Here is a 72,089-nt window from a genome sequence, read left to right as displayed (position 1 = left end):
TCTTTAATGAAGTTATGGATCAATACTTCATCGTTAACTATTAGGAATCACATATTCTTTGGAGAATATTAATGAAGTTATGGATCAATACCTCATCGTTCATTGTTGTTGGTACTCCTTGATATCTATGGTGCATATGATGTTAATGTTCGTGGGACAGATTGTGAAATTTGAGGTGTGGGATGCGGATGTTGCTATTGGCGGTGGTAATGGTACTGTTGATGTTGCTGATGGTGGTACTGTTTATGCTGCTGGTGCTGCTGCTGGTGTTTGTAACCTTCGCACCATATTTTCCAAAGCCACTACCCGAGCACGAAACTCGTTGACTTCTTCTATTACGCCGGGGTGATTATCGGTTCGGACAAGCGGATAAATATGATCTAGAATTTGGTATAGCATATGATCATGACGAGACATTCTGGAAATGAGAGAGAAAATGGTGTTTCGGACAGGTTCGCCGGTAAGTGTTTTAGGTTTTTCGTCAAGAGGTGAATTTGATTGATGGAAAAGATCGCTTTCTTCGCGTCTCCATTGGTTAAGTCGACTACGAACCCATCAGATGAATTGGGGATAACTGATTGGTTGATTCATTCTGGTGACGTTTGTAACGACCCGGATTTTTCCGATCATTTTATACCTATGAGATTAATATTTACATAAATTAAACCTTACCAACATGATAAGTAATCTAAATTGTTGAGATTTATGTTTTTAAAAAGGGTTTTACACAACGTTTGACCGTCCAATTTGACCGATGATATCACGAACTATATAACAAACGATAATTATACGTTTTTGTATATATATGTATTTATATATATTTAACATGATCTAAGAATGGTTTAACATCTTATTATGTACTAATAACAATAAGTTATAAGTATACTTTGAGACTACTAACTTAAGTTTTCAAAATGATAACTATACGTAACGTTATTTGACATATATACCTTTAACCTATAATACTTATACAAGTATCGTATAAATATGTATTTAATCACTTTTAAAGGGCTTATATACATAAAACAATATAAGTATATTTACAAAAGATAGCTATATTTGAATTCTCGTTCCGTTTCCTCAAAATTTCTACATGTATACCTAGAGTATATGTACTCGTATCATACCCAGCTCCTATACGTATTTACTATTAGTATATACACATCACAATTACTTTATTAGCAGCCATGAGTCAGCCAATTTTGGATCTTAGCATGCATGATTAATCAATTTGGCATATTACAAGACTTTTGCACAATATTACAAATTTATACATCTTTTCACCACCATTTATACTCCATTCCAATTTCATTTTTACTACACATTTTCTCTAACCAAAAACACACTCTTAGGAACCTTAAGTGTTCTTCACAATATCAGCAAATAACCATGAAGATCTAGCTTCAAAAACAAGCCTTAATCATCATAATAAATTCCTTACAAGAAAACTTCAATAATCCTTCCAAAAATACAAGTTTACTTCCAACCTTTCAATCCAACTCCACCACTCTTTTGATTCTAGGATTTTTCTCATCTCTTACAGTAAATTTGTCCAAGTAACTTGAGGTAGTAACCTTATTCATAATCTTATTCAATTCATATTCATATAGCTATCTTATTTTGTGGTATAAAATTTTAACAACAAGAACATAGTTTGAATGATTTCAAACTTGTTCGCAAACTAAATAGATCCTTCTAACTTGACTTTTAAAACACTTCAAAACCTGTAATATATCATAATGATATGCTAACTTAACAAGATATAACTTGGTTTTACAAAGAACACCTTAAAAACTGAATCTACGTCGTCGGAGTGCAACCGGGGGCTGTTTTGGGTTGGATAATTAAAAACCATCTAAAGCTTTGAATTGGAAGTTCATATTCTGGAAAAATGATATTTCTTATGAATATGTTAACGCATAAAAATTTCATGGTTTAACTCAAAGTGTAAGTATTTTTAGAAAAATGATCATTAAATGTTGTTTTTATGATGGAAAATGATCACTTTCATAAGTTTCACCAAAGTTTGACCTATAACCTGTGATTTCGAATACAACCTAAGGTATTTTCAGTTCATATTCTTAAAATTTGACTCGATCCAAGGAAGTGGCAAGTTGAACCAACAAAAACGGAGTTGTAATGAAGAAACTACGACTAAAACAAGATCGGGTATGCGAAGCTAGTTTAGCTACGAAAATATTTGGAGAAAAATTAAATTAATCATATATTTCTAATTAATATGATATTTCATATATATTTACTTATGATTTGATTTTAAATATTTGAGGACCACCCGTAAACAACACGAGAAGATTAATCATAAGACCTCATGATTGTACGCAACACGTCATTTGACAACATGGTACCATGGGTCAAGATTAATTCTGATCAATACGAATACGATGGGATCTTTATTTATTTTATTGAGCAACTAATTGTGGACCACTAACATCGGACTGCTAACTACGGACTAAGAAAAAATTAAAAGTATTAAAAGTATATATATATATATATATAACGATTACTTAAAAAGAAAATATGTTGATATATTATATATATGGTTAGGTTTGTGATATCTATCGGAGACCAAGTCGTGATAAATACCTTCAAGGCAAAAGTGAGTATATAGTCCCACTTTTAAACTCTAAATTTTTCGGGATGAGAATACATGCATTTTATGATTTACGTTATGGATACAAGTGATTAAAAATATATATTCTACGTTGAGTTGTACCACTGGCATACTTCCCTGTAACTTGGTAACTATTATTTACATGAGGTATTGTAAACGCGAATCCTGTTGATAGATCTATCGGGCCTGACAACCCCAACCGGACTGGACGACCAGTATTCAACGGTTGCACAGTACTTCGTTTCGGTAACTACACTTGGTACGGTGTAGTAAGATTTCATAATAAAGGGAATATGCGACGTTGATTAAATGTTAAGTATGGTTATCAAGTGCTCAACAACTTAGAATATTTTTATTAAAACGTTTATATATGAAATCTTGTGGTCTATATTTATAACGCTGCCGGCATTAAACCTATATCTCACCAACTTTATGTTGACGTTTTAAGCATGTTTATTCCCAGGTGATAACTAAAAGCTTCCGCTGCAACATGTTGAATTTAAGCAAGATCTTGAGTATGCATATTTGTGTCAAAAATAAAACTGCATATCGGAGGATTTGTAATGTAAAATATGTTGGAGGTCATATTGTTATTATCACATGTAAAATTTGTAAGTCTAATATTATCGCTAAACGATAATCATTATTAAGTTGTTTAAACCTTGTATTTGTAATAAAAGCTATGGTTTGTATTGTAAAAACGAATGCAGTTTTTGAAAAATGTCGCATATAGAGGTCAATACCTCGCGATGAAATCATATGTTATTGTATTCGTCCTTATGGTTAAGGTCGGGTTATGACATGTGGTATCAGAGCGTTGGTCTTAGAGAACCAGAAAATTTGCATTAGTGTGTCTTATCGAGTTTGTTAGGATGCATTAGTGAGTCTGGACTTTGACCGTGTTTGATTTAGAAAACTATTGCTTATCCCTGTTGGTTAAAAAAAATTAATATGTAAATATTATGTGATACTAACATGCTAGTTGTTATGTGATAGATGTCTAGCTTAGAACTTGTTATCACATTCAGCGACTCCGAACCAGAATCTTCAGATGGTGTTCCGGTCATTAACCTATCTGATGATGAAAACGACACCTTTGGGGAAGACTCACAAGTTCCGGATGAATCAATTGAAGAGGAACCGGAAGGTGATCCTGAGGAGGACGAAATACAGGAAATTATGAAAGACAAGTTCGAACGAGGAAAGAAACAAAAGGCTACTGAATTGGAAAATCCAAATCCCGAGTTTAGAGAGGATGTTGTGGCACCAACTCCACCAGATACTTCCACACCTATTCCCGCTATTCCTATTAGTTCTATCCCGACATCCAGTTCTTCAGCCCCTCAGCCAAAATGCAGGGAGACAACCATGATAACCTTTAAGCGATTCTTTTGAACACAAACGCTTTGGGTTAAATGATGCGCTGTTGTTTTAAACCATGGGATCATATAATGTTTTGTATAATATTACTAGTGTGGTTTGCTTAATGTTTGATGTAAGATAAGCATATGTAAAATAGTGAAGTGTGAAATGCAATAATTTTCCATGGTTGAGTATTATTTGGGTGATAGTAGTTGATTTTCGTACTAAGCTATTAAGTATGAACTTTAACGGGTAGGTACTACCCTAGATATAATTATAAAACGCTAATAAGAAGAAAAGGCTTTTATAATAATAACTGGTTCATATTATTAATAAGCTACGATGTACTGTAAATACATACTACATCTATAATATTCCATGTGAATAATTATTTTTTTTCATTCTTATTGAGGATTATGGCGCGATTGAACCGAATGACGGAACAAGAAATCCAGGAACTCATCAATCAGCGAGTGAACGACAGAATGTTATGGGTTGAGGCTGCAAGAGGTGCTGTAGTTAACCCAAATCCTCGTGTGGGGTGCACTTACAAAACTTTTCAAGGTTGCAAGCCCTCATCATTCAGTGGAACAGAAGGACCGGTCGGTTTAACCCGGTGGATCGAAAAGATTGAGTCTGTGTTTAAAATCAGTGGTTGTATTGAGAAGGACATGACCAAGTATGCATCGTGCACCTTACAAGATAGTGCACTCACGTGGTGGAAAAACTATGTGAAGGCCGTAGGAGGAGATGTAGCTTATGATACTCCCTGGGAAGAATTCAAAACAATGCTAATCAACGAGTATTGTCCAAGGAACGAGGTTAGGAAGTTGGAAGCTGAATTACGAAGCTTGAAAGTTGTTGGTACTGAACTCACCAACTACAATCAGCGATTCATGGAATTAGCTTTGCTATGTCCCGAATTAGTACCAACCGAAGAACGGAAGATTGAACTGTACAAAGACGGTTTGCCTAAAAAGGTCAAGGCAAATGTTACAGCATCCAAACCCAAGACTATTCATGAAGCTATCACCATGGCGAACGAATTGATGGACCAGATTATTCTGGATAAGAACACCGATGTTAAGACATCGGGAAACAAAAGAAAGTGGGAAGGTAATCATCAACAATCCAACAAGAAACCACGCAAGGTGCGGGTAGCGGTTCAAACTCAGGTTACAAGGGACGAAATCCTTTATGTAACAGATGCCACAAACATCACTCTGGTTATTGTAATGTGGTGTGCAACAATTGTAATCGAAAAGGTCATCTTGCTGAAGATTGTAGGGTTCCCGCTACAAATACAAACGGTACCAAGACTCCTGCCACCAATGCAAATAGAACTGCCTTGGCCACTGTTACTTGTTATGGGTGTGGGAAACAGGGTCATTATAAGAGTCAGTGCCCGAATCCAGAGAAGAATAACGGATCTGCACGTGGAAGAGCATTTGTTATTAATGCTAGAGAGGCGTGTGAAGACCCGGAGCTTGTTACGGGTACGTTTACCATTAATAACTTATCCGCATCTATTATATTTGATACTGGTGCCGATAGAAGTTATGTGTGTAGAGACTTTCACGCTAAATTGAATTGTTCATCATTACCTCTAGATGCTAAGTACATGATTGAGTTAGCTAATGGTAAACTAATTAAAGCCGATAAAATTTGCCGTGATTGTAAAATAAATTTAGCCGGAGAAACATTTAATATTGATTTGATACCCGTAGAATTAGGAAGTTTTGATGTAATAGTCGGCATGGACTGGATGTCCAAAATAGGAGCTGAAGTTGTGTGCGCCAAGAAGGCAATTCGCATTCCTTGTAAGGATAAAACGCCAGTAATGATTTATGGAGAGAAGGGTAACTCAAAGCTAAAACTCATTAGTTGTTTGAAAGCTCAAAAGTGCTTGAAGAAAGGGTGTTATGCTATCTTAGCACATGTTAATAAAGTCGAAATGAAGGAAAAACTGAAGAGCATCAATGGCGTGCCTGTGGCAAGAGATTTTCCTGAAGTCTTTCCGGAAGAGTTGCCGGGATTACCTCCATTTAGATCTGTAGAATTTCAAATAGATCTAGTACCAGGAGCTGCACCAGTGGCTCGTGCTCCATATAGACTTGCACCGTCTGAGTTAAAAGAACTTCAGAGTCAGTTAAAAGAATTACTGGACCGTGGATTCATACGACCAAGTACTTCACCGTGGGGTGCTCCAATTTTATTCGTCAAGAAGAAAGATGGGTCTTTTAGGATGTGTATAGATTATCGTGAATTAAATAAGTTAACTATCAAGAATCGGTATCCACTACCGAGAATTGATGACTTATTTGATCAACTGCAAGGATCATGTGTGTACTCGAAAATCGACTTAAGATCGGGCTATCATCAATTACGTGTCAAAGAAGAAGATATTCCGAAAACTACTTTTCGAACACGTTATGGTTATTACGAATTTTTGGTTATGCCGTTTGGGTTGACTAATGCGCCAGCTGTATTCATGGACCTCATGAATCGAGTTTGTAGTCCGTATTTAGATAAGTTTGTTATCGTTTTCATTTACGATATTCTTATCTATTCCAAGAGTGAGCAAGAGCATGAACAACATTTAAGATTGGTATTAGAATTGTTAAGAAAAGAACAATTATATGCCAAATTTTCTAAGTGTGCGTTTTGGTTGAAAGAAGTGCAATTTCTTGGCCATGTTGTTAGTAGCAAAGGAATTCAGGTTGACCCAGCTAAAATTGAGGCCATTGAAAAATGGGAGACTCCTAAGACACCAACGCAGATACGCCAATTTTTGGGTTTAGCTGGTTATTATAGAAGGTTTATTCAAGATTTTTCCCGAATAGCTAAACCATTAACAGCATTAACACAAAAAGGGAAGAAGTACGAATGAACTTCTGAGCAGGAGAGTGCATTTCAATTACTGAAGAAGAAGTTGACTACAACACCTATTTTATCGTCACCTGAAGGGAACGATGATTTTGAGATATATTGTGATGCTTCGCGACAAGGTTTTGGTTGCGTCCTTATGCAACGGAAGAAAGTTATAGCATACGCATCCCGACAATTGAAGATTCACGAGCGGAATTATACGACGCATGATTTAGAATTGGGAGCAGTAGTGTTTGCATTGAAGATATGGAGACACTATGTATATGGGGTTAAATGCACAGTGTTTACTGATCATAAAAGCCTTCAACATATTTTTGATCAGAAACAGCTGAACATGAGGCAACGTAGGTGGGTCAAGCTGATAAACGACTATGATTGTGAGATTCGCTATCATCCCGGGAAAGCGAATGTAGTGGCCGACTCTCTAAGCAGAAAGGAACGGGAACCAATTCGAGTACGAGCGATGAACATAAAAATTCGCATGAATCTCAACTCACAAATCAAAGAGGCTCAACGAGAAGCTCTTACTAAAGAAAACATAGGAAATGAAATAATGAAGAAGTATGAGAAGCAACTCGTTATACGGGAAGACGGAATTCGATATTTTGCAAACCGTATTTGGGTACCGAAGTTGGGTGGATTAAGGAAGTTGAAATTGAATGAGGCACATAAGACAAGATACTCGATACATCCTGGAGTTGGAAAGATGTATCAAGATCTTAAGACTCATTATTGGTGGCCTAATTTAAAGACAGATGTTGCAACATATGTTGGGGAATGTTTAACTTGTTCCAAAGTCAAAGCAGAACACCAGAAGCCAACAGGGTTACTTCAACAACCAGAAATCCCAGAATGGAAATGGGATGGTATTACCATGGATTTCATCACAAAGTTACCTAAGACTGCCTGGGGTTATGACACCATTTGGGTAATAGTTGATCGTCTCACCAAATCTGCACATTTCTTGCCTATAAAGGAAACGGATAGAATGGAGAAACTATTACGATTATACATAAAGGAAATTATTTCAAGGCATGGAATACCTATTTCCATTATATCCGATAGTGATAGTAGATTTACATCAAAGTTTTGGCAATCACTACAAGAGGCCCTGTGAACTCATTTGGATATGAGCACCGCATATCATCCACAAACTGACGGGCAGAGTGAAAGAACAATTCAGACTCTTGAAGACATGCTCAGGGCATGTGTGATCGATTTTGGAAACGGATGGGATAAATATCTACCATTAGCAGAATTCTCGTATAATAACAGTTATCATGCGAGCATTAAAGCTGCACCATTCGAAGCACTGTATGGAAGGAAGTGTAGATCCCCTATCTGTTGGAATGAAGTAGGAGATCGACAATTAACTGGTCCCGAGATCATACACGAAACGACTGAGAAGATAGTACAAATCAAGGAGAGATTGAAAACAGCCCGTAGTCGCCAAAAGAGCTACGCCGATGTCCGAAGGAAACCATTAGAGTTTCAGATCGGTGACATGGTTATGTTAAAGGTGTCACCTTGGAAAGGTGTAATACATTTCGGTAAAAGGGGCAAACTAAACCCAAGGTATGTAGGCCCGTTTAAGATCATCGAACGCATTGGACCGGTAGCTTATCGACTCGAGTTACCGCAATAACTCGCCGGAGTACATAATACATTTCACGTATCAAACCTTAAGAAATGTCTTGCAAAGGAAGATCTCACCATTCCTCTTGAAGAAATCCAAGTCGACGAGAAACTACAATTCATAGAAGAACCAGTCGAAATCATGGACCGTGAAGTTAAACAACTCAAGCAGAGCAACATACCGATCGTTAAGGTTCGTTGGAATGCTCGAAGGGGTCCTGAGTTTACTTGGGAACGAGAGGATCAGATGAAATGAAAGTACCCACATTTGTTTCCCGAGAACGCAAAATAGGTACAATTTTAAAATTTCGGGACGAAATTTATTTAACGGGTAGGTACTGTAACGACCCGGATTTTTCCGATCATTTTATACCTATGAGATTAATATTTACATAAATTAAACCTTACCAACATGATAAGTAATCTAAATTGTTGAGATTTATGTTTTTAAAAAGAGTTTTACACAACGTTTGACCGTCCAATTTGACCGATGATATCACGAACTATATAACAAACGATAATTATACATTTGTGTATATATATGTATTTATATATATTTAACATGATCTAAGAATGGTTTAACATCTTATTATGTACTAATAACAATAAGTTATAAGTATACTTTGAGACTACTAACTTAAGTTTTCAAAATGATAACTATACGTAACGTTATTTGACATATATACCTTTAACCTATAATACTTATACAAGTATCGTATAAATATGTATTTAATCACTTTTAAAGGGCTTATATACATAAAACAATATAAGTATATTTACAAAAGATAGCTATATTTGAATTCTCGTTCCGTTTCCTCAAAATTTCTACATGTATACCTAGAGTATATGTACTCGTATCATACCCAGCTCCTATACGTATTTACTAATAGTATATACACATCACAATCACTTTATTAGCATCCATGAGTTAGTCAATTTTGGATCTTAGCATGCATGATTAATCAATTTGGCATATTACAAGACTTTTGCACAATATTACAAATTTATACATCTTTTCACCACCATTTATACTCCATTCCAATTTCATTTTTACTACACATTTTCTCTAACCAAAAACATACTCTTAGGAACCTTAAGTGTTCTTTACAATCTCAGAAAATAACCATGAAGATCTAGCTTCAAAAACAAGCCTTAATCATCATAATAAATTCCTTACAAGAAAACTTCAATAATCCTTCCAAAAATACAAGTTTACTTCCAACCTTTCAATCCAACTCCACCACTCTTTTGATTCTAGGATTTTTCTCATCTCTTACAGTAACTTTGTCCAAGTAACTTAAGGTAGTAACCTTATTCATAATCTTATTCAATTCATATTCATATAGCTATCTTATTTTGTGGTATAAAATTTTAACAACAAGAACATAGTTTGAATGATTTCAAACTTGTTCGCAAACTAAATAGATCCTTCTAACTTGACTTTTAAAACACTTCAAGACCTGTAATATATCATAATGATATGCTAACTTAACAAGATATAACTTGGTTTTACAAAGAACACCTTAAAAACTGAATCTACGTCGTCGGAGTGCAACCGGGGGCTGTTTTGGGTTGGATAATTAAAAACCATCTAAAGCTTTGAATTGGAAGTTCATATTCTGGAAAAATGATATTTCTTATGAATATGTTAACACATAAAAATTTCATGGTTTAACTCAAAGTGTAAGTATTTTTAGAAAAATGATCATTAAATGTTGTTTTTATGATGGAAAATGATCACTTTCATAAGTTTCACCAAAGTTTGACCTATAACCTGTGATTTTGAATACAACCTAAGGTATTTTCAGTTCATATTCTTAAAATTTGACTCGATCCAAGGAAGTGGCAAGTTGAACCAATAAAAACGGAGTTGTAATGAAGAAACTACGACTAAAACAAGATCGGGTATGCGAAGCTAGTTTAGCTACGAAAATATTTGGAGAAAAATTAAATTAATCATATATTTCTAATTAATATGATATTTCATATATATTTACTTATGATTTGATTTTATATATTTCAGGACCACCCGTAAACAACACGAGAAGATTAATCATAAGACCTCATGATTGTACGCAACACGTCATTTGACAACATGGTACCATGGGTCAAGATTAATTCTGATCAATACGAATACGATGGGATCTTTATTTATTTTATTGAGCAACTAATTGTGGACCACTAACATCGGACTGCTAACTACGGACTAAGAAAAAATTAAAAGTATTAAAAGTATATATATATATATATATATATATATATATATATATATATATATATATATATATATATATATATATATATATATATATATATATATATATGTAACGATTACTTAAAAAGAAAATATGTTGATATATTATATATATGGTTAGGTTCGTGATATCTATCGGAGACCAAGTCGTGATAAATACCTTCAAGGCAAAAGTGAGTATATAGTCCCACTTTTAAACTCTAAATTTTTCGGGATGAGAATACATGCATTTTATGATTTACGTTATGGACACAAGTGATTAAAAATATATATTCTACGTTGAGTTGTACCACTGGCATACTTCCCTGTAACTTGGTAACTATTATTTACAGGAGGTATTGTAAACGCGAATCCCGTTGATAGATCTATCGGGCCTGACAACCCCAACCGGACTGGTCGACCAGTATTCAACGGTTGCACAGTACTTCGTTTCGGTAACTACACTTGGCACGGTGTAGTAAGATTTCATAATAAAGGGAATATGCGACGTTGATTAAATGTTAAGTATGGTTATCAAGTGCTCAACAACTTAGAATATTTTTATTAAAACGTTTATATATGAAATCTTGTGGTCTATATTTATAACGCTGCCGGCATTAAACCTATATCTCACCAACTTTATGTTGACGTTTTAAGCATGTTTATTCTCAGGTGATAACTAAAAGCTTCCGCTGCAACATGTTGAATTTAAGCAAGATCTTGAGTATGCATATTTGTGTCAAAAATAAAACTGCATATCGGAGGATTTGTAATGTAAAATATGTTGGAGGTCGTATTGTTATTATCACATGTAAAGTTTGTAAGTCTAAGATTATCGCTAAACGATAATCATTATTAAGTTGTTTAAACCTTGTATTTGTAATAAAAGCTATGGTTTGTATTGTAAAAACGAATGCAGTTTTTGAAAAATGTCGCATATAGAGGTCAATACCTCGCGATGAAATCATAAGTTATTGTATTCGTCCTTATGGTTAAGGTCGGGTTATGACAACGTTGCTTCCGAAGCTTAGGTGAAACTATATCGGAATAGTTGTCGGAGTTCGAGGGACTTGAACTAGTTGCGAGTTCCATCTTGTACGGTTAGATAAAAGGGTTTTCGATATGAAATGATTTTCGGATATCAGATGATATTCTAATTACATAGAATATCTGTACATAGTACAGAAGATCCCGTAAATTACGGAGGGAATTAAGGAAACGTGTCAGATAAAGTCTACAGTAACAGATACGCTAAGATATGGATTAGCAGATACGCTAAGTTACGAATTTGTCTATACACTATTCATGCAATCAATCTATACACTATTCATGCAATCAATGCAGTAAGATGTGTCTAGACTAAGAATGATAAGCAGATAATTTCTGACAAGAAAATGATAAGCAAAACTTTTGACATGCGGACCAGGTTCAAGTCCAGATTCATTAATATAACCTAACAACTACTAGGTCGAAGTCCAGACTCATTAATGCATCCTAACAACTCCTAGTTAGACACACTAATGCAAGACCTGGTTCGCTGTGACCACCGCTCTGATACCAACTGAAATGCCCCGTCCTAATCCATCCGGACGAAGTCCATACTGATAATAAACGATTCATAACAGTTGATTACATCGCGAGGTAATTGACCTTTATATGATACATTTTACAAACATTGCTTTCGTTTTTGAAAAGACAAACTTTCATTTCACTGAAAGTTGACGACATGCAAACCATTTCATAATACATCCAACTATAATTGACTTAAAAATGATCTTGATGAACTCGATGACTCGAATGCAACATCTTTTGAAATATGTCATGAATGACTAGTAATATCTCTAATATGAGCGAATGCACAGCGGAAGATTTCTTTCGTACCTGAGAATAAACATACTTTAAAGTGTCAACCAAAAGGTTGGTGAGTTCATTAGTTTAACATAACAATCATTTCCATTAATTTAATAGACCACAAGATTTCATATTTTTCCAATTCTCATCATCTGCATGCATGCATTACGGTTCAATTATAGGGTGAACACCTGGTAACCGACATTAACTAGATGCATATAGAATATCCCCTATCATTCCGGGAAATCCTTCGGACATGATATAAAACAACAACGAAGTACTAAAGCATCCGATACTTTGGATGGGGTTCATCGGGCCCATAGATCTATCTTTAGGATTCGCGTCAATTAGTAGATCGGTTAACTAATTCTTAGGTTACCAAGCAAAAGGGGCATATTCGGCTTCGATCATTCACCCATATAATGTAGTTTCAATTACTTGTGTCTATTTCGTAAAACATTTATAAAAATTGCGCATGTATTCTCAGCCCAAAAATATAAAGGGTAAAAAGGCAAATGAAACTCACCTAATGTATTTTGTAGTAAAAATACATAGAACGACATTGAACAAGTATATGATTGGCCTCAGATTCACGAACCTATATCATTAATGTATATTAACACATATATTTGTAATCGAACAAATTTATATATATTATTATTAATAATCGTACTTGTTATATTATGTTATATAGATAAATTTAATATATTAAGTTTATATACATTTTATATGACTAATACTCATTATAACCTATTTATAATACTATTTTATATTAAGGTTTATATAAAATAAGAAAAAAAAATATTTAAATATTAATTGATATTATATATATATATATATATATATATATATATATATATATATATATATATATATATATATATATATAGCTTAGTTATTATTATATCAAAAATATAATGATATTTAATATTAATATTGTTGTAATGCATTTTTATAAAAAAAATATCCATTTGTAATATTACTAATTTGATAAGAAGGATAATAATAATGATAGTAATAATAATAGCAATGATAATGTTGATTTTAATAATGATAAATATAATAACTTTACTAATTTTAATAAAAATGATAGTTTTACAAAGATAATAACTTTAATAATTTTTAATTACAATGATATTTTATTTTAATAATAAAATGATAATAATAATAACCTTGTTAATAATAATACGTTTCACAATAAACTTCTTGTTGAATTTTCTAACTTATAGTTACAGTTTCTATAACTTAAATTTACCATCATATACATAATTGTACGGGTATTCGTGTAGTTTATATCCAGCATCCGAATTTTACTATAACAACTTTTATCACTAATTTCATAGTTGTTAGTAATATGTTTGTAATCTTAATAATTAATAATAACAATAATAATACATTAATAATAATAATAATAATAATAATAATAATAATAGTGTTAATATTAATAATATTAATAGATGATAATAATTAGTAATATAATAATGATAAACTACTAAGTAATAATAATAACATAACAATAATAATAATAATAATAATAATAATTAGTAATAGTAAAAATAATAATAATAAAAATAATAATAATAATAATAATGATAATAACGAAAAGGATTATGACTACCTCACAATAAAAGCTCCAAAAAATTAAACGCCCTTGCCCGGGTTCGAACCCGAGACCTCTCGTTCAACCCACAACCCCCTTAACCACGAATCTATTTCATGCTTTTCTTAAACAAACTGTCACCCAATTATATTTATTCTTTTATCTGTCCAACCCGGTTAGTCTCGGCCCAACAATGCAAAAAATACGGCCAAATCCTTATAAATTTAAAAGCCTACAAGGCTATCCCATGTATTAATCCATCAGCCCAATCCATTAATTGGTTAAATGATCCAGTGATTGTGTTTTATATAAAAAGAAAAACGCACGCAAGTTACAGCCGCCATTAACCTTCATCATCGAGGTAAATCACCATCATTGTTATTTGTTTCTTGACTGTTCAAACAGAAATCAAAACGCAACAGCAGTATCATCTATATCTCATCATCATTATCGCTTTCCTTATCTTCACAATTCATCATCTTCTTAGTGGGTTTCGAAGAAAAAAAATAAAAAAAAAAAGAAAATATAGTAACCTTAGCCTTCGATCTATATCGTGCAGGTTGCAAGCGTATATCATTATCATTAATCAGAAATAGCAAGCAGTTGTAGGTTTAGAGCTTGAAAGAAAAATAATAAATAATTACGAGTAGTTGCTGTAGGCTGTAGATTTACGTGGTGGTTTACCACCGTGATTGTGGCGTTTGTTTGAAAATAACAGAAGAAGAACAGATGGCATAACAGTTCACCTGATGGTGGTTTGACAAAAATACTAGCAGCAGAAAGGTAGCGGATGTGGTGTTAAGGATATCGGTTTCAATTGGTATTGATTTACGAAGAGAGAGAGCGAGAGAAGAGAAGATGAGAGAGAGTGGACATACGATTGTGGTGGCGGGTGGATGGTGAAGATAGTGGTCCGGTGATGGAAGAGGGTTCATAGTGGTGGCTAGTATTTGGAGATCAATGATGATCACGTTAACATGAGGGAAAGATACATAAAATTATAATTGGGTGTGGTTTCTTTTTGATAGTGAACCGAAAACAAACTCGTATGGCAGTAGTTTGAGCAGGACATCGAGTAGCAGCTGTTTTCGTTGTGGGTTTTGTTTTTGAACAACATGGCAAAGATAACAGGTATCCAGTGGTCGATGGTGATAAAAAAAAATGGTGATTCACGATTATGATTTGGAGTTTAAATCGAAGGTGGGTTTAATGGTGTTGATCAAATCGGTGGTGATGGTGTAGTAGTAAAACCAAGATGGTGATGATGATGATATTGGTTTGTTTCTCAATTAAAACGACTCACGACAACAGTGGTTAGTTATGATGTTCGGTTATGAATATGGTCGTGATATGATTTGTTATCGGGTGCAGTGGTTAGCCGAGGATGATGGTGGTGGTGAGTCGGAGATGGTGATGGCGGATCATGGTTTCAATAATGGTGAAGGATGTCTATGTTCTCATTCCTATATGCAAGTATCATATATAAATATAAATATACATATAATTAGATAATAATTAATAATATATAATAATAATAATAATAATAATAATAATAATAATAATAATAATTATAATATATAATAATAACAATCATATGTACCATCAGTTAAACTATGGAGCACAGTAAACTCTATTTGATTTCAATCATGCACAGTTAGCCGTCACATATTTGGTGTTTAGTACCGACAGTCTTCCACGGATATAATATCGTGTCCTTTGCTAAACAGTTAATGTATAAAAGTGTCCCTAAAAATCTCAAACTTTTAGATTAAACATATTTAATTATTTCACTCATTACCTGTTTGAAACCTGATCAAAAAGGTTCGAAAATTATTTATTTTCTGTTCCGATTTATAGGTACGGAGTACTAATATTTAAACTTAAACAGGTAAAAAATACTTTTAACAAATCTAAAATTTTCGTAATCGATTTACAGTTCAACTTTTATTTTAATCCATCATAAACTTATATTAAATCTATATGAATGCTAAAGAAATGTCAACCGAATATTACTGACGTTTAATAGTTAAGCTCGAAATCATTTATATTCCCTTCTATATATAAACAGTTTTAAAATAGCAAAGTTGATTACTAAAACAAATATGTTATATATTTTTAACAAATAGATTTAATATAACTTTATATATTTACAAGTAATATTTATATACATATTTATATATTCCTATATATTCTATGGTTTTTATTAATCGTATTTTATTTTATTTATTTTACAATATAAATCCTTACAATCATATTATATAATATTCTAAATTAAATATAAATACCTATTTAAATATATATGTTATCTATTTACAAATAGTTGTTCGTGAATCGTCGGGAATGGTCGAAAGTCAAACGAGTATATGAAACAGTTCAAAATATTTGTGACTTAACATTACAGACTTTGCTTATCGTGTCGGAAACATTAAATCATATAAAGATTAAGTTTAAATTTGGTCGGAAATTTCCGGGTCATCACAGTACCTACCCGTTAAAGAAATTTCGTCCCAAAATTTGAGTGAGGTGGTCATGGCTAACAATAAAAATGTTTTCATGACGAGTTTGAGCTGATAAATAGAGTTTTATTACTGTTGAGTAATATGGATCAGATAATTCGATTACTCGAAGAGTACGAGTGAAGCCATCACTAAATAGTGAAATGAGAAAGACATGTTTAATCATCACTTTTGACTAGTCATGGTTAAATTTAGAAAATAAGGTGCGTCTTAACTTTTTACGTAGTCTGGTTTGAATTCCGGAATTCAAGGGATTTAAAGAAAAATCTTCAAAATCTATAAGATTTGATTCTTCGGTGAATAAGGAAATTAAGATCTCTTTAATTAAATACAGTGATCTGCCTCGATTAATCTGTCTGATATTTCCATTATGAATTAAACTCTTCCGTTCCATTATTCTCACCATTCCTATATTTTCTTTCTTAATTCATACATCCAAAATATTATGAAAATGTCTAATCTAGTTCTAATCCTTGATATTTTCCTAATTATCATTTCTGTCATCCTTCTTTACGATCTTCCACCAGAAGAATATGTGTACTCCTACTATTACCTAGGATGATACTATTCTCTTTATATGGTTATTCGTATTAATATCCACGGTTTGTAACTCCGTGTTGTTATTGAGCTTTATATCCTCCATTATATTTCGGAGCTCCATGCTTTTGTTTTCTCTTTCCGATATTAAATAAATCAAGTAATGGTCCAGAATTTGTAGATATGGAATTTCGAATGAACTTAATGTTCTAAACAAGGAAGAACGTAATAGCACGATTTGATTTGTCAAATTACCAGAATCACTAAGAATAGAACTATCAAGAATATACTTTCTTGATATGTTCGGAAGTTAAACCGAATGAAAGAGTTATGTAACATGGCACATGATGACGTTATGATCTGTGAATCATCACATTTCATTTAGAAACTCAGCATGACTTACTATAATATAATCACGTTGATCAAGTGTCATTATATTATACTAACTCATGCATCAGTTCCCAACACTACTTCAAAATCATTCATAATTTAAACTCGAAAGTTTACAGAATATAGAAACTAACAGTTTCTATATGATGTAACACTGATAGTACGAAGAGATTAATGATTTCAGATAAGAATAGTTATGAAAATATCTTCAGAAATATGGAGGATATTTATAATGAAAGATACGATGATATCTTGGAATTTCTAATATCGAAGGATGGTGAAGAAAATTTTTCTGCAAGAGTTTGGAGTCAGAAGCAAGATATTCACTAAAGATTTCATCAGAATCAGAATCATCTGGATTCTTTATATACAAGTTTAGTCCTTGTAATTTGTTCAGAGTCTCCTTCATAATTTGCTCAATCCGATTTCCAGTTCCAACTTTTCTAAGCATTGCCAACATACTATTCTTTATCTTTATACCTTCGACGGTTAAGGTCGTGTACAGTTTTTGTTGCTGTATTCAGCTTGTACAGTTTTTGCTGCTGTATTCAGCTTTTTTTTTTTTTTTAGAATTTGGAGTATTGATTTGTAGACAGGGTGCTTTTCAAGATTTCAGAGTGGAAGATCATAATTTTAAGAGATAAGGATTATATGTATACTTATAACGGTTGATGTAGACATGCTGCGAGATTTCAAAATACTGATTGCTAATCATCTCCAGAATATCTCGTCATGATCATATACTCTCTCAAATTATGGATCTTATTCATCTGCTCGTCCGAACCGCCAATCATCCTGGTGTAGTAGAAGAAGTCAACGAGCTTCGCGCTAGGGTAGTGGCTTTGGAGAATATGGTGCAAAGGTTACAAGCACCAGCAGAATCACCGACATCAACAGTACCACCGACAACAACACCAACAGTACCATTACCACCACCAACAACATCTACACCGCAAGCCTCAACATCATAATATGTACCTTGAACATCAACGTCATACGCATCGTAGTTACCAAGAAATACCAGCAACAATAACCGATGAAGTATTAACTCATTTTCCCTGAAGAAATTTTATGTATATTTAATATATATGAATTTTAAAATCAAAATAAATCTTTTCGTACTAAGCTATTACGTGTGAATCTTAACTGGTAGGTACTGCTCGGTTAGTTCATATTACTAATATGCAATGATGTACATCCTTCCTTAATAACTTAACCATTGTTAACTACAATCTCTGTTTCAACTTAATGAATTCCATTTCATAATAAACCAAGCGTATTATTCAATTACATAATTGATTTTACATTTTCATTTTCGATGTACTCGAAACTTTCCAGAAGACATCATCTGTGCCTTGTAAGGTTCACAAAAATTCCACGAGCATCAACATCCTTCACCGAGGAATATCAATAAGAATAAATAATGAAATGTTGATTTATTAGTGAAAAAAAAACTCCGCAAAGATTATGTAATCTTTAATGTTTTAGAGATTAATCATTTCTAAGTCAAGCCGAAAATCAAATGAGCTTAATATGATATTAACTCATTAAATCCGTATTACATCTGAAGAAATATACATACATATATTTTCATAAAGACTGTAATGAAAATTCTTTTGTACAAAATATTACTTGTGAAATCTTTAACGGGTAGGTAATTCCCGAAAAATATATAAGTTCACAATTAATATGTTATACTGTACATTCTTCAACTTTGATTCAAAAATTATTAACTATGCTCACATCGATATACAATCGTTTCCATACAAATTCAATTACATATTCTGATATTGACAGATCAGAATCCAAGTCATAACTCTGAACCGGTGACATCATTCTTAGATCTCTACATCTTTCAAAGCTATACTTTGACTTTAAATCTGTGCAAGATCCATTAGCATTGTTTTTACCGAAAATAACCTTACAATTCCTTTTCAAAAGTATCCAGTATTATCAACCATTCAACCAGTCAACGACGACCTTTCAGACTTGTAACTTTGGCATATACGTTTTTGTTACTGTGGAACTTTTCATGTGCCACCACATTAACAGTAAATGTACCAACAAATTCATTAATCTATGACTTAAAGTCTCTCCGAAAAACCATTATAATTGTTCATTAAAACCCTATCATGTACTCATCCACATCTTGTAATGGTAATTTTCATACCAACTACCGGGAATTAGCAATCAGTATTTCGAATTTCGCAGCAATTCTACGTCAACAGTTATATATACATATAATGTCTATCTCCTAGACTTATTTACTTCGAAGGTGAAGTTTCTGAAAAACACCCAAACTGCGAAACTAGTTCTTCGAATTTTGGAAAAATGCTGATGAAGCAGCAAGAACTGTAAACGACCTTAACAGTCAAAAGTTTGATGATAAAGAATAGTATGGTGGTAAAGCTGAGAAAAAGAGAAGGTTTGGAACTGAAAACGGATTGAGCAGACCATGAAGGAGGCTGTGGACAAATCACAAAGACTAAACCTGCCTTCAAAGAATACAAATGATTCAGTATCTGCTGAAGTCATTAACGAATACCTTGCTCCTGACTCAAAATCCGTTACGAACAAATCTTCTTCATCATCTTTCGATGTTAGAAATTCTAAGATATTATCATATCTTTCATTATAAATATCTTCGATATTTCTGAAGATATCTTCATAACTATTATCATCCGAAATTATTTATCTCTTCACGCTATCTGTGTTACATCATAAAAGAAACTATTTTAGTTTCTAATTTCTAAAAATTTCGAAAAATGGATGTTTTTGAAGTAGTGTTGGGAATTGAAGCATGAGTTAGTATAATATAATGACACTTGATCAACGTGATTATATTACAGTAAGTCATGCTGAGTTTCTAATGGAACGTGATAAAGGTTCACAGATCACACCCTTATCATGAACCATGTTACATAACTCTTTCATTCTATATAAGCTCTAAATATATCAAGAAAATATATTTCTTGATGATTCGGTCTTTTCCGGATATTCTGGTAATTTGACAAGTCAGATTGTGCCATTACCGTTTCTTTCTTAGAACATTAACTATGTTCATTCCGAAATGTATAGCTACAAATTCTAGACCATTATTCGCTTGACTTGAAGTCGGGAAGGAAAAAGGAAAGCATGGAGCTCCAAAATATAAGGGAAAATATAAAGCCTGACAACAACACATATATTACAAACCGTGTATATCAATGCGTATATCAATATAAAGACACGGGAGAATAAAAAATACTATAACCCCAAGGTAATAGTAGAAGAAAATAACTTCCTCTGGTGGCAGATGAAAAAGAAGAATGAAGGATACGATAGCCAAGAAAATATCAAGAATCAGAACTGGATTAAGCATTTCACAATCTTTTGGAATTATGAAATAAGGAAGAAGATGTATGTGTGGTGAAAATAATGAAACGGAAGTGGTTAATTTATAGCAAAATATCAGACATAACAATAGAGGCAGATTACGCATTTAAAGGAAATCTTAATTTCCTTAAATTTTGAAGAATCAAATCTTATTTAGATTATGAAGATTTTCTATTCCTTAAATTCCGGAAATCAATCGTAACTACGTCAAAAATTAAGACGAATCTATATTCTTTCATTTCACTCTTTTACGATAACTTCCCTCATACGCTTCGAGAAATCGGATTGTTTTATCCATATTATTCAACGGTAATAAAATTCTATTTATCAACTCATAGTCGTCATGAAAACATTTTTATTGTTAGCCATGACGACCTCACTTAAATTTCGGGACGAAATTTCTTTAACGGGTAGGTACTGTGATGACCCGGAAATTTCTGACCAAATTTAAACTTTATCTTTAAATGATTTAATGTTTTCGACACGATAAGCAAAGTCTGTAAAACTAAATCTCAAAATTTTTGAACTACTTTCATATATTCAAATACCTTTCGGTTGTTCTTGACGATTCGCGAACAATTATATGTATATAGATACATATATATATATATATATATATATATATATATATATATATATATATATATATATATATATATATATATATATATATATATATATATATATACTATAACTTGAAAACATAACAATGTATTAATTGTTTGATATCGTACATTAAACTTATTGGTTTAAATATGTATTTGAATATATATGATAAGTTGGAATATTAATTATATGAATAACTTGCGACGTATATTTAAAACGTGTTTATGAATGTTGAAAATATATATTAACTTGGTCATAAAATGATTTGTTATTATATATATATTAAAAAATAGCGAGACAATGATTTATAGAAGTAAATGACCAAAACACTCGAAAGTTTAAGATACACTTTGAATGATATAGTTTATTGATAATTTAAGACTATATTTTGACAAAGGTACGAGTCACAAAACGTAAATTGCGAGTTTTCTAAGCGTACGAAAATGCGTTCGAGAAACCAGAACCGGGACATAAGTCGAGTGATAACGTACGAGTCATCGGAACGAAAATTACAAGTCAACTATGCACGAGAATATAATATAATATATAATTAATTAATATAAATTATATATATTATATATTAATAAATAAATATGTCGACAAACAAGAAAACAACAGTTTGTGAGCTGGATCAGAGGGCCATGCGGTCGCATGGCTTTGAAGCACAAATCCCATGCGATCGCATGGGGTGCTTTTTCAGAAAAGGTTCTATAAATTATACGATTTCAGTTCTATTTTTCTCACACTCTTAATATTACTCCGTAAGTATTTATTTATATTATTATTATTATTATTATTATTATTATTATTATTATTATCAAGATTAATATTATTATTAATCTTATTATTATTAGTATTATTAATTAGTATTATACATAAAATACTACGACGAGGTTATGAGCGTGTCACCTTCAAAATGGGTTTTTGAGCGGGATAGAACTAAGGAAATTATGGGTTATAGCTATGGAGGTTATGGGTAATCTTCGTGGGTATTGTTCGCAAGTCAAACCTAGTGTTTATCATCTCTGTTACGTCTACGTACTGTCCTACAATATTGAATCTCAATATTGATACGTAAGCACTCATATTTTATCTTTTATATATTAATTGTGTATCCATGTCTAGTGCTCGAGTATATATATTTGTGCATGCTTGTATGCTAAATTTCGTCGTTAAACAGTTTATGATGAATCACGAATTAAATACATATATTACTGATAAAAGGTATATGATATGCATATTTTTGGAAAGCTGGCGAAAAATCAATAACTTTTCATTTAGATATCGAATAGTTTCGATGAACGGATTAAAAGATATGATCAACTGAATTATGATTGACGTTAATTGAAATTTCTTTTGAATCTGCAATTAAGATTTAAACAACTTGTTTACGAGATTGATAAAATGGATTTTTGAATATTACCAACCGAGTAAATGAATCATAATATAAGGCACGTCTCTTTTGTTGACAATTGTCAAAACTGATTGTTTTATCATATATAAAAGCCTTATAAAAACTATAGTATAATTTTACAAGAATTGGGAAACTATGTGAAATATTAAAATGGTTCGATTGCCATGATCATTCAACTATTGTATTGAGTCAGATTGACTTTTTGAAATGACTTTGGATAACTTTTGTATGTCGATATCGAGCATTAGGATTGTGATACACTATGACCTGACCTAGCTTGATAGACATTTATTGACCAACATATGATCTCTAGGTTGCAATCTACGGTTATTTGATATTCTGAGTTTCGGTCACATTACGATGAACAACTTTATGTGCTGCTAAGGTGAGTTTCATATGCTCCCTTTTTAATTGCTTTTGCAATTCATTTTTGGGCTGAGAATACATGCAATTTAATTTAAACGCAATGGACATAAGTACATACTTAATTCTACACCGAGTTTGAACCAAAAATCCCTTAGCTTTGGTAACTAGTAACTGTCAGTTATAAGAACCGATGGGCGCGAATAGAGGTATATGGATCCATAGGGCTTGACATCCCCGTTTGCTCCAGGTATAGAAACCCTAGCCTGAACTATAAAACAGACGTATGCTATTTGAGTTTAGTACACGTTGGTTTGCGTGTATTGTACATGTTGGTTGCATGTATGTTAAAACAGGGGTACTTATTATAGACGTTAAAGCTTAGTTACCAGGGTGCTCAATCTTGTAGAATATTTTGATAAACATTTCGGATGAAACAACTGAAATCTTGTGATCCACCTTTATATACAGATTATGCGAAACACTAAAACTATGAACTCACCAACCTTTGTGTGGACACTTGTTAGCATGTTTATTCTCAGGTTCCCTAGAAGTCTTCCACTGTTTGCTTACATGTTATTCAAGCTATGTGCATGGAGTCTTGCATGCTTTATTCAAGAAAACGTTGCATTCACAAAACCATCATCATGTATCTATTTTGACAGCATTGTCAACGGAAGTATTATTGTAAACTATTATTTACGGTGATTGTCTATATGTAGAAATCATCAGTTGTCGAAAACCTTGAAATTAAATATTCATTTATGGTATGCTTTTTCAAAAGAATGCAATGTTTACAACACGTATCATATAGAGGTCAAATACCTCGCAATGGAATCAATGAATGACGTGTTAGTCCATATAGATTTGGAGCGATCGTCACATAAGGATTCTAACAAGGTTGCATTAATAGATTTTTAAAAACATCACGAAATCAAGCTTTTGGTATAATTGGTGAAGAACAGAGAAAATAAAAAAAATAACCTGCTGTACTTTTTTTTCTGTTTTAAAAATACGATTTTCAGTAATTTAGGGGGTTGTGTTTCAGTAATTGAATGGGCTATAGTTTTTATAATTGATCAAAAATTTGTAGGGTTGATGATTGTGGACATGAACTCACGGACTAAAGAAGAAAAGGAGGGGAAGATGAAAGCAAACAAAAACAAAAAAATATACCTGTGATCCATTATGCGTAAAAATCTGTTTCTATATGTATTATTTTTTAAATATTAATAATTATATTAATAATAATAATAATATTGATATTATTATTCATAATAATAAAATACTAATAATAATAATAATAATAATAATAATAATAATAATAATAATAATAATAATAATAATAATAATAATAATAATAATAATATTTGTTAAAATAAAATCAATAGTAATAAGACTAATGATGAAAGTAATAATGATAAATTTTAAATAAGATTTGTTATTATTTTTTTTAATAATAATAGTAATCATAATAATTATAATTTTTCTACTAATTATAATAATGATGATATTAATAATGATAATAGTAATTATAGTAATTATAGCACATTAATTGTATCAAATTTCATATCTATATATAATAATATTCATAATACTGATATTAGTATTAATATTACTATTTATTTTAATATTGAATGTAATAATAACAATTTCAATATAATACTTTATATTTTAACTCGAAATTACATATATATTATTAGTTTTGTAATATTTCATATTTATATAATATACAATATATATTTAATATTTAAACATTTAACAATATTTATATAGTAATAGTTATGTATCGAAATCATATACATATCCAAACTACTATATATAATTATGTTTTCAATATCAAATTTTTATTGTATAACATAAATTATCTTACGTTTTTACTTCCAAAAACTAAATCGTATAATATTTCATTAATGTATTTCAAGTTATCATGTTATCACACACACACACACACACACACACACACACACACACACATATATATATATATATATATATATATATATATATATATATATATATATATATATATACACATATATTCATATACATATATCTATTTATAAATGATTGTTCGTGAATCGTTGGAAACAGTCAAGGGTTTAAATGAACCTATGTAAACGGTTCAAAATTTTCGAGACTCCATTTAATAGACTTTGCTTATCGTGTCAAAATCATTTAAGAATAAAGTTTAAATTTGGTCAAAAATTTCCGGGTCGTCACAAAACTTAAGAATTTAGAAAAGTCACATGTTATTGCAAAAAATTGTTGGTTGTTACATACAAAAGGTTATTAAATGAGTTTGCATACATTGCATAATCACATGCTCTTTTGATCTTGGAATGTGTTTCCTGCACTTGTAGTTAGCGAAAGTTGTCCAACATGACTGTAACATCCGAAATATATTAACACAATTTAATAAGGCACCCTAAAACATAGTAGCCCGAGATATTTAACATTTTTTGAAAAACGTCCATTTTGTGTATCGGCAGTTGCGTTTTGTTCGTAAAATTATTTCGAGTTGAACTGTGATTTCGGAAAAATATAAGGCTTGGCGAGCGAGAAGATGTGGTCCGTTGAAGATTTGAGTGATTTTTCTAAGTTTTTTTATTTAGAAATATGTAATTTTCACTTTAACCCTTGGAGTTTGGGGTGTTTGACATTTGATAGTAAAGAAAGCTTGTGGGTACAATTATTTAAGCGAAACGTACAACTACTCTAAGCATGAAAGTGGGTTACTATTCAATAGTAACCCAAATTTGTTCAATTGTATATATATGTATAATTTTAAGCGAAACGTACAGCTACTCTAAGCATGTAAGTGGGTTACTATTCATGAATAGTAACCCAAATTTGTTCAATTGTATATATGTATAATATAAATAATGTAATGTAAATGTAAATTAATATAATGCGGGGTATATAAATATGAATCATTGACCAAACTAAAAGCCTGGTCAATATTGCTTGGCCCATAAATTACTTAATTATGTCAACGCGTTTGCTAATACGTTTCATATATGTGGGCTTCTAGAGGCCTGGTCCAATTCGTAAACTCTTCATGATTTATATTATACTTTGTTTAAATTTTGACTCCATTAATAAATAACTTAATTAATAAATATCTTAATGTAATACTACGTACTTAATAGGTATAAAATAATAAAATAATAGATTTATTTTTGACTTCATAAAAAATGTGAATTAATATTAATTAATTCATGTCTTAAATTCTCTATTAAGACACGACATTTTCAAAACAGTTATTATAATTGCGTCAGTTAGTGGATTAAACTGGTAATTTTATAAGTATATATTTAGTAGAAAAACAATTTCTCTATGACTTATGAAAAACTTTTAAAAAGAAAAAACAAAAGGTGCCTTGTATGTATTTGTAGTTACTTGAAAACTAAACTAAAAGCTCTATCCCTCGTTTCGATTTTATATGTGTTTCTCATGATCCGTAATATCAATCATAAGTAAGCTTGCGTAATTTTGGTATACATGAGTAGTTTATAGAAAGTGTGTACTCAAATAGAGTTTAAATAATTTTATTACTTTTAACTTTAAATTCAAGGCCCATATTCTTCATATCCACCATGTCCTCCATCTCACCTTTGGCATTCCCTGTCCCTCCTTTGCTCTTCCTCATTTCGTCAGTGTCTTCGTGCTTTTTTAAAATTTTGAAGGATGAGACATATGGATAGTTATATTGTAATTTTATCTTAATTATATATACATTTGGATAATTAATTAATACGGTGGGTCTATTTCTTTTTGAAAAAGTATGTCATTGATTGATATTAGTGGTTCAGTCCTCGTTTATCCTGGAACGAATTGTTGACATGACCCTAATATGACATTGTGTCATTAAAGAAAATGATGTCATTATTGAAAGTGATGTAACTTATTAACCTTCACATATGTTATCTCATGTATAAACATGCCTAACTGTTATACTGTATGTGAAGTGGCGTGATAAATTTTCAAGACCTCAAGATTTCTTATCATTATTTAAATACAATACAAACGAGCGAAAAAATGGTCCGCGTATTGATGTTGAAAATATTTTTTACTTTATGTTTTTAGAAAACTAATTCTCATTAAGAAGGAAATAGATTTGTACATGCACTCCAGAATTACAAAGTGTCAAAACCTTGTCAATATTTCAAGCAACAATATATTACAAGATTAACCCATTATAAACAAAAAACACCCGTAAGTTGCTACACTCCAACAAATTTTGTCTGATACTTATCCAATCTTGACAGTCGATGTGCCTTGGATCTCTTTTACAGTCCCCGAATTTGACTTTAAAAATGGAACTCCTGCTAGGTATCCACAAATGTGTCAATATTGATCTCCTTTTCTCTGGTCGTGAGTGAAATAATTATTTCTCCATTGCCAAATGAGCCATAAAAGGACATATCTAGCAGCTAGACAAACACGTTTTAATTCTTTTGAGTGCACCGCCAGACTAGCTGAGCTGACTACATTAGCGATTTTAACACGATAGATTTTACCAACGTTTCCGCTTTATACCTTAACTATTACTTTGTATTTCAGTAGTAAAGATGACGCTTGCATTGCGTGGAGAAATCATTTGCAGTAATACGTGATTTTAATATATATATATATATAGCCAATGGGGCTTTGCCTCATTGGTCACCATGTTAACATGGTGTTCGAGGAGACCAAGGGTTCGAGTCTGGGGGGGGGGGATTTTCGTGAATTAACTCTAACCACTAACATTGCCTTTCAAAAAAAAAAAAAAAAAAAAAAAAAAAAAAAAAAAAAAAAAATATATATATATATATATATATAGGGGCAGGATCAATGGGGAAGTAACCAATCGGGAGGAAGCGGGGGAAGCAAATTTTTTTTTTTTTCCATTTTTTTTGAATTTTTTTTTCCCGGCATCAAGATCACACGAAAATATGAACATTTATAAGAGACACTTCGTGATGAAAGTTATTATTTAGGCGGGAAAACGATCGACAAAAATAACATTCAAGATAATATTGTTCGTGAAGAATATGAACGTTTTTTTTTCATGTTTTGTGAAGTAAAATTTAGCCCGATTTAGAGTTTAGGGTTTAGGGTTTAGGGTTTGATGTTTTGGGTTTATTCCATAAACCCAAAACACCAAACTCTAAACCCTAAACCATAAACCCTAAACTCTAAAACGTTCGTGTTAAAAACTCAATCTAAATCCTAAATCTAAACCCTAAATCTAAACCCTAAACCCTAAAGTTCTAAACCCTAATATCTAAACCCTATAAACCCTAATATCTAAACCCCAGAAGCTAAAACCTCAAAATACGCTCGAAAAACACGATAATTGTTATATATTACTTCTTCGAGCGTTTTCCCGCCAAAATAAAAACATTTATCACAAAGTGTCTCTACTAAATGTTCATATTTTTATCTCATCTATAATGTTCGTGAACAAAGTTTTTTCAAAAAACGAAAAAAAAAGTTTTTGCTTCCCCCCGCTTCCCCCCGAATGGTTACTTCCCTCTTGATCCTACCAATATATATATATATATATATATATATGTGTGTGTGTGTGTGTGTGTGTGTGTGTGTGTGTGTGTGTGTGTGTGTGTGTGTGTGGTGATAGGATTAAGGAGGAAGTAACCATTTGGGGGGAAGCGGGGGATGCAAAATTTAATATTTTTTTTCGCTTTTTGAAAAAACTTTGTTCACGAACATTATAGATTGGATGAAAATATGAACATTTAGTAAAGACACTTTGTGATAAATGTTTTTATTTTGACGGAAAAACGCTCGAAGAAGTAATATATAACAATTATCGTGTTTTTCGAGCGTATGTTGAGGTTTTAGATATTAGGTTTTAGATATTAGGGTTTAGATATTAGGGTTTATAGGGTTTAGATATTAGGGTTTAGAAATTTAGGGTTTACGGTTTAGATTTAGGGTTTAGATTGAGTTTTTAACACAAACGGTTTAAAGTTTAGGGTTTAAGGTTTAGGGTTTATGGAATAAACCCAAAACACCAAACTCTAAACCATAAACCCTAAACTCTAAATCGGGCTAAATTTTACTTCACAAAACATGAAGAAAAAAAACGTTTACATTCTTTACGAACAATATTATCTTGAATATTATTTTTGTCGATCGTTTTCCCGCCTAAATAATAACATTCATCACGAAGTGTCTTTTCTAAATGTTCATATTTTCGTGTGATCTTGATGCCGGGGGAAAAAAAATCCAAAAAAACGAATTTTTTTTGCTTCCCCCCGCTTCCCCCCGATTGGTTACTTCCCCATTGATCCTGCCCATATATAATTCGGAGATTAATCGGGAAATAATTGGATTTTACTTTATACATTTAAATATTAAAATTTTAAAATTATATGTGTAAATATAGAAGAAAATTATAAATATAAACAAAAACTTTAACATAATTGTTTAAAATTGCTAATTTTGTTCGAAAACTATAAATTTCTAGTTTAAAAATTCATGTTAAAATATTGACCATTTTGACTTTACCCGATTCTGATTACCAAATTCGATTCTGACCCGTCAATTGACGGTGAACGATTAAATAAACGGATTTTGGAAAATCGGAACGGATTGCTCTTAAAACTGATTAATCGGGGATTAATCGCGAGTAATCAGGGTTTTTACAACAGTGGTCTGTAGTTTCCTTCACTATGTGCGGGTTAAGCAGTTAACCTAAATCACTGATTACGCTTTTTGCGATGGATGTGGGAGTTTTTCGAGACGAGATGTGTAAGGGAGTATCATTTTACAAAATTGCCTTTCTAAAAAAAACAGCCCTTCGATTAGAATCAAAATAAAGTAGATTGTATAAAAATTGGACTATCGTAGACTTTGTAGTCCGTACACTATTCCTCTTCTTCTTCTTCTTCTTCCCCAACAACAAAGATTCACCGAATATGTTATTCGCTCACAAAATCATCACATTATCCAACAAATTCGCAAACTTTAGGCACTTCTCGCACATGGGTTTTCTCAAAAACTCAAAATTATCACTCAAACATGGTAATCATAGCAAAACTCTGATGGAACAGAACAACCCTGGTAAAATTATACCACTTTTTTCTTGTAAAAATCTAAACTTTTTATATTTACTGCACTTTCGTTGATACATTTAGTTATAATTTGTTATTATTGTGTAAAAACCTAGGTTTGGAACTGGAGAACAGCATATATGCAGTAATGACAATTAGCAGATGGGAGTCACTTAATCAAATGAATTACAAAAGGGTTTCACTCAGGCAAGTTCATGGAAGGCTAGCTTTGAAATTTCTTAATTGGGTAATTAAGCAACCTCCTTTTCAAGAGCCCAAGACTCGTAATTACGTTTATTGTATAACTGTTCATATATTAGTGAAAGCAAGAATGTATGGTTCTGCTAAATCGATTCTGACCCGGTTAGTTGAGATGGGTATTTGCTCAAATACCATATTTAATGTTTTAATGAACACTTACCCTCTTTGTAAATCAAGTCCGGCTGTTTTTGACCTTTTGATTCGTGTTTACTTGAAAGAATCTTTAGTTAAGGATGCTTTGGAGGTTTTTCGTTGGATGCGTGTTCGAGGGTTTAGACCGTCTGTTTATACTTGTAACATGGTTTTAACTTCGGTTGGAAAAGGTAACCATTCGGCAGCTTGGTTAGTTTTTAGAGAAATGCTTTCGAACAATATATGCCCAAACGTTGCTACTTTTAATATACTTTTGAATATACTTTGTGTTAATGGGAGGATTAAGAAAGCGAGACATCTTGTTTTGAAAATGGAAGAAAGTGGTTATGTCCCGACTTTAGTTACTTACAATACGTTGCTTAATTGGTATTTCAAAAAAGGAAGATACAAGTCGGCTTTAGAGTTGATTGAGCACATGGGTTGTAAAGGTCTTGATGCAGATGTATGTACATATAACATGTTGATAGATAATTTATGTCAAAATAATAGGAGCGCGAAAGGCTATTTGTTGTTGAAAAAACTGAGGGGAAAAAAGGTTTGGCCGAATGATGTCACATATAACACTCTCATAAAGGGGTTTATTAACGAAGGGAAAACTGCGGTTGCGGTCCGTGTTTTTGATGAGATGTTAAACTTTAGGATTTCGCCAAATGTTATAACATATAATACTTTGATTGATGGGTATTGTCGAGAAGGTAGTTTTAAAGAAGCTATTGAACTTATGGATGAAATGGAAGGTAGAGGATTAAGGCCTAATGAGATTAGTTATGGTGGTATTGTGAATGGTTTGTGTAAGCTTGGACGGTTAGATTTGGTTTATAGTCTTTTAAAGAGCATGAGAACCAACGGGATTATAGTTGACCAAATTCCATTTACAATGTTGGTCAACGGGTTAGTCAAAAGTAAGAGGCTTGAAGAAGGTGTGCAAGTTCTTGATACTTTAATCCAAAATGGTGCTGTTCCTGATGTCGTCACCTATTCGGTACTGATTAATGGTTTTTGTAGAGAAGGAAAGTTTAAAAATGCAAAGGAGATTATGTGTAAAATGTATAAATCGGGTGTGACTCCAAACAAAGTGATATATTCGACAATGGTTTATAACTATTGCGTTTATGGAAAGATAAATGAAGCATTGCAATTTTATACGATTATGAATCTAAATGGTTACGATTCAGATATTTTTATGTGTAACAATTTAGTTGCTTCACTTTGTAAAAACCAAAAATTGGAAGAGGCAGTTGAATTCATGAGGCACATGGGTAGAATTGGTATTTCAGCCGACACTTCAACTTTCAACTTCATTATAAATGGGTATGTAAGTATAGGAAATCGATTAGAAGCATTCAAATATTTCGAGGAAATGGTCAACAATGGTCAACACCCTAATTCTCATACGTATGGAAGTTTACTAAAAGCACTGTGTTATGGTGGGAATTTTGAAGCGGGGTTGAATTTCTTGAGTACAATCCGATCCATTCCGCACGCTTTAGATGTCGTTTCTTACAATTCGTTGATGACCGAAGCTTGTAAATTGGGGAATTTACAAGTTGTTATGTTCGTGTTGAAAGTCATGGTCCGTAATAATGTGATTCCTGATAGTCATACATATGCATGTATACTTGCCAGTTTGTGTAAGCAGGGTAAAACGGTCATTTCCATTCTTCTCTCTGAAAAATGGGTGCAAAAAGGAGCTCTTTTACCCAACCATGTAACTTATACATGCTTAATTGACAGTCTTTTTAAAGCTCGCAATCCAAAAGTAGCCGCCTTTTACTACCAAATGATGGTGGCAGAGGGTCATTTTACTGATACGGTTCTACACAATGTTCTTATGGATGGTTATTCAAGAATGGGAAACATGTCTATGGTTTATAGTTTATTTTCTAAAATGAGAGATAGAAATTTGTTTCCTAATTTGTCTACGTATAATATTCTTTTACACGGGTACTCAAAACAGAATGATATATTAAGGTGCTTTCAAGTATATGGTGCCCTTTTGCGAAACGGTTTCGTACCCGATCAAAGAACATACCATGCCCTAATTTATGGAATTCTAAAAGTGGGTATGTTTGATTTTGCTTCCAAAATGTTAAAAAGTATGATCTTGAAAGGAATAGTTGTTGATAAGTACACGTTTCATATGATGATCTTTATATGCTGCGATAAGCGTCAGATCGTGAAAGCGTTTGAGTTGTTGGATATTATGCGTGTATCAAACGTGTTTCCCGATCAAGATACGTTTCGTATGATTCTTAAAGGAATCAAAGGAACATATGGTTGTAAATCTGCTCGTCTTTTTTTGAACGAGATATTAAAGGAAGGTTTTGTTCCGGATGAAAAACAAGCTGTTCGTTTAATTACCGACATGTGTAAAGTGGGAGATGTTAAAGGAGCGATTAAAGTAAAAGACGATATGAAGTTACTTAATGTTACATCAAGTCGTATATCTGAAAGTGCTGTTGTTCGTGGGCTTGCACAAAACGGAAGATTTGAAGAAGCCCTATTTTTGTTTGATTGTATGCTTAAATCCAACGTTATTCCAACAACGGCCACGTTTACTACTTTAATGCATTACTTTTGCAAAAAACACATGTTTAAAGAGGCATTGAAGTTAAAACATATAATGGAATTTCATCTTGTAAGATTAGATGTTGTTACGTATAATATTATAATAACGGGGTTTTGTGAAAATGGCGATTTGGTTGAAGTGTTGAAGCTATACGAGGAGATGAGGGAAAGAGGTATTTGTCCCATGGTCAACACGTTTTGTGTTATACTTGACTTATTTTGCAAAAAGAATGATTTTTCCGATGGGGGGATTATTTTGACGGATTTATGCGAAAGGGGTTTGTTATCTGAAGATGAGATGGGTCAAGATTATGCTACTAGTTTTAGTGTTGCATTAAAGAAATTACAAATTATAAAACACAAAAGAAATAGAACCGGTGTTAGAAGCAGATCAACGGGCTTGCAGATTAGGTCATGATGTGGGGGATCGTGAACATATAGCTCAGATTTTGAAGCTTCTGGTTAGTGAGATTCTCAGTTATTAATTAATATTATTATTAATTCATTATAAATGGTCTGCATTGGGTTACATATTATCTTGAAATGATGTCTTGTTTCTGTATATGCAGCAGCCGGCAACATCATGTCTATCATGGTTGCTTCTCCTGTCACATGTGTGGGACCCGGTGGAGGTAATTTTCCGGTATCCGACTCTTTCGGGAGGGTCTGGTGGTTTCCATAGGAAACACAGGGTCAGGGTCGGGGTGTCCCTGCCAAACTTACACCTTTTTGGAGCTAACATGATGTTTATCAAAAATCAAATGTCGCCCCGGAATTAGTCGGTTCACAAAGTGGGCCGGATACTTGGTGGCTGGTGGAGAAAGTGTTGGTCATTGATGGAAGTTCACGGTCAACTTGTTTGATCACAATAGTCAAAAATGATTTAGAATTTGAAAGTAAGTGTCTACCATTTATTACTATCATTAACCCCATATCATTTTGGACAACTGGTAACATTTTCTTCATAATATGGGCAGAGATGTTAAATGCCCTAATCTGTGTTAAATTTATTGCTATTTGTTCTAACATGCTAACACACTTTAGAATTGATCAACTGAGGATGTAAATTGAGGCATCTCTTTGTTGATATTTCGCCAGTTAAAAGATACCCTAGGTATAAGAATGCACATCTTTGTTGGATGCTTATTACGAGATTTTGGTCACTAGGTTTGCTTTTAGGTCAATAATTGTCTCATACAGACAAATAGCTAAATTCAGGAAAACTAAAACCTATATAAGTTCAAGCTTGTTTTGACCTGTTGGTCTTCTGTTACACAGCCTGACCATTTTGCCAGCCCTGTAACCTGTGATCCGTAGTAATTGTAGTATATTCTGATTTTTTTTTATATATATAATAAGTCCTTCCTTGTGTTTGTTTGATAACAAATATATGCTTTGTACTGATGATTTTGTTGTAGATTATTTCTATTGAGAAATCATGGAGAGACGATCAAGAAATGTAGAGGTTTAGAGTTGAGAACGATTATCGTCTTGAAAAACAACACCAAAGCAAAGACCATGTTCTTTATTGTCTTGCCAAAGTTGTCAGTTGCGGTTGACTCATGAGATCCACCTCAAGATACTGTCCCGATACATTTCTGGATTCATCCATGGCCGCCATTACTGGGTCAAAAGCTCGAGACTCTTCATCGTTCTTCATGCGTGGATTTCAAGTGACACCATTTTATCACCTTGGAAGCCTGTTTTTGATCCGGTGAGCTGGAAACAGATAATGGTTCGGTTTTTTTATTCTAGGTATTCCAAGCGGTAACGATTTCACGTGTTTGATCTCTATCGTATCTCAGATGGTATGTTATCTGTGATTCATCAACTAAGATGTGCATTCTTATACGTGTACCTGCTTATACTGATTGTTTTTGCTGAACGAAATGGCTTTTCTAACCTTGGCTGACTTACTACATTATTCTGTATTCATAGGTTTTGATGTAGAAAATATCTTTACGAGGACAATAAAGTTCGATTCAAGTGTGCTACGAGGCAGTCCTAAAACAATTGCTTCTACCCCAATTGTTTTCCGTTTTATATGTTTCCGTTCATATGTGATACTCTGTTGCTGAATGCACATCCTTATTTATGATCTCTATCATAAACGGATTGTTGCCCTGGGGTTAGTCGGTTCGGGGTTAGTCGGTTCACAAAGCAGGCCGGATACCCATGTTAATAAAAAAAAAAAAAAAAAAAAAAAACCTTAAACTGGTGATTTTGTTGTAGATTATTTCTTTTTTTTTTTTTTTTTTTTTTTTTTTTTTTTTTTTGATAAAGGGGACGGTACCCCGGAGAAATTTTATTAATCACAAAAAACTATATACAAGGGGCGGATGTTTTGAAGTATTATTTATTATTTCTATTGTTGGTGGGCGGTAATGCATGAATTCCAAGTGAATCCAGCAGATCAAAAGCCTGACCAGTATTGGATCATGAGATGAGCTGATGTCATCCCATCCCACTTCATCATATGATATTCATATAATGGACGTGTTCTTCAACAAATAGCAAAAAGTTTTATATCAATGGCTATGCTCGAACACATGTTCTCATGAAGTGACGAGTCGGTTTTTGGGGTTAAAGAATTTAATACCGGCTGAACTTTTATCCAACAAACATATTCGGCTTAGTCTTAATACAGGTTTAGAAATGATGAATCATGCAGCTGCACAAGCTGCAAAGTTACAGTAGGGTTATGAATTTTTTGTATATTTGTTTCAAGGCTAACCATATTATTCTAATGGCTTTTTGTTGGTTGAAGATAAAAACTTATTAACAAAAGATATACAATGTTGGAAAAGTGTTATGCTTTACTGGCTGCTATCGGTTTCCTCAAGTAAATTTTGGTTTGAATGTTTGGTCGGGTTCAAAATGATGGTTCTAAATCATGAATTTCACTAGTAACTAGAATTATTCCTGATCAAATAAGCGTTTCAATGCATTTTTATATACATCTGATAGATAGATCAGAATTTAGAATATGTGTAGGTAAGATGATTTTTATCGTTAATTGTATAATGCAAAATGCTGTATACTTATAGTGAATGTATTTTATTGATGTATAAAGACACAAGTCTAAACAAGCACGACTTAAGCTTCATGGATCATAATCCTACGACGAATATGATGTATGAGGAGGTGAGATCTAATTGGTCAGCTGACTTGGCTATTCCAAACGCTCCAAGTTGTGACACCTTCACTGAATTTAGAAGTTATATAGACATTGTTATATTTGTATTATTATAGAAATTACTAATTACTACTCCGTAATTATACAAAATTTCTAATAATTGAGAAATTATATAGACACTAGACTATATGGAAGTGACTTTTAAACCTTTTTACATGTTTCTCTTTAAGTAAAACTTTTTGGGTGTTATTCGATACTAAAGTGTAGCCAACTTTTCACCTTTTTTACATATATAGGTTAAAAATTTTCCATTTTAAATTTCAGTGTCAAAATCGAGTATTATTGGGACGTACAACGGTACTCAACCACACGATTTCCATTTTGTTATCTTAATCTTTACTTTCTGGTTTTAATTTGACCATATGTTCATGATATCATTCTTTTTATTTACATCTACATTTCTTTGCTAAAGTTCAACATTTTATTCTATTTTTAATGGTTTTACTTTATCGTCATTATGATTATAGAGAGGACACGTCAGGGTTCTCTTTGTTCTGGTGTTGCACATCATCAAATTTATGCGGGTTAAAGTTTTAGCGGCACCATATGTTGTACGGAGTACATATATAATATATTACAATAACTATATTGGATATATTCACATATATGGAATCATTTAACATTCAAAGAAGGTTATATACTTAATTATATGCAAACACTTACAGCTTGTGAGCTATATGTTCATAAAGTAGTTCCACACTTGGTCTAGCATATGACCAATTAGATTCGAGTATTATTCTTCTTCTTCAATCTTCAAGATATAGTAATCCGTAATGTTTAATCCTAAGATGCCATAATTTCAAAAACAAATAATTTTTTTTCTTTTTAAGGGATTTTTGCCTTGACAGTGCAAGATCCATTACATAACACTATAATCAAGTGGACCTATATATGTCCGGTTAGGGTGCAAAGAAGTGAAAAGATCCAATGATGTAACAATGATATGAATTTAGTACTAGTAAAATATAATCTTTTACGAGTATTTAACTCGCCGTTTGTCCATTACGTATAAATATAGACGTATATATGTATTCTTTTTGTAACTTTAATTGTTGGCTAAGGTAACGATGGTAGATGAATCTAAGTATTAAGGTTAATGGTGTTACAAGTATACAAAAACTTAACGGGTTATTATTGTACATTTATAATACAATTCATATATGGGTTGTTGTATTTAACGGCCAAAATTGTATATTATAACACGCTCCCTAGCAAGGCGCTAAGGGAGAAGAATAAGACGATTACAATGGTGCAGAGAGCCACGAGTTCCCATCCGAAACTGAATGACCTCTATATATGTTTTAACCAATGATAAGAGAATAACTTAATAACATCAAAAAGGCTACTTCTAGTAAAAAAAAAAGGTTCATTAAACACGACTCCAATCCTGAATCTCCAAATAACCTATAACATGGTAACCACGATCCCCACGATTCGGTCTCTATGGATACTTAAAACTTGTAAAGCCTCGATCCAACTAGCCAACTCAACCCAAGAGGTACAATGAGGCATATTCTCACCCGTCCACGTGCGGACATTTTGCCAAATATCCAACATCGACGAGCACTTGAAGAATAAATGTGAAGTCGTCTCAATACCATTGTTGCAGACCGGGCAAACGATATAAGTAATCTCTATACCTTTCGCGGATAGGTTCAAACGAAAGGGAAAAGCATTCAACTTGAAACGTCATAAAAAAACGTTCACTTTCCTCGGAAGGAATTTGAACCAAGTCGTCACATTGTTCGAAGAAAACAGCATAACACGATCTATATACTCTTTAGCTCCTTTAATCGAATACAAACCATCGGTGTGCAATGTAAAAACCCATTTGTCAAGATGTTACTTAAAAGAATTAAAGTTGTTCGAAGTAAACCAAAAATTATTTTTAATTAACTAAAGAGAATAAAGCAAAAGCATTATAAAGAAAGAAAGGGAGAAGGTAACCAAAAGCAATGGTGGTTATTTGTTACGTGAGAAATAAATGTGAGAAATAAATGTAGGTCTAAATTGAATTACATTTTAATCAACCAAAAAATAATTAAAAGGGAATATAAAGTTGAACTGATCTAGATCTTTTGAAAGATATGCATATATCTACTAGGTCTTTAACATTTACTAAGTCTGTAATATTTATTGTCTTAACTCTCAAGGAGATTGCTAATCGGTTTGAATCAACGAAAATTAGCAAAGTACCCACAACATCTGCTCAATTGTCTGCTTGTTAATTTATATGAAAAGACATTTATGTTAAATGTCTTAAATCTTGCCATATATAGCCTGTTGAGTAAAAGAACTTACATTTGTCTACTTAGCAACAATAAAAATCTCACGTTTGTAATTATGTATCGTATCATGCGATTATTAAAACCGAATATTCTTGCACTTACATGAAATTGTTTGTGATCAAGGGTAATTCGAATAAATAAACAACTTGAATGTAAAATTGAAGTGATAGATCAATTATGGATCAGTTGTTTACTCAAAGCCAATCATGCATACTTGATCAAGATCTAGAATCTAAGGTGATAAACAAGCGATAGCTAAGCTCAAAAGTGATGAGAACTTAACTGTGGGATGACAACTCATATAAAGATTGATTATAATTTGACCGGAACTCTACTAATTCAGATAGCTAAATTAACATTAGCATAGTAAGTTTGGAGTGATTAAAAAGATGTACAAATGAATGGCCGTTGGTGCTTGTTGTACAAATATAAATTCGAGACATACCCGAAAACTAGTAGCGGAAGTGATGAGTAGGATCGACGTTTAGATCACCGGTCGGGAAAGCAATCACAAATGGAAAGCTTTCACAGTTTCACGGTCTATGTTCCTTCAACGGTTTGCAATGTTCCACTTGAACAACTGTACTCACAATCTCTCAAATCAATATGTGTATGTTCTTCTTTTCTCAGTTATTCTAATGTGAATTGTGTATGAACGATCATCCATCTTAAATGGGTTAACAACTCCCATTTTTTTATACAAACATGTACAATGTGCCAAGAAGATGAGATAGCAATTGGGGCAACTACTCCAACACTTCTTTTGAACCACTCCCACTCAAATTAAATTATTTGTGGGTGACATCAATTTATAACATCTCCCACTCGCACACAAACAATTTTGATATACTCATATATCTTGAAAAACATACCGTGTAGTACGGAAATCATTCATACTGGGAACTAGGCTGTGCGACCGGCATACTTTGAGAGCTCAATTGCTATACATCTGTTAGGAATATATAGCATCTCAATAAACTTGGAAAGAGTAGATTTAGTATGCAATGTCCTAGACCATTAATCACATTAGTAACTCGCATGATCTCAGTTTTACTCATAAAAGCCTTTTGTATTCACAATTATCATTTATCACTAAGACTTGTCACTAAGACAAAAGATAATTGGTCGACCGGTGAATACAAGTTAATGTGAACTTCAAATGATCTTCCCTTCTCTTAGAATCCATTGGCCTTAGCTCAACTTGCTTTTCTAAGAACGTCCAACCAGGTTGAATCACTCATAACCCTTAAGCAACGCCTTAAGATAGCAAACATTAAACTAAGCTTCAAGAGACAAGAAAAATCATAAGGACACTAAATTGAGGTTACTAATACCTCAAGGGACTCACATAACATAGAAGTAGAGATCGTTTCTTCTATTTCCCTTTTTGGTCGTCTTGATCACATGTGGTATGAATCACATGCTACAACTTTTCTCCTTCACAATGGAGGTATGTCTTTAAATCAATGTTGCACAGATGATAGTTCAAACATACTCAATGTTCAAAACTCGAATTCACTTATCTATTCATAAAACTCTTAAGAACTCACATCTGGATACTCATGACAGATAGGGTGAATTCTGAATATTCACATAATATTTGTACACTTACGAATGTGGCGTCTAATTATCTCAATCTTGAGCTCTCAATTGTTACTAAAATAATGTGCTTAATATACACCACTTTTCCATTTGTCACGTGAAATGGAATTGATTACCCATGTGAGTGGGCTAATCTTGTATCTGTCCGACATACTTTTCTCGATTCGCAACACAAAGAGCGAACAATAAAACAAGGATTTAAAAGAAAACTTATTGCATTGGATATAAAATTAAATTTGTAAGTACATTTATTAAAAGTAGTACATTTATCAAAATCTACGCAATCCTTGAGACCTAACGTGCTTAACAAATGCATCTCCAGGTATGGGTTTTGTCAAAAGGATCTGCTACCATATCATGCGTAGATATGTACTCCATACTTACTTCCTTTCTTGCAACCTTGTCCTTCACATAATTGTACTTTATGTCTATGTGCTTTCTCTTACAATGAAACTTGGGGTCTTTTGAATATGCAATGGCAGCCTCATTATCAGAGTATATCAATGCTCGATCAATGGTATTGCCAACAACCCCCAAACTACTTAAAAATCGATTAAGCCACACAGCTTCTTGTACAGCAGCTGAAAATGCCACAAATTCAGCTTCCATTGTAGACAATGATATACATGATTGTTTCTTGCTACTCCAAGATATAGCACCTTTGTTTAACAGAAAAACAAAGCCCGAGGTGGATTTTCTTTCATCCATATCTCTTCCCCAATCAGCATCAGTATAGCCTCTCATTTGCAGATCATTTTCTTCGTAGCACAAAGAGTAATGACTAGTACCCTTAAGATACATGAGTATCCTTTTCACGGCTTTCCAATGGGTTAAACCTGGATTGGATTGGTATCGGCTTACCATGCCAACAGCAAAGCAGATATCCGGTCTCGTACACATCATAGCATACATGAGACTTCCAACCGCACTAGCATAAGGAACATTTTTCATTTTCTGTTTCTCTTGTGGAGTTTGTGGACACTCTCTAATGCTCAACATATCACCAATCGCCATAGGAGTGTCTATGGGGTTACATTTATGCATGTTAAAACATTCAAGAATCTTGTTGATATAAGTCTCTTGAGAAAGAGCCAACAATTTCCTTGAGCGATCCCTGAAATCTTAACTCCAAGGATATATTCAGCTTCACCCATATCCTTCATTTCAAAGTTAGATGATAACCATCTTTTAACCTCGAAAACATACTCCTTGTCATTTCCAGCAATCAATATATCATCAACATATGATGACAATATGACTAGTTTTCCTTTAGACCTTTTGGTATAAACACAATTATCTTCACTGACCACATTGAAGCCATGTGACGTGATCACATTGTGAAAATGTATATACCATTGTCTTGATGACTGCTTGAGGCCATATATTGATTTAAGCAATCTACAAACCTTTAGTTCATGGCCTTCTTTAATGAAACCCTTCGGCTGTTCCATATAGATTTCTTCATCTAAATTTCCATTGAGGAAAGCAGTCTTTACACCCATTTGATGTAATTCAAGGTTCATACTTGCCACTATTGCTAGAATCAAATGAATTGATGTGAGTCTTACAACAGGTGAAAACATTTCATCATAGTCAATCCCTTCCTGTTGATTGTAGCCTTTTGCCACAAGTCGAGCTTTGTATATTTCAATACTACCTTCAGCTTTACGCTTTATTTTGAGAATCCACTTAATCCCTATGGCTTTTCTTCCTTTTGGAAGATCAACCAATTCCCAAACGTTGTTGGATCTCATAGAATCCATTTCTTCTTCCATTGCTTTAAACCATTCATCCTTTGCAGGACAAGTGAGAGCTTCATTTATATTTCTTGGTTCATCCTCTTCTAGTTGAACCATAAAAGTATAACCATCTTCGATCTCATACCCAAGTGGAGGTTTACTTTGACGACTACTTCGTCGTGGTTGGTTATCCAGTGAAACAGATTCTTGGTTTACCAAATTGCTCCAACTTGGATCAGAATTATGTTCGGTAGCAATGGGTTGAGATTCTTCAGAAACATGTTCTTGGTTTGCCATATTGCTCCCACTCGGATAAGAATTATCTTCATTTGCAATAGGTTGAGGAGTTATATCCAAAGAAACAAATTCTTCGTCTTCACTCCTCAAATCTCTCCCACTCGAATGAGGTAATTCTGTAGTCTCAAATAAAGACCAATCTTTATCAAGGTCTCCTTGTTTTGGAAACTCATTTTCCAAGAATGTAACATCTCGAGATTCAAATTCAGTTATGCTCCCACTTTCGTGTTCACCTAAAAACACATAACCTTTTGATTGTTCGGAGTATCTAATGAAAACACATTTCTTTCCTCTTGGACCTAATTTTCCATATTTGTGCGAGGAATCCAAAGTATACGCTACACAACCCCAAGGTCCTAACACATTCAAGTCGGGTTTGCGACCTGTCCATAACTCATATGGTGTGGAAGTTACTGATTTTGAAGGCACGCGATTAAGTACATATGTGGCAGTTAACAAAGCATCACCCCAAAAGGTGATAGGTAAATTTGCTTGTGCCATCATTGACCTAACCATTTCAAGAAGCGTTCTATTCAGCCTTTCCGCAACACCATTTTGTTGTAGAGTCCTAGGAGTAGTTAATTGACGTTGAATCCCTTTAGCATCACATAGAGCTTTGAACGAATCAGATAGGTATTCACGTCCTTGATCGGTTCTTAATGCTTTAATCTTACGTTCTAATTGATTCTCAACAAAATTCATATAACTTTGAAAACAATCCAACGCTTCGGATTTGTGAGAGATCAAGTAGACGTAACCAAATCGAGAATAATCATCAATGAATGTGATGAAATAATACGCTCCATGCCTTGCTCGAACATTTATAGGACCACATATATCCGAATGTATTAATTGCAATGGATAATTAGACGAGTTCCTTTTCCAAATGATTTTCTCGCAGTTTTTCCTGCCAGACAATGCTCACAAGTGGACAATTTCACTTTATCAATATTAGCCAGTAAACCATCTCTAGCTAATCTATTCATTCTTTGTTGGTCGATATGACCAAGTCTAGCATGCTGTAACGACCCGGAAAATTTCGACTAATTTTAAATCAAACTCTCGATACGATGTAATATTTTTGACACGATTAGCAAAGTCTGTTAGGTTGGATCTCAAAAACTTTGAAATGTGTTCATGTATTCATTGACCTTCGACCATTCTCGACGATTCACGAACCATTAATTGTAAATAGATATGTGTGTATATATATATATATATATATATATATATATATATATTAATTTAAAATATTATAGGTTGCTCTTATTAAAAGTAATTATGTAAAATAAAATAAAAATGATATTATGATAATTATTATTTAAAAACATATCTACATATATAAATAAAATATATTAAATATATTTTGTGATTTCGAATCTATGTAGTAAACGATTGTTACACTCAATCGCCATTCGATGAATATTACATGAGTAAAATACGAACTATATTATTTTAAAAATAAACGGTGATCCGAAATTTAGTGATATAAATTATAGGCTAATTATTTTTAGGAGCTAATTGTTAATTTTTACATTTAGCATATTTTACTTGGGGTTAAGAGTGATTAATTAATGTAATTTTTGTTTAATAGTTAATGACTGAATTTTATACCATAATGACCAGATTAAGTAAAGATAATTAACCTAAAAATTTGAGTTTTTTTTCTTCTGGAGACTTTTTATCCGCCACTGATTAACAACGGAATACTATATAATATCCTAATAAAGTGTCGGTAAGATGCAAACAATTAAATATCACGGGATGTAAAGTAATTGGCACTTTTTGTTTTCTGCTTTTGAATTATCACATGTTTATGTGATATAATATACATATATCTATAACACTTTCTGTACTCGATCCAAACATGGATAACTACTACATATTCAGATTACTATTTGTGTTTGGCATCTAACTAACTTTATATATCTATATATTACATGAACATATAGATATATCACCACTTCACCTTCACCATCTCAAATCACCACACAACCATAAGCAATGAGCCACCACCATCATCATCATCATCATTCGAAACCCATTTGTTTTGCCACTATCATCTTCGAACAACCATAATCGTTTGTTACTGTTACGATAACTGCTATTATCGACTAAACACACCACCTTCCGCTAACCATGAAATCACCAAAACCATCACCATCCTCTCCATGTTCACCACCCCGTTAAACTTGCTACACTTTCTGTTTTCTTGTTTTCTCTCGTACCTGCTGCTGCTACTCGAATTTTTCTATTTTCTTGATCAACAGTCCACAACAACTCAATAACCTTCAATTTGTTAGATGTAACTAATACGTTTACATGTCCCTATGTCTTTTCGTGAGAACCAACCCATAAGCTGCTGCAACTTAATTCCATTTACAATTACGGTTAGTTAGCTCAAATTCGAACAGACCCATCTGCTACAGCTGCTACTATGCTGTTACCTTTTGTTTTCCCGCTAACCGAACAACACCCAAGAGTCACCACCTTTCTCCATCTCTCTCCTTCTCTCTATAAAACCCCATCACTACCACTTCACACCTTACCGCCACCACTTCACACCTTACCGCTCCTGTTCGCTGATGAGACATAAAGAACGTTATTTGTTCTTAAAATGAAATTGTAACTCAACTAGATAACTACCCGTATTAGTTGGCTGTGACGTAAAAAAAAAAGAGTAATGGAACAATTTAACAATTGTTGCTTTGCTAGAAGAAAAACATAAGTGGAAAGTGGCACCCACTTCGGTAGTGGTTTGGTTCAAAGCATGCAAACACTCACTTTGCTTTTAAAAGTTATATGTATATTAATCTATCTAATCTAGTATGATTATAAAAGGCTGGTAATTTAGCTGTTAGGATTATTATAATGGAAAATGAAAAAGATGATGATGAGTAATGTTGATAATGATCTAATGAGAATGATGGGTGTTATTTGTCACCTTTAGTTTCAAGATTTCTTAAATGAAATTATAATAGGTGGTCAATTTTTGCAAGTGGGTAGGAGAAAAAGAGTACACCACGTTTGCAAGGAATCTTAGACTATTTTTTTTTCCGATGTTATAGATGGACCAGAACAAAAAAATCGGTGGTTACATGTATTGTGTTGGGCCACCATAAATTTTTTTTAGATCGTGAACCTAATTATATTTTGGGTTTGTGAAATTATTAGTGGGCCGATGGGATTAAGATGATTACAATGGATAAGGGTTAGAAAAGGATGATGTTGTAATGATGATTGACAAAGACGATGACATAGATGGTAATATATATATCATGACGATGGCTAACGAGTTATTGATGAGAATGTTACATGATGAAAGAACAATGAAAAAAAAAATGAAAATGATAATGATACTTTTAAAATAATTAACAATAATGATGATGATAGATATAGTGGTTATACAGATGAGAGGAATGGTTTGGAGTGTTGGGGTTAACCGAGAGGTCTCGGTTCGAGTCTGGGCTCGGACATTTTTTTTTTTGGAAAAGAAGAAGGATACATAAATAAAAGATAAAAACAATTAAAGTTGGATGTTTTTGAGTTAGCGGGACGTCGCGGGTTCAAACCCTGACTTGGGCATTTTTTTTAAGGACTTTCTTGGAGGTAGTTTACTTATCACTTATCATTAATATTATTATTATTAATATTATTATTATCATTACTAAAAATATCATTATCTTAAAATTTAGCATTTTTTTATTAAAATTGATATTATCATTGAAACTAACATTCTTATCAAAATTATCATTACCATTATTATTATTAGAATCATTATGATTTTTATCATAATTAGTATTATTTTTATTATTATTAGTATTACTAATCACTAAAATATCAAATAAAGATTTTCTATATAAAAATAAATATATCTGATTAAGTTATCAATGAAACATATAATTTATTAAAGTAATAATTATATCGCTAATAATATGTAAATTGTTCGATTACCATTATATGTGTTAATATACATAAATGATATAGGTTCCTGAATCCGAGACCAACCCTATACTTGTTCAGTGTCGTTCTATGTATTTTTACTACAAAATACAGTATGGTGAGTTTCATTTGCTCCTTTTTTAATCGCTTTTGCAATATACATTTTTGGGCTGAGAATACATGCGCTACTTTTATAAATGCTTTACGAAATAGACACAAGTGACTAAAAATATATATTCTACGTTGAGTTGTACCACTGTCATATTTCCATGTAGCTTGGTAACTACAATTTACATGGGTATTGTAAACGCGAATCCTGTTGATAGATCTATCGGGCCTGACAACCCCAACCGGACTGGACGACCAGTATTTAACGGTTGCACAGTACTTCATTTCGTTACTACACTTGGTACGGTGTAGGGAGATTTCATAATAAAGGGAATATGCGACGTTGATTAAATGTTAAGTATGGTTACCAAGTGCTCAACAACTTAGAATGCTTTTCATACACTTGCGAGTGTATTATGTTTATAAATATGAAATCTTGTGGTCTATTAAAATAATGGAAATGATTGTTATGATAAACCTATGAACTCACCAACCTTTTGGTTGACACTTTTAAGCATGTTTATTCTCAGGTACAAATTAAGTCTTCCGCTGTGCATTTGCTCATTTTAAGGACATTACTTGGAGTCGATCATCGCAATGGGACCAGATGTTGATGATTTCGTCCAGGGGGATAAGGACGGGTTATTACATTTGGTATCAGAGCGTTGGTCTTAGTGAACTAGGTCTTGCATTAGTGTGTCTAACTGATAGTTGTTATGATGCATTAGCGAGTCTGGACTTCGACCTTAGCTGCATATTATAAGTATTGTTTATCATTCCTAGTGGAAAATTCCTGCTAGCATTCCTAAGTTTAGACACGTCTTATTGCCTTTATTGCATAGATAGTGTATAGACAGATTCATATCCTAGCGTATCTGTTACTGTAGACTTTATCTGACACGTTTCCTTAAATCTCTCCGTAATTTACGGGATCTTCTGTACTATACATAGATATTCTATGTAATTAGAATATCATCCGATATCCAAAAATCATCTCATATCGAAAAATCCTTTATTCACTCGTACGCAAATGGAACTCACCACTAGTTCAAGTCCCTCGGATTCCGATATGGAGTTTCACCTAGGCTTCGAAAGCAGTGTCACCGGAATGAATCGACCAATCAGCCATTCCCAATTCATTTGATGGGTTCGTAGTCGACTTAACCAATGGAGACGAGAAGAAGGTAATCCTTTTCAATCAACCGAGTTCACCTCTCGGCGAAGAACCTGAAGCACTTACTGGCGAACCTATCCGAAACACCATTTTTAGCCTCATCTCTAGGGTAGTTCGTCACGATTATCTTCTATCTATAACTCTAAACCTTATTCATCCGCTCGTTCCGACCGACAATCATCCCGTAATAATAGAAGGGGTCAACAAACTTCGCGCTCGAGTTGTAGCTTTGGAAAATATGGTGCAAAACCTACCAGCTTCAACAACATCACCGTCACCAACAGTACCACCAACAACCCAAGTTTCAACATCACACGCCTCAATATCTCATTCTGTACCTCGAGCATAATCATCGTTCTATGCATCGTTCTATCTACTTTATCTTCGTTCTACATATCGTTCTACATCAATTATCTTCGTTCTTCATGACAATTATGTAATTTCTAAAGTTTTAGAGATTATGTATTCTAGTTCTAACGGTAAATCAAATGAGTTTAATATCATATTAACTCATTAAATCCATGATTACATCTGAAGAAAATATATATGCAAGTATATTTTCATAAAGATTGTAATTAAAATTCTTTTGTACAAACTGTTAATGGTGAAAATATTTTAACGGGTGGGTAATACCCGAGAAATATTTAGATTTCACATTAATAAGTACACTGTACACTCTTCAGTTCTAATTCAGCAGTCAATAACTATACTCCTCAAATCCACACGTGTACGTATCCGTTCACCAAAGAACAACTATTTCATTCAAATTCAATTTCATATTTGGATTTTGACCTATCAAAATCTAACAAGTGGCATAATGAAGAAAACATTGGACAAAATAAAATTTGTTAGAAACAAACGAGTTAACTAATTGAAATTTTGTTAAGAATCCACGCTAACTGTTCCGACTAACTGTTCCTAGCTAACTGATTACATTTTATTTATCGCAATTTACATTCTCGCAATTTACATTCTCGCAATTTACATTCTCGCAATTTTATTTATCGTCATTTAATTTCTGTTATTTACTTTTACGCACTTTAAGTCGGGACACATGTACACAATACGTCGGATTGATTCTGAGACAATACGGTACACGGGTCATGATATATATTTATTTATTTTACGCATTATAAATAACGGGACACGTATACAAGGTTTCGACCTATCATATCGACCCATCTATATATGTATTTCGGAACAACCATAGACACTCTATATGTGAATGTGGGAGTTGGCTATACAGGGTTGGAGTTGATTCCAAAATATATATATGATTTGAGTTGTGATCGACACTAAGACTGGTACACGGGTCACGATACGTATTAATTAACTCGGATATTATATATTTAATTTATATATGAATTTATTAGACCATTGGACAATCGGACTATTGGACTGCTAACTTTGGACGATTAAAATGAATTAAAATATTGATTATAACATATAAAAATAAGCAATTCTTCAAGTTTGCCACTTGAATTCATCTTAAACCTCATCTGAATCTTGACGATTCCAATTCATGTTCAAATCTTTCATGATTCTTGAAAACACCTCGACCGAGAGGATGAACCAGCCGCACTTCATCTACAGAAGAAAAGATTCATGCACCTGAAAAAAAACACTCGGAACCTGAGCAAACGATTAACACGTATCTATGCTAACTCCTTTGGCGTTATTATTATTACCCAAAATAACTTTCCAGTTCTTTTTCAAATTAGCCAAATTTTGTCACAGCTCCAGCAAGTCAACTTCGACTTTTCGTTCGAAACAACCTTATGATCACCTTGGTATATATGCGTGCTCACCTATTGCTACTAGAGAACCTTTCATATTCCACCATACTACCATCAGCATTTAATCATCTCAAAACGCAATTCTCCTGAAAACACCTCGGTTTGATAACCGATGACCCAGATCCATTAACTTTGAAAATGCTGACGAAGCAGCATGTTGTAGATGGTCTTAATGGCCAAAAGTTGATGATAAAGAAGGAAGTGTTTGGAATGCTCGATAGAAAATTTAGTACTGAAAATCGGATTAAGCACACCTGGAGGGAAACAAAGAACAAATACAAAGATCAAACTCTATATTTAAAGAATCCAGATAAATCTGGAACCGATGAAATCTTTAGAGAATATCTTGCTCTGTACCCACGTTAGAATCTTGCGGGGAAAAAAAATTTCATCAACTCTCGAACTTAGAAATTCCAAAATATCATCATAAATATCTTCGATATTTTTGAGGATATTTTCATAAATATTCCTGTCCAAAATTATCCACCTCTTCGTGTTTTCAGTATTCCATTATATTGGAAACTTCAGGAAAATCTAAGTATTAATTATGAATGAATTTTTGGAGAAATGTAGGGAATTGAAGCATGAGTTAGTATAATATAATGACGCCGGGCCAACGTGGTTATATTACAGTAAGTCATGTTAAATTTCTAATGGAACGTGATGATGATTTACAGATCATACCCTCATCATGTGCCATGTTACATAACTCTTTCATTCTACTTAAGCTCTAAGCGTATCACGGAAATATTTCCTTTGATTTTCTGATCTTCCGTAATTTCAACAGATGTTAATAAATCGTGCTATTACATTTTCTTTCTGATTAGAAGATTTCCTTAAATTCCTTGAATTCCGGGAATCCACCATGACTACGTCAAAAGTTAAGACAAAACTTTTCACTCTTTTGTGGTAGCTTCACTGGTACGCTTCATATGATCGAATTGTTTTATCTATATTACCCAATGATGATAAAACTTCATTATCACCTCATATTCATCATAAAAACAATTTTATTGTTAGTCATGACGACCTCACTCAAATTTCGGGGACGAAATTTCTTTAACGGGTGGGTACTGTAACGACCCGGAAAATTTCGACTAATTTTAAATCAAACTCTCGATACGATGTAATATTTTTGACACGATTAGCAAAGTCTGTTAGGTTGGATCTCAAAAACTTTGAAATGTGTTCATGTATTCATTGACCTTCGACCATTCTCGACGATTCACGAACCATTAATTGTAAATAGATATGTGTGTGTATATATATATATATATATATTAATTTAAAATATTATAGGTTGCTCTTATTAAAAGTAATTATGTAAAATAAAATAAAAATGATATTATGATAATTATTATTTAAAAACATATCTACATATATAAATAAAATATATTAAATATATTTTGTGATTTCGAATCTATGTAGTAAACGATTGTTACACTCAATCGCCATTCGATGAATATTACATGAGTAAAATACGAACTATATTATTTTAAAAATAAACGGTGATCCGAAATTTAGTGATATAAATTATAGGCTAATTATTTTTAGGAGCTAATTGTTAATTTTTACATTTAGCATATTTTACTTGGGGTTAAGAGTGATTAATTAATGTAATTTTTGTTTAATAGTTAATGACTGAATTTTATACCATAATGACCAGATTAAGTAAAGATAATTAACCTAAAAATTTGAGTTTTTTTTTTCTGGAGACTTTTTATCCGCCACTGATTAACAACGGAATACTATATAATATCCTAATAAAGTGTCGGTAAGATGCAAACAATTAAATATCACGGGATGTAAAGTAATTGGCACTTTTTGTTTTCTGCTTTTGAATTATCACATGTTTATGTGATATAATATACATATATCTATAACACTTTCTGTACTCGATCCAAACATGGATAACTACTACATATTCAGATTACTATTTGTGTTTGGCATCTAACTAACTTTATATATCTATATATTACACGAACATATAGATATATCACCACTTCACCTTCACCATCTCAAATCACCACACAACCATAAGCAATGAGCCACCACCATCATCATCATCATTCGAAACCCATTTGTTTTGCCACTATCATCTTCGAACAACCATAATCGTTTGTTACTGTTACGATAACTGCTATTATCGACTAAACACACCACCTTCTGCTAACCATGAAATCACCAAAACCATCACCATCCTCTCCATGTTCACCACCCCGTTAAACTTGCTACACTTTCTGTTTTCTTGTTTTCTCTCGTACCTGCTGCTGCTACTCGAATTTTTCTATTTTCTTGATCAACAGTCCACAACAACTCAATAACCTTCAATTTGTTAGATGTAACTAATACGTTTACATGTCCCTATGTCTTTTCGTGAGAACCAACCCATAAGCTGCTGCAACTTAATTCCATTTACAATTACGGTTAGTTAGCTCAAATTCGAACAGACCCATCTGCTACAGCTGCTACTATGCTGTTACCTTTTGTTTTCCCGCTAACCGAACAACACCCAAGAGTCACCACCTTTCTCCATCTCTCTCCTTCTCTCTATAAAACCCCATCGCTACCACTTCACATCTTACCGCCACCACTTCACACCTTACCGCTCCTGTTCGCTGATGAGACATAAAGAACGTTATTTGTTCTTAAAATGAAATTGTAACTCAACTAGATAACTACCCGTATTAGTTGGCTGTGACGTAAAAAAAAAAAGAGTAATGGAACAATTTAACAATTGTTGCTTTGCTAGAAGAAAAACATAAGTGGAAAGTGGCACCCACTTCGGTAGTGGTTTGGTTCAAAGCATGCAAACACTCACTTTGCTTTTAAAAGTTATATGTATATTAATCTATCTAATCCAGTATGATTATAAAAGGCTGGTAATTTAGCTGTTAGGATTATTATAATGGAAAATGAAAAAGATGATGATGAGTAATGTTGATAATGATCTAATGAGAATGATGGGTGTTATTTGTCACCTTTAGTTTCAAGATTTCTTAAAGGAAATTATAATAGGTGGTCAATTTTTGCAAGTGGGTAGGAGAAAAAGAGTACACCACGTTTGCAAGGAATCTTAGACTATTTTTTTTTTCGATGTTATAGATGGACCAGAACAAAAAAATCGGTGGTTACATGTATTGTGTTGGGCCACCATAAATTTTTTTTAGATCGTGAACCTAATTATATTTTGGGTTTGTGAAATTATTAGTGGGCCGATGGGATTAAGATGATTACAATGGATAAGGGTTAGAAAAGGATGATGTTGTAATGATGATTGACAAAGACGATGACATAGATGGTAATATATATATCATGATGATGGCTAACGAGTTATTGATGAGAATGTTACATGATGAAAGAACAATGAAAAAAAAAATGAAAATGATAATGATACTTTTAAAATAATTAACAATAATGATGATGATAGATATAGTGGTTATACAGATGAGAGGAATGGTTTGGAGTGTTGGGGTTAACCGAGAGGTCTCGGTTCGAGTCTGGGCTCGGACATTTTTTTTTTTGGAAAAGAAGAAGGATACATAAATAAAAGATAAAAACAATTAAAGTTGGATGTTTTTGAGTTAGCGGGACGTCGCGGGTTCAAACCCGGACTTGGGCATTTTTTTAAGGACTTTCTTGGAGGTAGTTTACTTATCACTTATCATTAATATTATTATTATTAATATTATTATTATCATTACTAAAAATATCATTATCTTAAAATTTAGCATTTTTTTATTAAAATTGATATTATCATTGAAACTAACATTCTTATCAAAATTATCATTACCATTATTATTATTAGAATCATTATGATTTTTATCATAATTAGTATTATTTTTATTATTATTAGTATTACTAATCACTAAAATATCAAATAAAGATTTTCTATATAAAAATAAATATATCTGATTAAGTTATCAATGAAACATATAATTTATTAAAGTAATAATTATATCGCTAATAATATGTAAATTGTTCGATTACCATTATATGTGTTAATATACATAAATGATATAGGTTCCTGAATCCGAGACCAACCCTACACTTGTTCAGTGTCGTTCTATGTATTTTTACTACAAAATACAGTATGGTGAGTTTCATTTGCTCCCTTTTTAATCGCTTTTGCAATATACATTTTTGGGCTGAGAATACATGCGCTACTTTTATAAATGCTTTACGAAATAAGCACAAGTGACTAAAAATATATATTCTACGTTGAGTTGTACCACTGGCATATTTCCATGTAGCTTGGTAACTACAATTTACATGGGTATTGTAAACGCGAATCCTGTTGATAGATCTATCGGGCCTGACAACCCCAACCGGACTGGACGACCAGTATTTAACGGTTGCACAGTACTTCGTTTCGTTACTACACTTGGTACGGTGTAGGGAGATTTCATAATAAAGGGAATATGCGACGTTGATTAAATGTTAAGTATGGTTACCAAGTGCTCAACAACTTAGAATGCTTTTCATACACTTGCGAGTGTATTATGTTTATAAATATGAAATCTTGTGGTCTATTAAAATAATGGAAATGATTGTTATGATAAACCTATGAACTCACCAACCTTTTGGTTGACACTTTTAAGCATGTTTATTCTCAGGTACAAATTAAGTCTTTCGCTGTGCATTTGCTCATTTTAAGGACATTACTTGGAGTCGATCATCGCAATGGGACCAGATGTTGATGATTTCGTCCAGGGGGATAAGGACGGGTTATTACACATGCCAATTATTTACATCATTATCAAACTTATTAGAAGATGCAGCTAAGGAAAAATATGGTTTATTATTAAGATAATCAACATCCATTACGATAAAACCGTTAAGGACATAACCAAAACCATAAGAGTTTGTTCCCAAAGACAACTCAACAATATTATCACGAAAGTACAAATGAAAATCAAGTCTTAACAAAACTAAAACGGAAATCAAATTTCGACGAATTTGAGGAGCATATAAAACATCATGTAGGATTAGGGTTCGTCCTTCACGCATGACTAACTTGCATGACCCGATCCCTTCAACTGGAACTCTTGAGTTGTTTCCCACATAAATCCACATAGCTCCATGAGAAACTCACCGGAATTCTACAAAGGTGTCTCTGTCCTTAGCTACATGGTCTGTTGCTCCTGAGTCTACAATCCACAAAGGTTGAGATTCAGTTAAGAAAACAGAACTAGCAACACAAAGTTTGCTAACATAAGCATTGTAATAATATACCTTTTTAGGCTCAGGACAATCACGAGCAAAATGCCCTTTGTTGCCATAATTGTAGCATTTCACCTTTGCAATGTTCACCTTTGCAATGTTCACCTTCTTGGAGGGACGTGTTCCCTTGCCACGATGATTGGTGTTTGGCCTTTTGTTGGACTTATAAGTTTCTTTACCCTTATGGTGATGAAACTTGCGCTTATGTCCAAAAACATTTTTAGAGCTTGTTGCCATATTCACCTCAGTGACTGACTTACCGGCCTCAATCCGATCTTCTTCTAGCTCTAAATGGCGCGCACAGTCCTCAAAAGTCTTGATGTTCTCATTATGTGTGAGATACATTTTCATTTGCTCCCAACTTTGAGGCAAGGAACATATCATAACTTGAATCTGTTGTTCATCAGTAAGAACATGACATGCGTTTCTCAATTCACTTATCATGTTTGACATTTGTCTGACATGCTTTTTCATGGTATGATCAGACTTCTTTTTATATTAGTCAAACTTGATAGTGAGAGATCTTAGTTTGGTCACCGAGGTTGCACCAAACTTGTCAGCTAATGCTTTCCACTTATCTTTTGCTAGTTCATACTTGCAAAAATCACGCATGATGTCATCATCCATGCTGCTCAGCAACGTAATGCGAGCAATGGTGTTCTTACGTTTCCAAGTGATGTACACTTCAGCATCTCTTTTATGTTGTTCCGTATCACCCACCTCAGGTACTTCCATTGATTGAGTAAGAGCAACAAGAGCCTCTTGCTCTTTCAACACATATTCGAGTTTCATGCTCCATATTTCGTAGTTGTCACCATTCAACTTAACACCCTTGTTAAGTTCAGCAACAATGTTCTTTGATGCGGAAGCCATGATCGAACAAAAAATTCTATATTAAAGACAATTATGCAAGATTAGTTATATCCATCAAAATATGTAATCATCTTGCAACTATATTATTTTATTAAATAATAGTTCAGCATATGCTATAGAGAAAAAGGGCACTATGTTTCCAATTATCGTCCATAAAACCTATTATGAAACTATTATTAACACGGTAAAATATACAAGATTATAAATTCCTTTAAATCCGTACTAGCATGACTTTTCGGTACCATATTTTAAACTTTGAAACCTATTTAAGTGCTAGATTATAAAATTTTATATTTCACGTAGAAATATAATATCACATAACAAATATGTAATTAATGTTTCTCATAGTACCTAGTACCGATTTTAAAAGTACAAATAATACAGAATATTACATTCATGCATTCTCAAGTATGTTGTCAAGCAACCAACAACACTAACAACTAATAGTTATGCAAATATTACTTAGCATAAATTCCTACCAAGTAGAAAACATATTCTAAGAAATCATAAAATAAATAACGTAACACAAAATTAAAAGTAATCATGTAATTCTTCATGAAAGACGTGTTTGGTTTATATAAATGGTACATACCGATGAGATTGGTAAATAAAAGAAACACTTCGGAACTAACGAATACCGATCAAACGAAATTATTAAAAATACGTTTTGAATACCCTGTTTCATCTTAATTTCACATGATAAGTTTATTTTTTTAATTTGTCCACCAATTACTCGAATTTGTTTCTAACAATTTCATTTCACATGTAATAATTAAATATCACCTCCTTTATATATATATATATATATATATATATATATATATATATATATATATATATATATATACACACACATATCATGTGTATCATGTACATGTTACATATTTATATAAAAAAATATTGAAATTACATATAAACAAAATGGTCAAGATTTTATAGTTAAAATATTACTTTCGATAAAATGTGGGGCGAGGAAAAAAAAACAACCCAACAAGTACTGTTTTATTTACATGCGAAGCTAAAATATTATTATACGGAGTACTTGTGTTGGTCTCGGTAAGATAGACCAATCTTGAATTTCTATTAACCTTCTATCTCGTGATCAGAATCAAGTACTAATTCTAATTGCATCTAATATATATCATGCATTTTAAATCATGTTATCAAATAAAACATGAGTAATAATAATAATAAAAGGTGCATGAAACTTCAACTATTATGAAGTATGGTAAGTAACCGGGAAATAAACATCATAGCTCTTGTACCAATGTTGTACAAATATAAATTAGAGACATACCTGAAAACTAGTACCGGAAGCGATGAGTATGATCGACATTTAGATCACCGGTCGGGAAAGCAATCACAAATGGAAAGCTTTCACAGTTTCACGGCCTATGTTCCTTCAACGGTTTGCAATGTTCCACTTGAACAACTGTACTCACAATCTCTCAAATCAATATGTGTATGTTCTTATTTTCTCAGTTATTCTAATGTGAATTGTGTATGAACGATCATCCATCTTAAATGGGTTAACAACTTCCATTTTTTTATACAAACATGTACAATATGCAAAGAAGATGAGATAACAATTGGGGCAACTACTCCAACACTTCTTTTGAACCACTCCTACTCAAATTAAATTATTTGTGGGTGACATCAATTTCTAACAGTGCTTATTAAAAGGAGCAAAGTTAGTTACTTAATTTGTGCTAACGTGGCACATACACAAGTCGTGAGAGTAGCTAACATTTCGAATAAAGGGGTTTTATATGACACACACGCTTCCCATGTGTGGATAGGGGAGGCTCGGAGGGGAACATAGTGATCGACCGTTCAGAGCTCATAATTTTTAGGGCCCCAATTTTTTTTTATATATACAGACATGATCGTAGATTTGACAAGCAGAGTAACTAGAAAAACACAACTGGAACAGCGAAGACAAAACACAATTGCCCAAAAACAGCAATCAAATGTCCCAGAAAAAAAGAAAATTAAAGTCCACCGACATTCCAGCAAGGCCGAAAGGCCCCTTTTTAAATAATTTATATTATTCGTTAGGATTTAAAGGTATTTTTTCACCTTGTTCTAAACCCTTAAATTCTCGGGATGTATGTGAGCATTGCCAAATACTCCGTAATAAGAGGTTTATATGAAATGTTCTCATATTGTATACCGAATTCCCGTGTTGAAGGGATTACGTGTAATATTTTCTAAATACTCAAAGTGTTTTTTGAAAGATGTTCGAAATACGTCTTGTACTCCCCATCCCGAAATACGATAACGTGAAAAAACTAGATATATCATATTTTAAATTTATCATATTTTAAATGTGATGTGTATGACGCAAGACTAAAAGTACAAACATATATGAGACAAATTTCAAAAGTATAAAAAGATATATCGAGAAAATAACTTTCAAAAATAACTACTAAATATTATTAGACTACCTATTTCACCCATAATTATCATTCTTAATCATTCATTTCTTAACATAAATTTAATCAATTCTAAACTGAATATAATAACAAAACTGAAATTCATATATCCTCTCTATCATAATTCAATAAAAATTTATAACAGACAATTGAAATATGACGAATGGAGTAAATCTTAATGTATGTTTTTTGCTTGATTAAAATATATTTGATAGAAGTCGGTTTTGTCCATATTTTCAAAATAAATTTGACTGAATTTATTTAAGATGTAAATAATTGACAGAATTAAATACGGCTAATTTGAGAAATTCGATGATGATACTCACATCGTCTCGGAATTATTATCTAAGTTAACTTTTTGTTGGATTTAAAATATTTTTGTGAGTCGTCTATTATATCCTTGGTTCAATTGAATTATTTTAAGTAACAAAAAGTTATTATTATAAAGAGTAATTACTAAATTTGTTTATATATTAAATGTTACATTTTTAATTATAAAAAGGGTTAATTAAAAATTAAGTGATAAATAACATAATTAGTTATTTAGATCTAAGATATTATTAGAGATTTATGGGATTTTGTCCCTTTTATGTTATTAACGGAGCATGTTATGGTACACCTAGTTGTATTTGTTTTTTTTTTGCAATAATGAGTTTCGTTGAGTGTAAGAATATATATATATATATATATATATATATATATATATATATATATATATATATATATATATATATATATATATTAAATTGACCTATCTAAATATAATATAAATATAATATTATCAATTAGTGAGTATTTAATTATGGAGTGCTGGTGACATGGTAAGACCGTCGCCTTCTAATGAGGAGGTCAAGGTTCGATTTCATGAAACATAAAGTTATTATCCCCATGGTTACGGAGGTTTGCCTCTAATAATTCTGGATTGCTCGTAAAACAGTTAGTCACCCTGAGATTATTTCACTTGAACAAAAGTTATATACGTTATTAAAAAAAAGTTACGGAGTATTTTTTTCAAGACAGCATATCATACAATAATACTAGTAATTTTTTTTTACGAATATATTGTGAGGACCCGTCCTAATCCATCTGGACGAAGTCATCAACATTTGGTCCCATTGCGATGATCGACTCCAAGTAATGTCCTTAAAATGAGCAAATGCACAACGGAAGACTTAATTCGTACCTGAGAATAAACATGCTTAAAAGTGTCAACCAAAAGGTTGGTGAGTTCATAAGTTTATCGTATCAATTATTTCAATATATTAATAGACCACAAGATTTCATAATCATAAACATAATACACTCGCAAGTGTATGTAAAGCATTCTAAGTGGTTGAGCACTTGGTAACCATACTTAACATTTAATCACGTCGCATATTCCCTTTATTATGAAATCTCACTACACCGTACCAAGTGTAGTCACCGAAACGAAGTACTGTGCAACCGTTGAATACTGGTCGTCCAGTCCGGTTGGGGTTGTCAGGCCCGATAGATCTATCAACAGGATTCGCGTTTACAATACCCATGTAAATAGTAGTTACCAAGCTACAGGGAAATATGCCAGTGGTACAACTCAACGTAGAATATATTTTTAAGTACTTGTGTCTATTTTGTAAACATTTATAAAAGCAGCGCATGTATTCTCAGCCCAAAAATATATATTGCAAAAGCAATTAAAAAGGGAGCAAATGAAACTCACCTGACAACTTCAGAAATAAATCACAGAGATAAAACCGAATATCGGAATGTAAGTAACCGTAGACCTCAACCTAGAGAACATATGTTGGTCAATAAGTATCTAATAAGCTAGGTCAGTCCATAGGGTAAGTATAGTCCTATTGCTCAAGTCCGACTCATAAATTTAGCAAAAGTCAACAAAAGTCAACACAAGTCAAAGTAAGTCAAATGTAAGTCAAACGCAAGTCAAACACAGTCAACATGGTTAACACAAGTCAAAATCTCATAATATTACTCAACTTGGTCAAATAGTCAAACATAGGTCAAACAACACGTTTTAGTTCATAAATGGTCAATTACACAATCATAGTTTATTGTCATGCATAACGTTCATGTACATGTAGCAAACTTCGCATAATATCTCATAGCACAAAATTCATGGTAACATGGCAAACTCCAGATCACAAATAGACTCAAAATAGATTCCAAAAAGTCCAGCCAGGGTCTCATACTATGTCTACAAGTCGGGAATCAGAAGGGGTACATTTATCATTTACTAAATCAGTTTCTGACCGCGCACTGATATCGTAATGACTATAACCGGAGCTAGGGACATGGAATTAATACAAGGTCAGTGGTCATGGTTCAAGGACAAGTCAAAATATAACATATCCAAAAATAAGTAACTTTGGTTTAGGCAATTGGTACAGTTTATTCAATAAAGTTGGATGTCCTGTTTCAGTTCATTTCAGAAATTACCAAAACTATGGCCCTAGTGTGCACAATGCATAAGTTTTCAGAGGTTGCAATAAACTAAACATATATCACATATCATGTAAAGATTCATATTCCAGAAGCGTTCATGTTAATTCACAAAACACAAACCACAGAGTACAAATCAGAGAACAAGTGGAAGATTCGATCCTAGTTTAGCTAGTCACTTTCGCATGCAATTAGCCGAAGATATAGATACAATTAGACCATGATATCTACACTAAAAGTGAATTAATTTCTGTTTATATTTTAGATATGAAAAGATCTCATCTCATAAGTCAATACATTTTAGCATACAAGTCCGTTTTCATGCATGTGCTGGAAAAATCTACATTTTCATTCGATTAGGCATAACACGAGTTTTACTCAAGCAAATGACATGATATCCTAGTGTAACCTGAGTGTTTTTGAATTTTCTATCCAATGGTAATCAACACATAAGCCAATTCGTGACCCATCAATACCAGTTTTCTGATCAAGCATAAAAACACAACGATAATTCAAACGGTCATAACATAAGCATACGGAAACGAAATCAAGCGAATCCAAAGCCTAAAATCAATAGTTTTTCATGAGGATTATGAATATCACATAATATCATGCAATTTAAAAATTTAAATTTCTATTACCATCAAATACAAATTCGTGATTTATCAAAAAGTCATCAAACGATCAAATTAACGAATACTATCATGCATACATACAAGGACTTGAGCACTAGACACTATATCTACCCTAAAATGTAAAAAAAACATGAAAACCCAAAAATTAGAGTTTTTGAACCTTACCCTAATCAAGAAATTGTTGGTATATATGTGTAGAGGTCTTCGAGAGGAGTCCGAATATGTAAACGATTTTATGATCAAGTGATTATTGAAAGTGTTCTTGAGTGATTCTTTCTATGGTGTTTATGTATTGTTTTTGAAGCTAGATTATGATGGGTTTTTGCTGAGATGAGGAGGTTGAGAAGAGATTTCAAGTGTGTGTGTTTTATAGAGTAAGAAATAAGGATTAGAATTGAAATGGAAATGGTTAAGTGTGTATGTAGTTAGGCGTCATTTTTGATTCCTCATAAAGGGATTCCTAAGTTGAATTTTGAGCTAGAAGTTTAATACTAGAAGTTAAGAAATGTTTAAACATGTTTCCCCATGATTAATAGGTTGAAAATGATGTTTTACTATTGGTATATACGAATAGTAAATACATCTAGAAATTGTATATAGTACATGTCTCATGAGTCATATATAATAACAAAGATGTCATTTTCCATGATAAAAGGTTGAAAATGATGTTTTCCTATTGGTATATTCCAATAGTAAATACATCTAGCAACTGTGTATAATACGGGTATAAATACCGTATGAATACGAGTAAAATTCTTGAGAAAATCGAATGCGAATACGAGTATAGCTATCTTTGTTGAGTATAAATATGTTAGTACAAGTATTTAAGTCTTTCAAAAGTGTGTATATTACATATTAATACAATACATATATATTCATTTTAACATAAGGGTTATTACGTCGTTAAGCGTTACATATATATAATGTTTCGAAACCCTTAAGTTAGTAGTCTCATTTTATATATATAACCCATTGTTAATATACTTAATGAGATACTTAATTATCATATATTCAAGTTAGATATAATCCATATATATACATATATATACATAAGTATATAATTAATACAAGCTATGACGTTCGTGAATCGTCGGACAAATGGATGGTCAACTGTTTGTATAAAACTCATTTTTAAAAGTTTTAAAACTTGTCAAAATTCATTGCTTATCATGACGAAATCATATAGAGAATTGGTTTAAAATAAGTTAAAATTTTTCGGGTCGTCACAGTACCTACCCGTTAAAGAAATTTCGTCCCAAAATTTGATCGAGGTCGTCGTGGCTAACAATACGAATATTTTCATGACGAATATGAGTTGATAAATAGAGTTTCATCATTGTTGAGTAATATGGATAAAACAATTCGATTACGCGAAGAGTATAAGTGAAGCTATCGCAAAGGATTGAAATATAGAAATAGAAATTCGTCTTATCTTTTGACGTAGGTTGATTTCCAGAATTCAGGGAATTTAAAGAAATCCTCTAATCAGAAAGGAAATGTAATAGCACGATCTGATTTGTTAAATTACCAGAAATCACGGAAAGATAGAAATATCAAGAAAATATTTTTCTTAACACGTTTAAAGGTTAAGTAGAATGAAAGAGTCGTGTAACATGGCACCTGATGAGGATATGATTTGTGAACCATCATCACGTTCCATTAGAAATTCAGCATGACTTACTGTAATATAATCACGTTGGCCGGGCGTCATTATATTATACTAACCCATGCTTCAATTTCCAACACTTCTCTACAATTCATTCATAATTTATACTTAGATTTTACAGAAGTTTTCAATATAATGGAATACAGAAAACACGATGAGGTAGATAATTTCGGACAAGAATATTTATGAAAATATCCTCAGAAATATCGAGGATATTTATGATGATATTTTTTTTTTGAATTTCTAAGTTCGAAGGTTGATGAAGAAGAGTTTTCCGCAAGATTTTAACATGACTTCGGAGAATGATATTCTCTAAAGATTTCATCGGATTCAGAATTACCTGGATTCTTTGAATATAGGGTTTGGTCCTTGTATTTGTCCTTGGTCTCTTTCATGGTTAGCTCAATTCATTTTTTTTTTCAGTACCAAATTTTCTATCGAGCGTTCCCAACATTCCATTCTTTATCATCAAACTCTTGGCCATTTAGGCCATCTACAAATTTACTGTTTCCTCTGCATTTAATGCAGCTATATCTGAATCATCGATTATCAATCCGAGGTGGTTTCAAGAGAATTGTTTTTTTAGATGATTAAACGCTGATGGTAATATGGTGGCATATAAAAGGTTCCCTGGTAACAATAAAAGAGCACGCATATATATCAAGGTTATAATATGCTTGTTTCGAACGAAAAGTCGAAGTTGACTTGCTAGAGCTGTGACAAAATTGGCTATCTTAAAAAGGGATTGTAAAGTTATTTTGGGTAATAACAACACAAAAGGAGCTAGCACAAATACGTGTTAAACGTTTACTCAGGTTCCGAGTGTTTTCAGTGGATAACTACATGCGTCAATCATTTCTTCCGTAGATGAAGTGCGGTTGGTTCATCCCCTCAATTGAGGTGTTTTCAAGAATCATAAAAAGTTTGAACGCAGATTGTATTCATCAAGATACAAATGAGGTTTAAGATGAAATCAAGTGGCAAACTTGAAGAGATGTTTAGTTTCATATGTTATAATCAATATTTTAATTCATTTTAATTGTCCAATGTCATTAGTCCACAGTCGATAGTCCACATTTAACAGTCCAGTAATTCAAATATAGTTTAATATATTATATTCGAATTAATTAATACGTGTCGTGACCCGTATACGTCTCAGACTCGATCACAACTCAAACTATATATATTATTGTAGAATCAACCTCAACCCTGTATAGCTAACTCCAGCATTACTGTATATAGAGTGTCTATGGTTATTCCAAATAATATATATAGATGCGTCGATATGATATGTCAAAACCTTGTATACGTGTCCTGATATTTAAAGTGCGTAAAATAAATAACAGAAATTAAATGACGATAAATAAAATTGCGAGAATTAAAATTGCAATAAATAAATTGCAATAAATAAATGTAATTGGAATTAACAGTTAGCTAGGAATAGTTAGCTAGGATTTTGTTAGCGTGGATTCTTAATAGAATTTCTCATAGTTAATTTGTTTGTTTCTAACAAATTTTATTTTGTTCAATGTTTTCTTCATTATGCCACTTGTTGGATTCTGGTAAATCAAAATTCAAATATGAAATTGGATGAAAATGGTTATTCTGCGATGAACGGATACGTATATCGGTGGTTGTAAGTAGGATAGTGAAAGACTGTTGAATCAGCTTCGACGAATGTACAGTGTTGCTTATTAAGGTGAAATCTAAATATTCCTCGGGTATTACCTACCCGTTAAAATATTTTCGCCATTAACAGTACAAAAGAATTTTTAATTACAATCTTTATAAAAACATATATACGTATATATTTTCTTCAGATGTAATCATGGATTTAATGAGTCAATATGATATTAATCTCATTTGCTTTTTGGTTAGAACTAGAGTACATAATCTCTAAAACATTAGAGATTACATAATCATCATGTCGAACGAAGATAAATGATGTAGAACGTCATGTTGAACGATGATTATACTCGAGGTACAGAATGAGATATTGAGGCATGTGATGTTGAAACTTTGGTTGTTAGTGGTACTGTTGGTGCTGGTGATGTTGCTGAAGCTGGTAAGTTTCGCACCATGTTTTCTAAATTGATTACTCGAGTGCGAAGCTCGTTGACTTCTTCCATTATTCCGGGATGATCGTTTGTCGAAACTAGCGGATGAATAAGGTTTAGAATTTTAGATAGAATATAATCGTGGTGAGATATTCGGGAAATGAGGGTGAAAATGGTGTTTCGGACTGGTTCGTCGGTAAGTGCTTCAGGTTCATCGCCAAGAGGTAAGTTCGGTTGGTGAAAAGGATCGCCTTCTTCGCGTCTCCATTGATTAAGTCGACTACGAACCCATCAGATGAATTGGGGATGGCTGATTGATTGATTCATTCTGGTGACACCGCTTTCAGAGCTTAGGTGAATATCCATGTCGGAATAGCTATCGAAATCTGAGGGACTCGAACTGGTTGAGGGATTCATCTCGTACGATCAGATGAAGGATTTTCGATAGGAAATAGATTATAGGATGTAGATTAGTACCCTGTAATACATCATTTACATATGCATATATAATACTAAAATCCCATAAGTTACGGAGGAATCTACGGAAGCTGTCAGGCAAAGGTAACAATAACAGATACGCTAAGATATGAATTTTGTCTATACACTATTCATGCAGTCAATGCAGTAAAATGTGTCTAGACTAAGAATGATAAGCAAATAATTTTCGACACTAAATGATAAGAAAAACTTTTGACATGCAGACACGGTCGAAGTCCAGACCCACTAATGCATCTAAACAACTATCAGTTAGACACACTAATGCAAGACCTGGTTCGCTAAGACCACGGCTCCGATACCAACTGTGAGGACCCGTCCTAATCCATCTGGACGAAGTCATCAACATTTGGTCCCATTGCGATGATCGACTCCAAGTAATGTCCTTAAAATGAGCAAATGCACAGCGGAAGACTTAATTCATACCTGAGAATAAACATGCTTAAAAGTGTCAACCAAAAGGTTGGTGAGTTCATAGGTTTATCGTATCAATTATTTCAATATATTAATAGACCACAAGATTTCATAATCATAAACATAATACACTCGCAAGTGTATGTAAAGCATTCTAAGTGGTTGAGCACTTGGTAACCATACTTAACATTTAATCACGTCGCATATTCCCTTTATTATGAAATCTCACTACACCGTACCAAGTGTAGTCACCGAAACGAAGTACTGTGCAACCGTTGAATACTGGTCGTCCAGTCCGGTTGGGGTTGTCAGGCCCGATAGATCTATCAACAGGATTCGCGTTTACAATACCCATGTAAATAGTAGTTACCAAGCTACAGGGAAATATGCCAGTGGTACAACTCAACGTAGAATATATTTTTAAGTACTTGTGTCTATTTTGTAAACATTTATAAAAGCAGCGCATGTATTCTCAGCCCAAAAATATATATTGCAAAAGCAATTAAAAAGGGAGCAAATGAAACTCACCTGACAACTTCAGAAATAAATCACAGAGATAAAACCGAATATCGGAATGCAAGTAACCGTAGACCTCAACCTAGAGAACATATGTTGGTCAATAAGTATCTAATAAGCTAGGTCAGTCCATAGGGTAAGTATAGTCCTATTGCTCAAGTCCGACTCATAAATTTAGCAAAAGTCAACAAAAGTCAACGCAAGTCAAAGTAAGTCAAATGTAAGTCAAACGCAAGTCAAACACAGTCAACATGGTTAACACAAGTCAAAATCTCATAATATTACTCAACTTGATCAAATAGTCAAACATAGGTCAAACAACACGTTTTAGTTCATAAATGGTCAATTACACAATCATAGTTTATTGTCATGCATAACGTTCATGTACATGTAGCAAACTTCGCATAATATCTCATAGCACAAAATTCATGGTAACATGGAAAACTCCAGATCACAAATAGACTCAAAATAGATTCCAAAAAGTCTGGCCAGGGTCTCATACTATGTGTACAAGTCGGGAATCAGAAGGGGTACATTTATCATTTACTAAATCAGTTTCTGACCGCGCACTGATATCGTAATGGCTATAACCGGAGCTAGGGACATGGAATTAATACAAGGTCAGTAGCCATGGTTCAAGGACAAGACAAAATATAACATATCCAAAAATAAGTAACTTTAGTTTAGGCAATTGGTACAGTTTATTCAATAAAGTTGGATGTCCTGTTTCAGTTCATTTCAGAAATTACCAAAACTATGTCCCTAGTGTGCACAATGCATAAGTTTTCAGAGGTTGCAATAAACTAAACATATATCACATATCATGTAAAGATTCATATTCCAGAAGCATTCATGTTAATTCACAAAACACAAACCACAGAGTACAAATCAGAGAACAAGTGGAAGATTCGATCCTAGTTTAGCTAGTCACTTTCGCATGCAATTAGCCGAAGATATAGATACAATTAGACCATGATATCTACACTAAAAGTGAATTACTTTCTGTTTATATTTCAGATATGAAAAGATCTCATCTCATAAGTCAATACATTTTAGCATACAAGTCCGTTTTCATGCATGTGCTGGAAAAATCTACATTTTCATTCGATTAGGCATAACACGAGTTTTACTCAAGCAAATGACATGACATCCTAGTGTAACCTGAGTGTTTTTGAATTTTCTATCCAATGGTAATCAACACATAATCCAATTCGTGACCCATCAATACCAGTTTTCTGATCAAGCATAAAACACAACGATAATTCAAACGGTCATAACATAAGCATACGGAAACGAAATCAAGCGAATCCAAAGCCTAAAATCAATAGTTTTTCATGAGGATTATGAATATAACATAATATCATGCAATTTAAAAATTCAAATTTCTGTTACCATCAAATACAAATTCGTGATTTATCAAAAAGTCATCAAACGATCAAATTAACGAATACTATCATGCATACATACAAGGACTTGAGCACTAGACACTATATCTACCCTAAAATGTAAAAAAAAACATGAAAACCCAAAAATTAGAGTTTTTGAAAATTACCCTAATCAAGAAATTGTTGGTATATATGTGTAGAGGTCTTCGAGAGGAGTCCGAATATGTAAACGATTTTATGATCAAGTGATTATTGAAGGTGTTCTTGAGTGATTCTTTCTATGGTATTTATGTATTGTTTTTGAAGCTAGATTATGATGGGTTTTTGCTGAGATGAGGAGGTTGAGAAGAGATTTCAAGTGTGTGTGTTTTATAGAGTAAGAAATGAGGATTAGAATTGAAATGGAAATGGTTAAGTGTGTATGTAGTTAGGCGTCATTTTTTATTCCTCATAAAGGGATTCCTAAGTTGAATTTTGAGCTAGAAGTTTAATACTAGAAGTTAAGAAATGTTTAAACATGTTTCCCCATGATTAATAGGTTGAAAATGATGTTTTACTATTGGTATATACGAATAGTAAATACATCTAGAAATTGTATATAGTACATGTCTCATGAGTCATATATAATAACAAAGATGTCATTTTCCATGATAAAAGGTTGAAAATGATGTTTTCCTATTGGTATATTCCAATAGTAAATACATCTAGCAATTGTGTATAATACGGGTATAAATACCGTATGAATACGAGTAGAATTCTTGAGAAAATCGAATGCGAATACGAGTATAGCTATCTTTGTTGAGTATAAATATGTTAGTACAAGTATTTAAGTCTTTCAAAAGTGTGTATATTACATATTAATACAATACATATATATTCATTTTAACATAAGGGTTATTACGTCGTTAAGCGTTACATATATATAATGTTTCGAAACCCTTAAGTTAGTAGTCTCATTTTATATATATAACCCATTGTTAATATACTTAATGAGATACTTAATTATCATATATTCAAGTTAGATATAATCCATATATATACATATATATACATAAGTATATAATTAATACAAGCTATGACGTTCGTGAATCGTCGGACAAATGGATGGTCAACTGTTTGTATAAAACTCATTTTTAAAAGTTTTAAAACTTGTCAAAATTCATTGCTTATCATGACGAAATCATATAGAGAATTGGTTTAAAATAAGTTAAAATTTTTCGGGTCGTCACATATATACAACTTATCCAACACTAAACTATTAATCATTACTTCATGAACAACCAATTAAACCAATGTCCGAATCTAAACACTGGATCAATATCGGCATATGGCTCGATCAATATCATATTTGAAATGCGTATAGTTAAAATTATTTACATAAATGACACACACACACACACACATACACACACACACACACACACACACACACACACACACACACACATATATATATATATATATATATATATATATATATATATATATATATATATATATATATATATATATATATATATAACATCTTACATCCCATATACCCCACACATGTGAGATTGAGTTTTGTTGTTATTGTTATTGCTAATTAAGAGGGAATCGAATTTTAAAAGGGAAGAGTGAACGAAATTTTTATCTTCGTTTTTAAAAAATAAAAAATAATAAGTTATGAATGTCAAGATCAGGTGAAATATGAACATTCAAAAGGACACTTAGTTATGAATGTTATTATTTTAACCACAAAACGCTCGAAAAATAACATTCTTCACGATGAATGTTATACTAGACGTCATCACGAATAACATTCATCGTGAAGAATGCTATCTTTCGAGCGTTTTCTGGTCAAAATAATAGTAGCAATGACCACAAAGTGTCTTTTTTAAATATTCATATTTTCACCCGATCTTAATGTTTGTGTATTTTAAAAAAAAAATATTACTTCCCCTTCCCTAATAAAATCCACTTCTCTATTGATTAAAACTATATATATATATATATATATATATATATATATATATATATATATATATATATATATATATATATATATATATATACATTTTAATTAGCATTTGATGACATTTTAACACATGATAATTTTTATTGACACGTACCACTATATTTAACACATGATATTTGGTGGTGGTCGTTGTGCTTGTTGCCGCAGGATGCTCAGTACTTGTCGTAGTTTTCTTTCATGTCCCGTCCTTTTCGGTTTTACCTTTGGGTTGTGACCAGGTGATGATCTTCGTGTTGGAGATTTAATATATGATCCAGGAGAGGGAACGATTTTTTGTGCGGTTGGGATCATTTATTGACGGCTCGTGTGCTTCAAGGGTGCTGGTTTTGCTTCTCTGATACTGGCTGCTCAACGAATCTAGGCGTTCTCTCGATGCTTCATTTGTTTGTTCTGGAATGGTTTGTTGTTTCGTTGTTGTGGTGGCGGTCGACGTTATACCGATCGTCATCGCCGTTTATTTTCTATTTTTATTGCAATTGTACTCGGGTTATTCTTTTGTAGTGTTTTAGGATTGTCTTACTTTCCTAGTCAATTGGGTTCCATCCTTTTGGTGGGTTTGTTGGTATAGTTTTGTAGTTCACCGATTGTTTGGTTATATTTAGATTTTCTTGTTTATCGATTTGTAACAACCTCACATTGGGCTTAGCGGTAAATGGCCATTTACCCTTGTTTTATATTAAATTATTAATATTAGTAATTTTATAATTATATGTTTGTATTTATTTGAATGGTCAGGTAAGTGCGTTTTGTGACGACGGCCACAAAACATATTTGTCTGTTGAAATTGAATCTCGTTAGGACTGTTTAATGAAGTGTCAAAATTTTAGATAACTAGTAAATACCCTTGTGAATCATGGAGAAAGTTTCCTCCCTGCGAGGGAACCCCCTTGCCTTTTATTCACGCTTCTACTCCTTATTTCTATTTTTAGAAACTTCAAACACACATATATGCTCCCAAATCTTGTGTTTTGATCTTGTTTTAAAAGTGAAATTTGTAGCCTATGATTTCAGTAACTTTCTAAAGTAATTATCAACTGATTTCAGGTATAAATTACTTGTAATATTCTTGATTTTGGTTAGGTTTTGTACAAATTGGGTTTTGAATCAAAACTAGCATTTGACAGTGTTGTAAAAACCAATTATTGTTAGAAAACGCTTACATGTGATCTCTATGTGCTTTATATATAAGTTTTAGTGTCAAAACAGTGCAAAAACTAGATTTTGGGTGATCTAGCTCGAAAACATGCTTCTATTGCAGATGAACTGCATTATGCAAACTGTATTCGTACATATGAGTCTTGCAATCGTACGGATGGGCATAACCGTACGGATATAGATATCGCGGAATGTACGGATGGGATTCTAATTCGTACATGTAGGTCTTGGATCCGTACGAATGGGCCAGATCCGTACAGATAGGCATCAGCAGAGTGTGTTTCATTATTTCACTGTTTGAAACAACCCAACCCGTACTTAAACCGGCCCATATTTTTTTTTTATATAATACATTAATATCATTAACATTTAGGTCCCAATTATGTTTCCAAAAACATCTTTAATACCATTGTAAGTTTAGTAAACTTTAAAACATACATGACATAAGTTTCGATACAAAACGGGCATACACCCAGGACCCGTTTGACTTATCCAAAAGACACTAATCAATTTTCGACAAAAGACCGAGCATGGTGAATTGGGAATGAACTACCCAATCCTATATAACTCAAAAGCCAAGCCTTCTAAGCATCACAAGCTAGCTCACTAGTCCCCACGCTTACCCTTGTCACGTCCGCCTTGCAAATCTATAAAAATGTAAACAACGAGAGGGTAAGCTAACGCTTAGTGAGTGAAAGTATACTACATACATATATATATGCATAAAATGGACACGCCACACAAATAATCAAATAGCACATACCGGAGCATCCAAGCATAAAGGCAAGCTAATCTAAGCATACTGTACGATCGCTATACAACAAGCTAATAACAACAACAATATAAGTACACCAACGACGATGTGTACAACGCCAATAAGCTACACCCGGAGGGTTAGCTACATCACAACAATACTACAATATAACAATAAAGCGTAAAATGCCCAAGGTTAACCCCTTAACCCAATACCAAAAGAAGATTGGCCGAACTACACGAGCCTTAGTAAATCCGCATCCACACGAGACTACTATCTTCAATACCACAACAACATCGAGGTTGGCCAAACTACACGAGCCTTAGTGAATCCGAACTACACGAGACCACTACCTCAATAAGATGACTGAAACTATACGCGTCATCGTGAATCCGCATCCACACTTGATTCACTTCCCAAATCAAAACCCACATCAT

The 72,089-nt window shown here is 32.7% G+C and overlaps 2 protein-coding genes across 5 annotated transcripts; one reads left to right on the top strand and one right to left on the bottom strand.

Annotated features, from left to right (window-relative positions):
- Positions 1-30,317: 30,317 nt before the first annotated feature.
- Positions 30,318-35,647, top strand: LOC139896212 (uncharacterized). 4 transcript variants are annotated; one of them, XM_071878807.1, is made up of 5 exons: positions 30,318-30,474; positions 30,581-33,907; positions 34,019-34,078; positions 34,865-35,254; positions 35,385-35,647. In XM_071878807.1, the coding sequence occupies exons 1-2, from the start codon at positions 30,330-30,332 to the stop codon at positions 33,862-33,864; spliced, it is 3,429 nt and encodes a 1,142-aa protein (XP_071734908.1). In that variant the 5' UTR covers positions 30,318-30,329; the 3' UTR covers positions 33,865-33,907; positions 34,019-34,078; positions 34,865-35,254; positions 35,385-35,647. The 4 variants fall into 4 exon arrangements, with proteins under 4 accessions (XP_071734908.1, XP_071734906.1, XP_071734907.1 ...); XM_071878805.1 differs by having other exon boundaries at positions 34,019-34,342; XM_071878806.1 differs by having other exon boundaries at positions 34,016-34,078.
- A 5,188-nt stretch (positions 35,648-40,835) lies between these two features.
- Positions 40,836-41,546, bottom strand: LOC139900037 (secreted RxLR effector protein 161-like). The gene has a single exon (XM_071882849.1). The coding sequence runs from the start codon at positions 41,544-41,546 to the stop codon at positions 40,836-40,838; it is 711 nt and encodes a 236-aa protein (XP_071738950.1).
- Between the last annotated feature and the right edge of the window lie 30,543 nt (positions 41,547-72,089).

This window comes from Rutidosis leptorrhynchoides, chromosome 3 (genome assembly GCF_046630445.1).
Source record: "Rutidosis leptorrhynchoides isolate AG116_Rl617_1_P2 chromosome 3, CSIRO_AGI_Rlap_v1, whole genome shotgun sequence".
Lineage (NCBI taxonomy): Eukaryota > Viridiplantae > Streptophyta > Magnoliopsida > Asterales > Asteraceae > Rutidosis > Rutidosis leptorrhynchoides.
The sequence above is the reverse complement of the archived record's forward strand: the minus strand, read 5'-3'. Positions and strand labels throughout refer to the sequence as shown.

Excerpts from the sequence above, each read along its gene's own strand:
- LOC139896212 (XM_071878807.1), top strand. The coding sequence starts at position 30,330 with ATGTTATTCGCTCACAAAATCATCACATTATCCAACAAATTCGCAAAC. Across the intron at positions 30,475-30,580 it reads GATGGAACAGAACAACCCTG|GTTTGGAACTGGAGAACAGC; the intron begins GTAAAATTATAC and ends GTAAAAACCTAG.
- LOC139900037 (XM_071882849.1), bottom strand. The coding sequence starts at position 41,546 with ATGGCGATTGGTGATATGTTGAGCATTAGAGAGTGTCCACAAACTCCA.